Source organism: Alnus glutinosa, chromosome 13 (genome assembly GCF_958979055.1).
Source record: "Alnus glutinosa chromosome 13, dhAlnGlut1.1, whole genome shotgun sequence".
NCBI classification, from domain to species: Eukaryota; Viridiplantae; Streptophyta; class Magnoliopsida; order Fagales; family Betulaceae; genus Alnus; species Alnus glutinosa.
The window spans coordinates 18,740,447-18,812,118 of NC_084898.1; the positions used below are offsets into that span (position 1 = coordinate 18,740,447).

At 40.6% G+C, this 71,672-nt stretch overlaps 3 protein-coding genes across 11 annotated transcripts in view; 2 read left to right on the forward strand and 1 right to left on the reverse strand.

The window, feature by feature from the left end:
• Positions 1-248: 248 nt before the first annotated feature.
• On the forward strand, positions 249-13,320 carry LOC133854633 (phytochrome-interacting ankyrin-repeat protein 2-like). The gene is made up of 3 exons (XM_062290878.1): positions 249-946; positions 12,540-12,711; positions 12,867-13,320. Exons 1-3 carry the CDS (start codon positions 815-817, stop codon positions 13,082-13,084), a joined length of 522 nt encoding a protein of 173 aa, XP_062146862.1. The 5' UTR covers positions 249-814; the 3' UTR covers positions 13,085-13,320.
• Positions 13,321-21,739: 8,419 nt separating this feature from the next.
• LOC133855021 (pentatricopeptide repeat-containing protein At1g71420) lies at positions 21,740-27,874 on the reverse strand. Of its 7 annotated transcripts, XM_062291309.1 has the most exons (5): positions 27,732-27,874; positions 25,902-26,027; positions 23,068-25,834; positions 22,640-22,828; positions 21,740-22,282 (listed from the first exon to the last, which is right to left on the reverse strand). In XM_062291309.1, exon 3 carries the CDS (start codon positions 25,630-25,632, stop codon positions 23,371-23,373), a length of 2,262 nt encoding a protein of 753 aa, XP_062147293.1. In that variant the 5' UTR covers positions 25,633-25,834; positions 25,902-26,027; positions 27,732-27,874; the 3' UTR covers positions 21,740-22,282; positions 22,640-22,828; positions 23,068-23,370. The 7 variants fall into 7 exon arrangements, with proteins under 7 accessions (XP_062147293.1, XP_062147295.1, XP_062147297.1 ...); XM_062291311.1 differs by lacking the exon at positions 27,732-27,874 and having other exon boundaries at positions 23,068-25,808; positions 25,902-26,208; XM_062291313.1 differs by lacking the exon at positions 27,732-27,874 and having other exon boundaries at positions 22,640-22,825; positions 25,902-26,208.
• Positions 27,875-48,902: 21,028 nt separating this feature from the next.
• The window catches only part of LOC133854106 (LRR receptor-like serine/threonine-protein kinase FEI 1), a 28,728-nt gene continuing 5,958 nt past the window's right edge, over positions 48,903-71,672 (forward strand). Inside the window, exons 1-7 of one of the 3 annotated variants that reach the window (XM_062290144.1) lie at positions 48,903-49,078; positions 49,526-49,597; positions 49,867-50,096; positions 50,566-50,701; positions 58,839-58,910; positions 59,020-59,091; positions 66,442-66,513. In XM_062290144.1, coding sequence (XP_062146128.1) covers positions 50,000-50,096; positions 50,566-50,701; positions 58,839-58,910; positions 59,020-59,091; positions 66,442-66,513 — 449 coding nt within the window. In that variant the 5' untranslated portion in view covers positions 48,903-49,078; positions 49,526-49,597; positions 49,867-49,999. The remainder of the gene's footprint in view (positions 49,079-49,525; positions 49,598-49,866; positions 50,097-50,565; positions 50,702-58,838; positions 58,911-59,019; positions 59,092-66,441; positions 66,514-71,672) is intronic. The other 2 variants (XM_062290143.1, XM_062290145.1) reach the window with 2 other exon arrangements.

Genomic DNA, 71,672 nt, shown 5'->3' on the forward strand with positions numbered 1-71,672 from the left:
ACTAAGCATGAAAAAATTAAAAAATTAAAAAATATTTTTCGTCAGAATAAACAAAGCCCTAATTTAACACAATTATCGTCCTACAACCCTTTTTATGTTGGGCCGAGCCTCTATACATGCAATGCATTTTGACCTTTCCCATTAGCCCAGATAAGCCCTAAGCACGTAAATGACGGATTTAATTTTAAGTTTTTTAATAATTAAGAGAGACAATTAAATTAAAAGATAGCCCCCCTCGCCGACTTTCCCAAGCTCCGATAAATACTTGATATTTCTTCACGAGACCTCTCCAAAATTCTCTCTCTCTCTCTCTCTCTCTCTCTCTTAGGGTTTGCTGGGTTCGGCTTATGAAGAACAAGACAGCAGCTCTCCCGGGTCTATGAAACCGAAATCCGTGCAGTAATTTGTCTTCTCTATATCCCTTCTCTTCCTTCTGTGTCCCAAGATTTGAAGTGGGTTTCGTTTCACATATATAATGTTCAAAATATATAATCCCTGTGTCAGCTCCGTCGTTGTGTGTCAGAATCTCCGCGCGTTAGGTCCTGGTTTGAATCCCTTCGCACCCCACTGCATTGCCAATCACTCCCTCTCCTCCTCTCGCTAATTCTGCCCTCACTTTCTTCTTTTTGATTACCCAAAGGCATGTAAAATTCGCGGTCTTCTTGAGTGCGTGGATAGATCTTATCAAGCTATCAACATAAGGGTTTCTTGGTCTTTGGTCGCGTACGTTTGCGCCCGTACATACGTCCATCTATATATCTATATATCTATATATATATATTGGGTTTCTGAGTGGTGATTCTTTGTGAGAAGTATGCCCCAGGAGCAGGCGGTTTCGATTCGTCGAAGCTTGTCAAGAAGGCGGTCGTTGAGGGCTGGGGTTGATAGGGATGATAGAGGATGGACTCTGCTCCATATTGGTGCCCGCAAGGGTGATCTCAGGGAGGTAAGCTTTATTGTACCTTTTGTTATTCATTATTTTCTTGATGGGTTTGTGCCTTTACTTTTCTATTGATGAAGTAACTTGTTTTGAACATAATCTAGGACTTGATATGGTGTAAACTCTATACTTTTGAATTCGTTATGCACGTCATTAGTGTTCTAGGATACCCCTGATCATGCAAGAGCTTTAGCTACAAGGGTTTTGAATTTTTAGGTCTATACTTTTGTTATCATTATTTGTATTAAACATATTTCGGAAGTCTTATTGAAATTAGGAAATATATTTTGCATATTGCTAAGAATATAATGATTTTAGTGAGAGGCAATGGTATTAGAAAAAGTAGGTATCAACGTGTCAGGCAATGAGGATCAAAGTGCACTTTGCCCCTCAAAGAACAAGGTGGAGGGCCAGGTTGTGGGGTAGCAGTTACTTACAATTAAAGAATATCAGTATTTCGGTTCTATCTTGAATATGTGTTTAATGTTAGAAGCTTCAATTTAAGTGAATATATTATTCCCAAGATTGTAGCCGCTACAATACTTTTTGTAAATGGTAGTGGAAGATTGTGAATGTCCTAGTAAAGTTCTAGATTGACATGGGGCATATTTATTGGTAGTTAAGATTGATGAGTGGGAGATTTTTTTTTTGGTATGTATATGGAGGAGATAGGGTGTCCCAGTCGTGACATGGCTGTCATAGTGGCAGCTTGGGTGTGCCTTGCACCCTTGTTGGCCACCATGCCCAGGCATGAGGGAGGGCATGTGTCACAACCGTGACATGGCTGTAATGGTGGTGGCAGGGGTTCCTTGCTTGCCAGTTGCCACCATACCTAGGCATGAGGGAGACATGCCTTGGGCCAGATTGGTGTTGCTGGAAGGCTTGACAGATTCAGTTGGTGTTGGCCCAAGCACTGTCAAAATGCTTGACCCTTTGGACATGGATGCTATGTGGGTTGTGGCTTGGCCCAGACCCTTTGGTTCCTTTGCTGTTGGTTGGCCCCTTGGTTGCTGCAAACAATGGCCACGTGGTGGAACTATCATGCCCTTGTCTGAGTGCTTATGATGAGCTGCATGGTGGTTGGACAAATTCAAATGGTGCTGACTTGTGGCAGTATCCCAGGCATGTGGTTGGTTGAATTCAAATTATCCTTCTGGGCATGACCCTCGTGATTGACTTGGTTGGCTGATGCTGAAGGATGGTTGGGGAAGCAAAGCAGGTAGTTGGTGCAATTCAAATTGGCCCAGGTGCGGAGGACATGTGGCATGGCTGTAGGGGCTGATTGCAGGTGGCTGACACTGTTGAGCTACTGTAGCTACAGTAACAGGTTGCAAGAGATTTGAACTTGCTGCAACATGGTGTGGGCAAAGGCCAAGTGGCTGCCCATACTACCAGAGCTAAGACTTGTTGGTTGCCTATAAAAGGAGCTATTGGAGCTTCAAGAAAGGTGGGGTTTGGGTGAGTCTTGTATGAGAGTTGTTGGTGAGGAAACCCTGAGCACTTGAGAGCTTGTATTTTGTGTTCCTATTGTAAGCCTTGGTGGTTATTCGACTTGGGTGCCATTGTGTTGTAAGGGCCCTTGTCATTCCTGTGTACATTCATTGAGATAGAGTGTAAAGGTTGGGGGTGTTGTCCATAAAAGCTGTGTGTTGTGCTGTGAATATCCTAAACTCCGTTAGTGTTGTTGGCTGCCTAAGAAGTGCCTTGCTTAGGGCCATCACGTGACTGAGTTGTGCTTGCAAGCAAGAGAAAAATTATGCACGTGACACCTTGGGCTAGTGATGGTGTTGCTGGATAGTCGCTAGAGTCCAACCACTTTGCTACTTGACGGACTCTGTTGGTGTGGCCCATGCACTGTCAATGTTCATGGCCTTGTTGGCATGGATGTTGTCACACCCCAGCCCCTTAGAGACAGTAGTGCCTAGCCCCTTAGGACCCTACTGTCAGCCCCTTGTTACTGGTTTGCCCCTTTGTTGGTTGCCTGCAGGCAGTGGCCAGGTGGTGGCACTGCCCTTCCCTTGAGAGGAGGGCAGCAATGATTTCCTTGAAGTCTTCTGCAAAAGGGCATTGGGTGTGTCAGTGGCCTTGTTGGGGTACCGACCATGTGCTGGTGGTGAGCAGTGGCGTGTGGCAGTGCGCAAGTCAAGATGTTGGTAAGTTCAAATTGCTCCTGTGTGCATGCTACACATGGCTGGCCTTGTTGACTTGAAGCTGAAGTGTGGCAGTGTGCAAGGCAAGCTGTTGGTGGAATTCAAACTACCCTCCCTGCTACCCATGGCTGTTTACTGAGTGAGTCTTGTGAGGAGCTGTTGCTTGAGAGCTTGTTTTCTATGTTTCTGTTGTAAAGCCTTGGTGGCATGTGTGCTATTATTTTGACTAAGGGCTCCATTGTCTTGTAAGGACCCTAGTCATTTCCTTTGTACATTTGGTTTGGTTGAGTGTAAAGGTTGGGAGGTGTTGCTCCTGTAAAAGTTTTGTGCGCGTTATGATTACCCTTCCATAACCTCTGTTGGAGTGTTGGCTGCCTAGGCACTGCTTGGTGCTTTGTTTAGGGCCATCATGTGGCTGATTTGGGTGTGAAAGATGTGCCCCGTGACATAGGGACTGGGAAGGGTGTTGCTGAAATGGATTGAGCCAAAGGCCGTCGTTTAGCACCTTCTTTCAGTTCCATGAAAACCACCGTCGAAGTGCAGCGGTAAGTGGTGTTCTTTGAGAGTGCAGAAGTGATGTGGAAACAAGGCTTGAAGGAATTGCATCGGCTATCCTCACTAAATGCAACCTTTTGGTGTCGTGGCGTCTCTGACTTAGACTCACTAAATTGTTGGGCATTGATTTGGCAAAGTATGCTGATCTGGCAAGACTTACATGGAGATTTATACATATGGTATAATTTGATTGGAGAAAGTTGTTTTTTTTTTTTTTGGTGCAAGTGGCAAACGGTTTATTGACAGTAGCGGATGGAAGGAGTAATTTTATACGGTCATAAAGTCCAACAGACCAATTTGATGACTTTTAATAATCAAAGGAGTAATTTGATAAACATGAAAACCATAGGGACTAATTTTGGATTTAACCCACACTAGAAATATGAAGACAATCATAGGCAATTGTCCTGTGGTAAAGGATTTTGAAAAAGAAGGCCTTTAATTCCACCACCATTCTCGCATAGTCTTCAAAATTACGATAATTTCTCTCTCCAAATACACTACATTAAGCAAGACAGGACTACCTTCAACACTGCTACACTTCGAAAAGTACCACCCTGCCCTCTCCAATATGCAAAGAGATCCGCCACCCATTGAGGCATGACCCAATTTTACTTATAAAGGCCGAAAATAGAACTCCATAAGGCATTAGCAGTCTCGAAATGGAGTAGGAGTTGATCTACACTCTACATAATTCTTCTTGCACATACAACACCAATCTACTACTTTGAGACATCATTTCCAAAAGTCATCTATTGTGAGTATCTTCCTTAAGGTGGCCAATCAAGCAAAGAATGCGACTCTCGAGGGAACCTTATTCTGCCTAATACTCCCCAAGAGAAAGCGTATATCTGACCTTGAGATTGAGGAAGGCGTAGGACTGGTTGTGGGAGCTTGAAAGCACAGATCCTGATGCCAATATGGACTCTCTAGGAGAGGAGGAAGCTCTGTCGGAGGTTGTCGATCTGGTGGGTGGTGATGTTAGGGAAATGGGTGGAAATGGCATCCTCAGGTCTGAAACGGGTGGGCAATGATGTACTCACATCTGGAAGGAGAGATGAAGAGAGGAATAGAGATGATACTGTTTAAAGAGAGAAAATAGAGAAGGTAGTTGCCAAAAAACTGGCGGGTGGGGACAATGGATGGGCAATAGTGTAGTCAGATTTGGAATAGGTGGGCAGTGGTGTACCCAGATTTGGAATGAAACAGAAAGGAAGAGAGATACCGGTTTTAGAGAGAAGAGAGGAGAAAGAGTGGTTACTGTGCAGTCAACATCCACTGTTCATTTGACCTTCAAATGATACCTTTTCAAACCATAATGAATCTACAAAACCTGAATTCCTCTATTGTTCCAAACCCTATTACAAGTTTTTAAACCCAAAAGTTCAGGTACATAATCAACTACGTCAGGTTTTAAAACCTGCCTGGAATTGTTTATTTGATGGTCTTCTAGGGTTTGAATCTTGTGGTTTTAGGGTAAGTGGTTATAGAGGAAGGGCTTTGGGGTCGCAGGTTAATTATTGTTTAGGAAAGATAAGATATAAGGGCAAAGAGCAGCTGCTCTTGAAGAAAACAAGTTTCAAGAATTTTCTGGTAGCAATTAGTCATATGGTTTATTTAGTTGTTATTTGGTGGCTAAAAACTGCAGAAAACTATGAGGTTTTTGAGTTTAATATAAAAGGTTGTGTTAAGGTTGTGAAGGGGTGAGAAGAAGACTGAAACTTGAATCTGTCTGAGAGTTGTGAGCAGTGCACATGAACAAAGAGAAGGTGAAGAAAATAGGAGGAGGAGAATCGAATGTAGGTACTGAAAAATAGTTCTTCAAGCAGTTAGGTACATGAAAGCAAGAAGTTATAGCAAATTTAAACACTTGTGAACTCTGTCCATTAAGTCTGATGATAATTCACTACAGGAAGAGGCATTTTTCAAGTGGAAATGATGCAATAAACAGTTAAATGGGGACACTCTATACAAAATACGAAGGGAGTAAAGTGGAAAGACCCCGATTCTTTAATTGGATAAATCATGTGCTGTTACTAAGTAAAGAGTGTTTGGCTGCTGAGAAACCGAGGGGGGGTGATTATAGCATGGTTCAAGAAGGTTTCCTTCCCTGAGTGAGTTCTTCTGATTAGTTAATTTTATTAAGGATCTTTAGAGTAGATTAGGAATGGAGAGGTGGTGCTGTGTGGAATCCAAGACGTTTGTCTTCTCGGTGTTAGAAGGTGCCTCGGTGGTAAGAGTGGAGGAAAGGAGGAGGAGTTGTTCAGGGCTCGTTCTGCTTGGTGCCCAGAGCTGTGGATGGTTGCTCTCGACCCTGGAGAGTGTGCTGAGGTTTACAGGGAAGGATTTTGTAAGGTCTTTTAGGGAGGGGTCCAAGGTCTTCATTGTAAGGCGAGGAGGCAACAAAGCTGGAAGTTTTATTGAAGTAGCAGCCTATGCCGTGGGAGGTTTGAAAGGGATTATTTACATTCCTGAAGGACGGAATGGGTGGGGATGGAGCAGTTTCTTGGCTGAGCTGGGTAAGACCAGGGACTTCCTCTCAGACTCAGCAGGGAAAGTGCCGGCACGGACTGGACCTCAGCCTGCGATGGAGCGGGTTCACGATAATGGAGCCGGCACTGATGCTGCTACTGGTTCAACCACAGACAAAGCACCATCTTTCGCTGAAGTGCTATGCATAGGTCCTCGCCGACCGAAGGAGGAAGGGTTGAAGAAGGTTCAGCCGGAGCACCTCTTGGGTAAAGACCATCATGACCGTTATGCCTTCGACACTGTGCAGGGGGACAGGAGTTTTCCTATATCGGAAGCAAAGTCCCATGCTGTTTTCCAAGGCAAGTCAGACTACTCCTTTGGTGATAAAAGCGACGGATTTCAGAAGTTTGGAGGGAAAGACACGCTACCTTCTCTGCTGCTCTGGCAGAGCCAGCTGGAGAAGTTGAAAAATGAGGTGGACCGAGCATTGAGTAGTGTGCGTGATGGGCTGCTGTTGATTGGGCCGGGCTTCAAGCCCAATGGTGACAGGCGGAAGAGAAAAAAGAACAGAAAGAAGAAACAGCAGAGGACAGTTTGGGTTCCGAAATCTAAGCCCAACCCAAGTGTTTCAACGGCTGATCGGGCTACGCCTATAGTAGCGCCTACAGTAACAGAACCGATGGCAGTGTCGGGTTCCGATGGTCAACAGGTTCTGGAAGGAGCGTCGACTTCTGGCGGGTTTTGTCTTCCTCCTACGACAATCACGTCTTTGGAGATCACATGCGTCGAGTCTGCCTCCAGGCCAGAGAGGGGGTCTCGTTCTGTTATCATAGATGCGGATACAAGGGAAGAAAAGGAAGAAAAGGGTATAGCCAGGAGTGCGGTTCAGTCTGAGGGATACACAGAGACTGACGATGGTGTTTCTGCTCCTCTCGATATCCAAACTCCAGCATGCTACTCCAAGCTGTTGGAGTTAGGTCCCGGGCCACTCATCAACGTGGTGGACACCGGCATATGCCCACCACTGCTCTGTACCGGAGGGCTGACTGTTGTCCCTGCCTTGGAAAGTGTAACATCCCAGCTGGTTCTTAATAACGGGTCTGAGCTACCCGGTTCTAGGTTGGAGGTTGTACCTAAAATTCCGGAAGTCCCTGCCATAGCTCGGATGGGTTCAGACTCAGTGATGGTTGTCTGGGCTGGTCGGAGTTCGTTGGATCCTTTGATGCCTTCGGGCTTTTATCCCTCGGAGTTAGAAGTTGAAGATGCCTCTATTACTCTCTTCTCCCCTTTCGGTTTGGGGTCCTCGAATGGAATGAAGCTTATTGAGCCCCCGGAGGAAGAGCCGGCTCCTTTGTGCTGCTGTCCGGGTGATAATTTCAGGGGTTCCTCCGGTAAAAAATCTCCAATGGACTTCTTGAAGGCGATTCTGGAGTATAGCCAGTCGGTGGGGGTCACGTGTGATGGCTATGAAGGTCAGCTTTCAGCCGTGTTTGAGGCTATCCTTGCTGAAAATGACAAAAAGGAGACGGGTTCTTCTCTGAAAGCGGGCAACAAGTTCAATAGAGAACTTAATAGATTATCCTGTTCTATTAATTATGATGCGAGAAGCGGAAGCAGCTCTCAGAGTAGGTGTAAAGGGAGGGCGATTGGAGGTATTTTATGAAGCCAAAAATTCTATCGTGGAATGTCAGGGGCTTAAATGAGGGTAGCAAGCGGTTGAAAGTTAAAAACCTAATTAGACAATGGAAGGCAGACATTATTTGCTTGCAAGAAACCAAATTGGAGTTCATCTCCAACAGCTTAGTGAGGCGTCTTTGGGGATGTCACTTCGTTGATTGGTGTTACTTACCCTCATGCGGGGCCTCTGGTGGTATTCTTATCATGTGGGATAGAAGGGTTGTTGAGAAATTGGATGTGTATGTGGGGGAGTTTGTTGTTGCTTGTGCTTTTAGGAGCGTTGCCGATGACTTTACTTGGGCCTTCGCGGGGGTATACGGTCCTAACCTTGACTCTGTCAGAAGACTGCTCTGGGACGAGCTGGCTGGCCTTGCTTCTTGGTGGGAGATGCCTTGGTGTATTGGGGGTGATTTCAATGTCATTCGTTTTCCTGCTGAAAGGTCTAGGGAAGGTCGCCTTAACGCTGCTATGATGGAGTTCTCTGACTTTATTTTCGAGCAGGGCCTCATGGACTTTCCTCTCGCTGGAGGGACTTTCACGTGGTCCAATAATCAGGTGAACCCCTCCTGGTCTCGTATTGACAGATTTCTTGTCTCTCCAGGCTGGGAGGTCAAGTTTCCAGGGTCTATTCAGAAAAGGCTTCCTAGATTGTGTTCTGATCATTTCCCTATCCTACTGGATTGTAGTGGCATTCAATGGGGTTCCAGACCGTTCAAGTTTGAGAATATGTGGTTGAAGGCGGAAGGGTTTGTGGATAGGGTTCGGCTTTGGTGGGAGTCTTATCGCTTCCAGGGTTCTCCTAGCTTCATCTTCACTCAAAAGCTTAAGGCCTTAAAGGTTGATCTCAAGAGATGGAATGAACAGGAGTTTGGCAATGTGGAGTTTCGCAAAAAATTGCACATGGAAGAGTTATGTACTCTTGATAGGTTGGAGGAACAACAAGGTTTATCTTCTGAAGAAAAGGAGAGGAAATGTGCGGTCATCAGAGATCTGGAGAACTCTACCTTGCAGGAAGAGATTAGTTGGAGACAGAAGTCTAGGGTTCTGTGGCTGAAAGAGGGTGATAAATGTACTAAATTCTTCCACCGGATTGCTAACTCGAACAGGAGGTCTAATTCCATAGAGTCGCTCTCCATCAATGGCTCTGTTTCATCCGACCAGCAGGTTATCAGAGAACATGTGACTCAATTCTATGAGTCTCTCTTTACAGAACCCTTCCCATGGAGACCTAGAATGGATAATATTGCTTTCGACACCTTGGATGCAGCTGAGGCCTCTTCTTTAGAACTTCCTTTCGAGGAGGTGGAGGTCTTTGAGGTGGTGAAAAGCATGAATCGAGATAAGGCACCTGGTCCAGATGGGTTTTCTCTTGCGTTTTTCCAAGATTGCTGGGATGTGATCAAGACAGATCTTATGAGGGTTTTCTGGGACTTTCATTCTCAAAGCAAGTTTGTTAAAAGTGTTAACGCCACTTTTATTGCCTTAATTCCGAAGAAGTATGGGGCTGTGGATCTTAAGGACTTTCGTCCTATCAGTCTTGTTAGTGGTGTGTACAAGATCATTGCAAAAGTCCTTGCAAATAGACTTAAAAAGGTGGTGGAGAAGATTATATCATCCCCTCAAAATGCTTTTGTGAAAGGCAGGCAAATTCTTGATTCAGTTCTTGTTGCCAATGAGTGCTTGGATAGTCGAATCAAATCCGGCGAACCAGGGTTACTTTGTAAGTTGGATGTTGAGAAGGCCTACGACCACGTTAACTGGGATTTTTTATTGTATATGCTGAGAAGATGTGGCTTTGGGGAGAGATGGTGCTCTTGGATAGCGCACTGTATATCTACGGTGCGATTCTCTGTGCTGGTGAATGGCTCCCCAACCGGCTTTTTCAGTAGCTCTCGTGGCCTTAGACAGGGTGATCCTCTGTCACCTCTATTGTTCGTTATTGTGATGGAGGCTCTTAGTAAGTTCTTCTTCGCTACTGTTCAAAAGGGCTACCTTTCAGGGTTCTCTGTGGGTTCTGGCAACAGCGAAGCTATTAACATTTCTCACCTATTGTTCGCAGACGATACTTTAGTCTTTTGTGGGGCTAATTCTGATCAACTCCATTATCTTCGTATGCTTCTTATTTCTTTTGAAGCTGTGTCAGGATTGAAGATTAATCTGGCCAAATCTGTGATGGTTCCTGTGGGTGAGGTGGATAATATGGACGGTCTGGCTAACATATTGGGTTGTGGAGTGTCCTCTCTTCCTATAAAGTATCTTGGTCTTCCGTTGGGAGCTCCTTTCAAGGCTAAGTCCTGTTGGGACGAAGTTGTTGGGAAGATTGAGAGGCGGTTGGCTAGCTGGAAGCGGTTGTATTTGTCGAAGGGGGGTAGGGTTACCCTTATAAAGAGTACTCTCTCCAACCTTCCTACATATTTTCTCTCTCTATTCCCTATTCCCTTCAGTGTTGCTAGTCGCATTGAGAAGCTGCATCGTGACTTTTTGTGGGGGGGCATAGGCGACGAATTCAAATACCACTTGGTCAGTTGGTCCAAGGTTTGTCTTCCTATTTCTGAAGGTGGTTTGGGCATTAGAAACTTGAGAATTTTCAACAAGGCGCTGTTAGGGAAGTGGTTGTGGCGTTATGCTTATGAGAGAGAAGCTCTGTGGAAATCCGTGGTGGATGCGAAGTATGGCTCTACTAGGGCTGGTTGGTGTTCCTTAATTCCCCTTGGGTCTCACGGTGTGGGGAGTTGGAAGAACATTAGGAAGGGGTGGAGCTTGTTTTGTAGATATACCAGACTTATCTTGGGCAATGGGTCGAGGATTCGTTTTTGGGATGATGTTTGGTGTGGAGAGATGTCCCTCAAGGAAGCCTTTCCAGTTCTATATGATATAGCTTGTGTCAAGGATTCTTTGGTAGAAGACCATTTGGTAGTGGTAAGTGGCACCTATCAGTGGGATGTCAGATTTTTCCGTGATGTTCACGATTGGGAGGTGGACGTTATGGCTTCCTTTTTTTCCTTACTGTATTCATCCAAGGTGGCTCAAGATAGGGGGGACAGGCTTTGGTGGACCCCCTCTCGCAAAGGGCTTTTTGATGTTAGATCATTCTATAAGGCTCTTGCCTGCAAAGAAGCTTCTTTTTTCCCCTGGAAAAGTATTTGGCGGACCAAGGCCCCATTGAAAGTGGCCTTCTTCGCTTGGACGGCAGCGTTAGGGAAAATCCTCACCTTGGACAACCTCAGGAAGAAGCGTGTCATTGTGATTGATAGATGCTGCATGTGTAAAATGACCGGGGAGACTGTGGATCATCTTCTTCTTCATTGCGAGGTTGCACGCACTCTTTGGTATGTCATCCTTAGCCGGTTCGGTCTGTATTGGGTGATGCCTTCTCGGGTGTTAGACTTATTTGCATGTTGGTGGTCGGGGGGACGGTCCCGTAGTGCGGTCGTGTGGAAGATGGCTCCTTGTTGTCTTATGTGGTGCTTGTGGACGGAACGCAACGATAGACAGTTTGAGGACAGAGAAAGAACCATAGAGGAGCTCACTTCCTTTTTTCTTCATTCCTTGTACTCCTGGACGGCTGCGTATTTAGCACCTCTAGAGATTAGTTATAACGATTTCCTTGTATTGCTTTCTTCTTCTTCTTCTTAATTGTCTCTCTTGTATACCCCCTGTATACTTGATTGCGTTTTTCGCTTTTCTAATAAAATTTTCTTCTTACTTATCAAAAAAAAAACTAAGTAAAGAAATAAATGCACATTATATATAGAGAGCTGCAAGAGAGTGAAGAATGAATGATCTTCCAAACAGGAGTGATTTAGTCCGAGTCAAGCGTGCGAGTGAAAGGTGGAAGTCCCTGGGCGGCTCTTGGTTCTTGAGCTGGTGGATTACATGGCAGTTGAAAGAGCTAGCAATAGGCAAGATGAAACTGTTCCTCTTTCAATACTCAATTACATAATCAAGGCTAGAGCACATTGACATAGAGAGGTGCAATAGACAGATGTGCCCAGAGATATTAGTTACCAGGGTCTGCCAGTTAACAGTCCTCTCATGGAATGTGGTTCTCAGTACCATGAGTGTGGGTGGATTCTATGATTATATATATGGTAATGCTAAATGTAAGGCCCATGTTACCTTGTGTCTCCCTAAAATTGATGTGACTTTTAAACTTTTAAAATCACCATTGAATTTGTGATAGGTGACTATTAAATTTTGATTCAATAATTATTTTATAAGCCACATCAGTTTTGAAGGACACAAGGACATGCTGGTATAACCAGATATTATAGATAAAATTCTCGTCCTTTACTCTTCTTAAATAGTAAATACACTGAAAAAGTAAGTACATGCAAGGACGTCCTGGCCTTCTACCAATCTTGTTTCCAAATTCCAGGCACTCTTTGTGTGGCTGCAATGCAACGTGAACCATGGACTACAAAGGTTTCTATGAAAGAAATATATCTCTAAAGCCTTTTAATAATTGGCATAGATTTTTGGATTTATTTTGCAAGAACAGTTGTATTAGTTCCTGTTTTTCTGCGGAGTTCTTGATTTGAATCTTGTCATTATCCAATACCCATTCTCGCCCCTCGCCCAAAAAAAAGAACAGAAGGGAAAAAATTTCTTCAAGGAAATGGCATTTTGTGTATTCTATTTGAACGCTATTTTATAAATCTGCTAATAATGGGTGGTTGCTATGCTAATGACTTTGAAATTTACTCTGGCTAAAGATGAGTTCGTTTTAATGTTATTGGAAACAGGTGAAGCGACTTCTTGATGAAGGGATGGATGTGAATGTGTCTGCTTGGGGCCCTAAATCAAAGGGAGTGACCCCCCTCCATCTTGCTGCTGAGGGTGGTCACCTTGAAGTTATGGATGAATTGCTAGAGCGTGGTGCTAATATTGATGCTAGAACTATGGGAGCTTGTGGTTGTAAGTACATTAACCTTATGTATGAAGCCCCCCTCTGTTTTTTCTTCCCCAAATGAATAAGTGGAGGGAGAAGGGAGTCTTCTATGATTGAAATTTTGAACACATGCTGATATTTATTTGACTTTTTTTTTTTTTTTCATTTATGTTAACCCCAGGGACACCACTTCACCGTGCAGCTAAAGAAAGAAGGAAGGAAGCAGTGAAATTCTTGATAGAGAATGGAGCATTCTTGGCAGATGACATCAATGACAACAGGTTTAATCCACCACTTCATTACTGCCCTTGTCTTGAGTGGGCTTATGATGAAATGAAGCGTTTTAAGCAAGAGAACTTATCAGCTGGTGAGGCTTCCTCCTGCAGCTCAGAAAGCTGAAATCCCCCTCATTGCCATGGCCTCCTCCTGTAGTTTGGTTCGCTTGGTGTTTATTGTATATATTAATTAAATGTAAACGTGGACGTGCATCACGTAATCATGCTACTTTTGGTTTGTTTGGTGTTTCTTGCACATGTTAAAACATGGACCGTGTAATCAGTATGTTGTGTGTTGTTTGTTGTTGTCACTGTGACGTTTATGATGTTATAATGACTCAATTTGTTGTGTTTGTCAAAGCAGTTTCATATTTCTGGAAACTTCTTTGCTCTTTCCCTTGGGCGAATTACACTTGGTCTTTCAATTTTCGAAACTTTCTGTTTGTCCCTATTCTTATAATTGCAGCAGTGTTGTTCTCCAATAATTTTTTTTTTTTTTTTTTTTTTTTTTTTTTTTTTTTTTTTTTTTAAGTAAAAGAAGTTAAAAAAAACAGCTAAAAAAAAAAACAAAGAAGTTAAAACTATAAATTTTCAAACAATCATAAGCAATTACCTATTGTTTTGGTCGGGTAATCTAAAATTTATTTAGGCAGGTAAGTTTCATATGATCTTTCACATCACTCAGAAGGAATATATTTTCTCTAATTTTTTTTTTTTTTTTTTTTTTTTTTTTTTTAAAAAAAAAAAAAAAAAAAAGGTACATATAGAAACTAAACTTGTAACACCCTCAAAGGAAAACTATAAATTTTCAAATAATCATAAGCAATTACCTATTGTTTTGGTTGGGTAAATAAATTTTTTCTATTTTTCTATTTTTTTTTAAAGAAAAGTTCGTATAGAAACTAAACTTGTAACACCCTCATAGTCATACTAGGAATTTTTACCAAGGTCTTGAGGCTTAATTCAAGAACCAATGTTATTAGACCTAGTAAGCTTAATAAAAATTGGATCAAGCCCTCTAAAGATCATAAAATAATTGATTTCATAAATTAATGTTTAATTCACAACATATGACATGTAGAATAATATGAAATAAAACCTTATGATCTTGATGTAATACTCTTGTTAATTAAATATATTATCTACCTTCAATCATGTTTAATTAAGGATAGATCTTGTTAATTAAATTGCCTTGGTAAAACAAATCACTTCATGTAGATTACCACCTTGGTAAAAAGAAAAGTAATACATGTATTGGACTTGTTAATAAGGAAGATTTTTTTTTTTTTTTTTTTTTTTTTTTTTTTTTTTTTTTTTTTTCATGTTTGGAGGGGCATGATTTCTTTTTGGACTAATGCTATGATACTCCAGACCGGCGTGAATGAACAGTAATCATGCCGGTGACATGGCACATGCCACGTGTAATAAAAAAAAATCGAAAACCAATCAAGAAAGAGACCCCATTTTCATTTTCGTCAACACAGAAACTCTCCCCCCTCCCCTTCCACCAAAGGCTCCACCACAACCACCGAAGAAGACGAGGCTTTTAGGGTTGAGGCTGAATACCGCAGGTGCCAAAAAAAAATGGACGGATGGCTACTCTTCACCTGAATCCGTTCTTCTGCTAACGTTTGGGAGGCTCTTGTGTAAGATATTATCTTCATATATGGCCTATATGCCACATATACGGTGTTTATTATATTTATTATAAATATAATATACGGTATTATGGTTAGGTAATTTAATTAATTAAATTACCGTAATGGAATCGTTTAATTGATTTAAAATCAATTAATAATATTGTTTCCTTGATGGAAGGAACAATACGATATTTACCATATTTGAGGTTCCCTGACCTAGCCTATAAATTAATAGCCTGTGTACACCATCAGTACGGCAATACAGTCATAGGCATAGGTTAGAAGATCTCTCAAATAACTTTTCTTGTTCTTCAGATGGATCGTGGAAACGCTTGAGCAAATATGGCTAGAGGTAAGCCTAGATCTTTGTCAATTTATTTTCGCTGCGCATATTAATTTGGTATAATATGTTTACATATTCTAACATGTGGTATCAGAGCAACCTCTATATTATTTTGCTTAGCAATAAGTTTTTGTTGAATCCATAATTTCTATGAACATAATCTGTTTTTTTTTTATTGTTCACGTACAGTCGTTAAACATTGTTTTGTGAACATAGTTTTCTTTTAATCATATTTACTGTTCACATATGGTTGGCAAAACATTCGAATTTAAGGGTATTTCCTTTTGTTTATACCGTAAACCTTTTCACTCTCAAAGAGATTGTTTATACTGTAATTGATAGTGAAAATCGTTTTGCCTTGTGATATGAAAAAGCATTTGCAGAACATTCTAGGACCATCACAAAGCCTATATTGAACCCATTGTGAACTAACCCAAAAATTTGCAGCAAAGCAAACCCGCCGGCCGATGTCCTCCTCTTTTCCCTCCACCTGCCGATCTCCTCAGCTCCGGCCATTGAGCGGGTTCCGCCGTATGCTGTAAGCGCCGACCCCTTCGTGGTCGGCATCAATCCGTGACAGGATCCTGCGGCCTTTCCCTGTCACCGCGGCTGGCAGCCTTTGCGGGCCGCCTGGATCCTAGACAAGCGGCAACATGGGTCGCCGTGTCTGCTAAGCGGCGGCCCTTTATGGTCGACGCATGAGGAAGGAGGAAGGAGGAAGAGGCGGCGGAGGCTTGCGGCCTCTCCCTGTCGCCGCAACAGCAGCGGCAGCCCGTCTAGGTGAACGGACGGCGTCAATCCGTGACAGGAAAGGCCGCATCCTGCGGCCTTTCCCTGTCACCGTGGCTGGCGGCCTTTGCGGGCCACTTGGATCCTAGACAAGCGGCGACGTGGGTCACTGTGTCTGCTAAGCAGCAGCCCTTTATGGTCGGCGCATGAGGAAGGAGGAAGAGGCGGCGGAGGCTTGAGGCCTCTCCCTATCTCTGCGACAGCAGCGGCAGCCCGTCTGGGTGAACGGCGACCCATGGGTTGCCGTAGCCTGCTGAGCGGCGGCCTCTGGTGGCCGCCGCATGAGGTGGCAAGCGGCGGCTGGCATAAGGAAGAGGGTGGTGGCGGCGGCGCGGGTTAGGGTTTCAGAAGTTAAGGGTGTCGGGTCAACGGGTCGGATTACGGGTAGGGTTTAAAACCCATGAGGCCAACCCGATCTCAAGTGGGTTGACCCGAGTCAGCCCAATCCAGCTTAAAAAAAAAAAAAAAAAAGGGACTCATTTAAGTGGGCTGGCCCAAAAGTTTGGGCCAACCCTATACATTGACCCATAAGCCTGGGCCGATTAAGTGGGTTTGACCCAGCCCTATAAAAGGACCCATCAGCCCAATACAATAGTAGCCTATTAAAGAAAATAAAAGGTTGGGCTTATATGGGGTTAGAACTTGGGACCTTCATGTCCATTAAGTGTCAAACTTCAAACCATTCAGCTATGTATGGTTTTATGTTTTCTTATTAAAGTTTTATTTCCTTTATTATTTACAGTACTGTGTATTAAAATTATTGTTTCTTTAATACATGAATTGAGGAATATATTTTAATTGTTGAATTTATATTGTTTAAATATAAATTGCTTGATGCCTAGACTTAAGAATAATTAACAATACCATATACGTTAGTGTGTTTACAGTAATATCCAAGAATACAATGTATAGAAAAGTTTTGGCTAGGAAAGTCTTGGGATTTAAGTGTGTCCAAGTGACCTCCCTCACTTTCTATGGAACTCACCTGGTTGCACATTGGAAAATGCTGTTTACCCCATTTAGGTATTGGTTTGTTATATTCTTGGGGCTATTTAGTGGGCATCTATAAAGTTGTTAAATGTTAATGAAGTCGCAATTATCATTATGATTTTGGGAGAGCCACAGTATCCCAATTTTTAATGATAACTACATAAAGATTACACACACACACGTAATTATCATGATAATTTTGGGAGAGCCACATCATCCCAATTTTTAATGATAATTACATCAGGATTACACATACATATGAACATCATAAAGAATTTTGTTAGATGTTCATAAACTGCAGAGTGATTATTATGATTTTGGAAGAGCCACAGCATCTCGATTTTATAATAATTGCATAAAGATCATACACATAATCTTCATATTGAAAAATTAACATCGTCTTGTAATTAATTCATAAATTTAATTACTTATCATCACAGGGAAGTTTTTATTTTTATGACTTAATTAGAATAAGATAACAAATTTAGTATTAAAAGTAAAATTTCTCTCAGTTGCCCACAGGTACGGAGAATTTTATTTATTAATATTTAAATTTGCTTTTAGTCTTATTAATAAAGAGTAAATTTCATGCATGATGCAACCTTTGCCCACAGGTAGGTTGGAATTTACTATTTAAATTGGCATTGGCTAATTTAAAATAAAGTTACTTCATAGCATTAAAGTATTTTATTTTAATTTTCTAGGTGATTGCAGCTATTCCTGTTACTCTACCTTTTGGTAGTTTTATATTCCAATACTTTATGGTAATATTTTTTCTGACTGGAAAAAGATTAATATGCTTTTTCATTTGAGTGTTTCTAATCCCATCATGGAAATGAAAGATATTATAGTTTAGTTTAAGTCCCTAAAGGTTGAGATTTTTTGAGTCATTATTGGTCTATTTCATTTTTTTGAATTCTCTCTTCTAACTATGGAATTTTATCTTGAGGCATACATAAGGATAAATGGTTAGTAAAGTAATTTCTGACCATGTATGTTCAAGAATATGAGAGAATCCATAAAGTGTTCACATGGTTACTCATGTTAAGGGAAAGACCGATAAATGCAATCATACTCAACAATTAAAGTATGAGAATAAGGTGCCAATAAAGTACTATGGCAATCAAGATACCTATTTTTTATGCAATAAGAAAAATTAAGGGCATATAAAGAAAGATTGCATGATGTATGAGAAATGACTTAAAATAAAGATAATCTCATATGTCTAGTATGTCGTTAATCTCTTTTAGTGACTTATTCAAATATGTTGTGGATTGATTATGGTTTAACAATCCACGTTGTCAACACAAATGCAGAGTCTTCTTAAAATGAATAATACGTGTTTATAATTGGAGGCTGTTGGGATCTATAGGTCAATTTTAAATTTCAGTTATAATTTTGACCTCAAATGTGTTTTATATTTCATAATCTTTTCGAAATATATTTTCTAGTTTATTTAGTAAAAAAAAAATTCAATTTTATACTTGAAATTTTTTCTTTTGGGTGGAATATTGGTTGAGGGTCTATTTAAAATTGACATATATCCAAATTTTGAATCAAAATTATTTCTGCATATTGATGTTGACATGAAGTGGAGTCTTTACGAATTTAAAAATGCTCTTCTTATGACATTGGAGATTGAAATATATCTCCATACAGAAAATAAAAGTCAGTAAATAATTTACTGACTTTGGTACTTGTTTGGACTGCATAAGAAAAAGCATTCCAACAAGACCATTAAAGGTGCCGAAGAGAGCCTTTTGAAATTTTTGAGATCATGTACATTGAAAGATGTTGACCTTTTCATACTCATTGCCTAAATGGTCAGAGATCTTTTTTATCTCTTTTAGTGATGACCATATAAAGTTTATGTATCTCTATCTTCTAAATATTAAAGCTGGGGTATTGAATGCTTTCAATACCTATAAGGAAGAAGAAGAGAAACAACATGAAGATCATAAGATCTAATATAGGCATAGAGTATTAAGGTAGGTACACATAAAAGGGAAATGATTAGTAATACTAATATGTTATTACCCTTATAGAGTAAAGCCTTGAAGACCGTTGTGTATATGTTAAACAGGATTCCATCTAAGGTTGTCCTTAAGACACCTTTTAAAGTATGAAATAAATGGAAGCCAAGTTTAAATTATTTACACATATGGGGTTGCCTTGCTAAAGATGGGATTTATAATCCTCGCCTAAGGAAATTAGATTCAAAGACAACCAGTGGATCTTTTATAGGCTATCTAGTAAACTTTAAGGGGTTTTAATATTTTATTATCCTTCATATAATCCTAGAGTTGTTGATTGTAAAATTTCTAGAGGATGCGGAACCTAATGGGAGTGCTCATTCACACAAATTGGAATTTGAGGAAGCACTAGAGTTGGCCAAATCTCCTCCTCATAGAGGATGATTGATTGTATTCAGGGAAAATCAGATTGATTATCCTGAGCCACAATCAGTTCTAGAATAACCAACTCATACAGAACAGGTTCAAAATAAATCTATTCTCCCATTGCAAAATGCAGAGGAAGTAGAATTAAGAAAATCTTATAGAATAAGGAGATCAACAATTCTTAGTGATCATGTTGTATATCTCCCAGAGTTTGATGTTGACATTGGACATAAAGATGATCCAAAATTGTTTTCACATGCTATGAGTGGAGAAAACTCCACATTGTGATTCTGTGCCATGAAGTAAGAGATAAATCCATCTCTCAAAAGTCAAGCTAGACTCGTAGCCAATGATTTTACTCACAAAAGAGGTATTGATTATCATGAAATATTATCTCCAGTGTCAAAGAATGATTCATCAAGATAATTATAGCATTAGTAGCTCATTTTGAACTAGAGCTACATCAAATGGATGTGAAAACAACTTTCCTAAATGGGGATCTTAAAGATGAGGTTTACATGACACAACCTCAAGGTTTTATAAAATAACAATCAAAATATTTGCAAATTAAAGAATTCTATTTATGGGCCGTGACAGATCTCTCATCGGTGGTATGCTTTTTACAAGGTTATTGCTTCATTGTTTGCTGAAAACCTTGTTAATTAGTACATATACCTTAAGGTCAGTGGGAGTAAAGTAATCTTTCTAGACCCATATGTAGATATTATTTTTGCAAGTGGTGATTTAGGTTTGCTACATAAAGTTCATTTCACAAAACTTTGAAATGAAGGATTTTGGTAAAACTTCTTATGTCTTTTGACATAGAGATTCATAGAAACATAAAGAATATTAACATTGTCTCAGAAGGTCTACATTGAAAAAGTTTTGGGAAGATTTACAATGAAGAATTATGCACCTTCAGTAGCAATTAAGAGGGACCAATTAATTACAGATTAATTTCCTAAAATGTATTGGAATAAGGGCAGATGAAAAGTTTTTTTTTTTAAGCATCTGCATTATGCAACCTAATGCAAGGCTTGCATTAGACTTAACCATTCGACTGACAATAAGAATATTGGGTCAGTAAAATGCTGCAAATAAAGTCTTGTGGTATATGCAATGAATCAAGAAGTACAACTTAACCTAAGGATACACTTTCCATTTGAAGGTGGTTAGTTGTTTAGATTTGAGTTTCGCTGATTGTGTAGATAGTAGAAAGTCTACTTTAGGATATATATCTTTTTAGTGAGAGATAATCTTAGAGATGCAGTATGCAGACTATAATTGCTATGTCTACCAAGAAAGCTAAAATTCTCGCGTGCTATGAATTTAGTACACAGGCATGATGGATGAGACATTTTGTTGAAAGTCTCAATATTGTCGATTTTACAGTTAGACCATAAAAATACTCTGTTGTAATTCTACTATAATCTTCTTTTATAAGAATAAAGAGTAGAAGCAAAAGTAAATCGACATCAAGTATCTCAGTACGAGAGATAACAATAAGAGACATAAATGGTCTATTGAGCATATAAGTACTGAATTAATAATTGCAGATCCCATGACTTAAAGTTTACTAGTAAAGAAAGTATAAAGTCATGCGGAGTATATAAGACTTATTAATTCATTTTTTGCTTGGTTTGTCTCTTTTTGGTCTATAGACATAAAGTTATTATAATAAAAATTTTGTGCACATTAGTTATTTTATCCATGAGGATAAACAAAGTCGGACCCGAATGACTTATAAGAAGTTCATTCATAAAGCTTGATTATCCATAAGGTACTCATGTAAGGAGTGTTTTACATTGTGATACATGGAAGGGACAACCTAATTTTATAATGGTTTTACCGCCATGATTTGTGTGAAACATTTCTTATCTGAGTTGGAGGATTTCATAAGAGATTGACCAAATTAAAGAACCTAATACCATAAGGTCATGTGTCATAAAGGCCAAATGGGAGAATGTAAGATATTATCTCCATATATGGCATATATGCCACATATACTGTGTTTATTATATTTATTATAAATATAATATATGGTATTATGGTTAGGTAATTTAATTAATTAAATTACCGTAATGAAATTGTTTAATTGATTTAAAATCAATTAATAATATTGTTTCCTTGATGGGAGGAACAATACGGTATTTACCATATTTGAGGGTCCCTAACGTAGCCTGTAAATTAATAGCCTGTGTACACCATCAGTACGGCAATACAGTCATAGGCATAGGTTAGAAGATCCCTCAAATAACTTTTCTTGTTCTTCAGATGGATCGTGAAAACGCTTGAGCAAATATGGCTAGAGATAAGCCTAGATCTTTGTCAATTTATTTCCGCTGCGCATGTTAATTTGGTATAATATGTTTACATATTCTAACATCTTGTTGATCTTAGCTGCTGTATTTGTATGTTCCTAACGGTATTTGGATTTTAATAATTCAGTCTTGGGTTAGAGAGAGAGACTCGAATTTTGTTTTGCCTGACACAACTCTGAAGAAGGAATGTAATATAATTCCTGCCTGGAATTTTACAACTGCTACTGCCGCCATCTGATTTGCAAGAAAAGTTGTAAAAAAACTTGCACCTCAATGGATTTCAATGGATGAAGGTTGTATTGAAAATCAATGGTGATGAAGAATTACAAGTATGATCTGTTTCGAGGTAAATTGGGCCTCCATTATCAACTAAGCTAATCACTAAAGCTAATACAAGAACATATCAATTCCATGCCTATCTGAATACAGGAAAACATGCTTTATACTAACATAAAAGTCCAACTATCTAACAAACTCAAGCCCATTTGTACTAACTGATCCAGTAGCCCAAACTAACAGATGCTTCCCAAGCCCACGACTAGACGATTGCCACGTAATCCACTTACATGTAGGTATGTGACAAATTGGTCCTCATTCCTAAACCAATAACGAACCACATCAACAAGAAAGCCTAGGCAAAATCCGGCAGCTCTCAGAACAATTGTTTGAACCCACAAAGAGGAAATAAATGGTTTTAGCACATCAGCATCCCAAGACCATGACCACAAAATGGAGAAAATGGATCCCAATACAGCAGCACCCACGACAACTTGGCTACATCATTGCATGAATGAGACTAATCCTCATTGTGCCTGCCAACAACTGATTAGATATGCAAAACTGCAAGCACAAAAACTTATTTCAGCTAAAAAAAGTCATAAAGATTTTTCATTGCAGAAAAAAAACTTCAATCCAATAGTCCTTTTTCTTCTTCATGAAACCACGAGAAGTATGAAGATCAGGCATATCTAAATTTTCATAGCATTCTTTTTTATTTATTTATTTTACCGTCCAAAAGAAAAGGAAAAAAAAAAATCCCTCTAGTTTACAATATTATTGGTAAATAACGAAAAGAATTTAAAATAAAACTGCCATTATATAAACCTAACATCATGAATCTAAAATCTAAAAATTCTAACCGATCGTTTTGGACCCACTTTCTTTTCAATATCTGCTTGTGAAAATTTGAATTCTTACTATTATCAAAGTTGGGCAGCCAACTGGACGATACTCCGGCACCAACCTTCCGGACTTGTACCTCACCCTGCAATCATTGCACGTCTTCCACCCCGACGGACCCTCCTGCCATTGTGGAGTCTTCTCAGCCTGACAGTGGGTGCACATTCTCTTCATATTTTCAGCCCAACTCCCTTTTATATTTTCCTTCTTAACAAAACAAAAGTTTTGTTGATTACTAAATTTAAATTAGTGTAGCAAAAAACTATTCACAAAAATACAAGTGAAGTAATCTTCCCTTCATAATAAATGACAGACATTTTGTTGATTTATTGATTTATTTATTACTGCTTTGTAAATAAATAGCAATATTTTCCAAACGCATCATCATCATGGTTTCAAAAAAGATCATTATAGAAGGTGATTTCTTGGTGGTTATACATGCTTACCATGATCTCTTCATGATTCGTCCCCCTTTCCCCATAGATCACATATACAGGATGGTCTACAGGATGATCATTGGCTACAGTGCAATCTGGATGAAAGCAGTACTTCATAATCAACCTTCAGTAAAAACTCATTCACTATTTCAGCTACTACTTAGGACTGAATAAAATTGATCTCCCTAAGGAGTGTTTTCATTGGTCCACTCGCTCAAAGAACCATGACTCTTTTCCATCAATTTTCATGGGAATTGATGAACCATGCAAGCAGAAATAAGTGCAAACAGGATCCGTCAGTGATGGTAGTTGCTACCAGTAGTCAACGCAAGAGCACAACCCGTCTTTAAAATGATGAAAGCGGTTTGAGTCTCTGACAATGATCTCCTTCTGAAGTAGATCTGAAGCTAACTTCATGAAATTATGGCAATCCACACAAATTCGGATGTTCTTGTTGATTCTTATTACTCTCCCACCACAACACAGACCACCTTCCTTCATTGTGGCGTAGGCTAAAGCTAGCTTCTCACTGTGATGGTATAGTTGCTCCTTTTTGTGCTCCTCTTCTATGTCATGCAAAGCCAAGCTTGTCTCTGGAACATAACCCATCTCCTTTAACTGCCCAATCAGTTCTTCAAGCCACCTGCATATCACCTCCCTTTCTGGATGGCGTTGGCCTCCGGATGCAAATTCATGCACCCGATTACCAATCTCAACCCAGCTTAATCCAGGCTCCTTTCTCACAATAGACCCTTTCATTTCATTCCTAATTAGGCCAGCATTATTAAAATCACCGCCAGAGGAATATATGTTTGACATTTGTACATAGCTTAATGAATTGCCTGGCTCCAACTCCTTCAGTTTATCTGCGGCTAGCTTGGCCAACCTTGTCTCACTGTGCTTCCTACATGACCCAAGGAGAGTGCTCCAAATTACAGAATCAGGCTTCGTCGGCATTCTATTTATAAGTTCCTCAGCCTCAAGAAGTCGCCCGGCTCGCCCAAAAATGTCAACCATGCAGGCATAGTGATCAAGTTGAGGAACAATACCATATTTCCCAAACATAGAGTCAAAGATTTTGATTCCTTCATCGACCAGTTCAGTATGGCTGCAAGCTGTGAGAAGAGCAACAAAGGTGGTGGGATCAGGTTGGATATTCATTTGCGAAAAGAGTAGCAATGCTTCTCTAGGTCTCCCATGCAAGGCATACGCTTTTAGCATTGAGTTCCAAGAAACCAAATCACGAAATCCAGTTTCATTAAATATTTGCTTAGACAAAGCAATGGAGCCACACCTAGCATACGCATGGATCAAGGCATTTGCAAGTACAGTGTCACCTTCAAACCCAGCTTTAATTACTTGCGAATGAACTGCCAAGGCATGCCGCTCAGTCACAAGGCCTGCACAAGCTTTCAAGACAATTGAGAAAGTATACCAATCTGGAGCTAAGTCCTCTCGAAGCAACTGGCGAAACAGGAAGAGAGCTTCTTCTGGGTCCCATTCTGCAAATGCAACTATAATGGTAGTCCATGAAACAATATCTCGACAAGAATTTGTCTCCATGAAGAGCCTATAACAGCTGGCAATACCTCCGCCAAGATCCAAGTAAGACTTAATTAATGTGGTTGTTACTTCAATTTCTGACATAAACCCAGTTTTGATCGCGAGACAGTGCAACTGTAAACAAAAATTGAGACCAAAATCAACATCATTGTCAGTGCTTCCCCCCAAGGAAGAGAAGAGGCTGAGAAGCGTGGCACGATCAAACCCAATTCCATCACGGTGCATTTGTGAAAAAAGACTGATAGCTTGGGCCCAAAGTCTGCGAAACTGAAATCCTGCAATCATTGAATTCCAAGAAACAAGATTCCGAAACTCTATGGTCTTGAACACTCTCCAAGCCTCATCCCTATCAAGATTATAAACACCACCATAAACAGAACTCTTGCTATACATGGTAATAAGAGAATTCGCAACGTAAACAGAAGCATCCAAAGACAATTTCAACGCAAGCGCATGTACCTGCAGGCCACGCTCACCATCGCACTCACCACACGAGCTAAGCATACTTGCCACTGCAAACTCATTCGGACGGAAGTCCACCAACATGCCTGAAAATAGTCGAAAACACTCATCTCTTCGCTCATGTTGTGCGTACCCAGAAATGAGAGCAGTCCAAGAAATAAGGTTTCTCTTGGGCATTTCATCAAACAGGTATTCGGCAGAATTCAAGTCGCCACATTTGCAGTACATGTTGATGAGATGGTTAGTAACAAAGAGGTCGGGCGGGGCGGGGTTGTGGGAAAGCATGTGGTGGTGCAAAGAAATACCTTCTTGGAGGCATTTGTAGCGAGCACATGCGTGGAAGAGAGTGGCATAGATTTGGAGGGAGTGAGGCGGGGTGAGGGTGTAGAACAGCGAGAGAGTTTCTTGGAGATGGCGTCGCGTGTCCAGTATGCGCACCTTCTCGAGAAGATTGTTGGCTTCAGTCTTGAGGCTACATGCTGTGTGAAGATTGGCCAAACGGATGTGTGGGAAGAAGACATACCACGCACTCGTGGTCGAGCGTGGCATCACGGGATATGATTATGACTCTACGTAAATTACATCTCTAGGTTCGATATGCTTTGTCAGATTGATCCATATTCTCCAAGTGTTTTGTTAATTCTGTTTCTATCAATTTCTCAAGTCTAGCAATTTCGGCCCGCATTCCCTTTTCTGTGTCTTGTAGCCGTTCCATCAAACTTTTTCTATTAAAGCACATTTCGTGATCAGCCTACACAAAAAACTCAATCACCAACTTTATGCACGATAAATTACTACGAAAAAATGTCATACATTACCTTGTACTTCACAAAACTGTAACCACTTTCTACCGAATTTGGCAGATGTCCAGGAGTTCCTTAGAAGGGCAAGAACTCCACGGTCCACTGAACGCATCGTTATTTCCAGACATTAGTTTGTTGTGCCTATGCAAAAGAGAATTAATGAAGTTAGGTATCATTCTTCAACCCTAATATCCATTGATAGGTACTTTACGATGGAATTGATGAATAATGGATGAGTGTGAAAATGGAAGGGATAATGTGTTGATAATGAACTCCAATTAATGGCTGGAGACAGACCCCAAGTGAATCCAATTAGGGCTGAAAACAAACCACAAGACAAAAGTCTATTTTTTTCTTCCCTTTTATTTATGACTTCCATTCTTTAAATAAATAACATGGATTGAACCACAGCTCAGAACATTCCTAATACGACTCAACCAAGTGGTGATAAGCATCCACTCAAACTAATCTATTAGAAATAATAGACTCCTACTAATCTAATAACAACTAACCTGACTTAATGACTCATAGACTTGATAAACACTTGCTGAACAACCAAAGATAAAGATAAGTGTAGTCTACCCAACATAATGATAAAGATAACATAATTATCTAGCTACCTATCACTAATTGATAAAGATCACGTGGATTAGATGCTTCACCCAAGTGAAGTTGATTAGGCTTCTAACTCTATGGGACCGGTTCTATCATCCATCCAAACAACTCAAACGTCCCAGTCAATTCAAAGTTTTATTTCACATAATTTGAAAGTCAATTATCATTGCCTTCCTCCTAAAATATATAGTCTCAATCTCCGTTTACCTTTATATTTAAGATACACTCATTAATTCTCCAAATAAAAATAATTCATCCAATTGAATTTAGCAATTTCAAACCAAAAATAAATGGTCCATCTAAAGTCTCTGCAAAACTATGAGGGGCAAAATATAAATAATTTTTTTACCAATGTCCTCATGGTTGACTACACCGGTCCTGAGAAGTTTTCTTGATATAACTTATCAAAAAAAAAAAAAAAAAAAGTTTTCTTGATATACTGACTACTGTTTTCTTTGCAGGAGGGCTACTGTTTCTTAGAGATAGTAGCAAGCTACAATATGTAACAAGCTCTTCCATGGTGCTATTCATCTACACCAAAACCTTTAATGCAGCTCATATTGATGAAGTAAAATGTGGTTCCGTGCATTTCTCTGCCTCTCAACTCAAAATGTTTGCAAAGTCACATATTTGCACCACCATTTCTTCTTCAGAATCAAAGGATAAATCCCACGATGACCCACATGACCAATATGGGAATTATGACCACGTCAAGAATTTAGTATAGAAGGATTAGGTTGACAATTTTGTTTTTCTTTAAAATTTTCATCTATCAAAAAATATATTTTTTCACGAATTAATATGTTACAACAAAATATAAATGATAGTGAAAAAATACCCAAAATTATCTAATCATTCCCATTTTTTTGTTTTTTCTTCTTATTGGCTGAAAATTAATCCCTCTTAGAAAACAAACTCTACTTTCCAAAACACAAAAACTAGTTTACACCTATATTGCGAAACTCCCATGGTCTAGATGACCAGTTCAAAGACAAAATGCAAGTTTTATATTTATTTTCTCATTCACTAAGCTGCAATATATAACTTGGATGCTAGGAATTAACTTTATGGATTAGCACTGCACATTGGCTGCTGGGGATTAACTTCATGAAACACAACCAGCTCTTTTTATTATAATGAGATGTCAAACAACTTTGGTGCCAATTCGTGCAGTGAACGTCCATCACAAATTTAGAAGAACTGAATCTCAAGACAAAAAGCATCACTAACCAAAGGAACCGCAACTCAGAAAACCGTTGTTTTTCCTTTTTGGCTGGTGGGCGTCGCCGGTGGTGGTATGGGCCTGATTTGGAGCTGTAGACTTGCCGGACTTTGGATCGTGGTGGTCGCAGGTGGTGGCGTGGGTGGCGTTCGGCTGGGGTGGGCGTTCGGAGGACGAAGGTGCGGTGAGGGGGGAGGGAGCTGCGTGGAAGAGGAGATGAGGAGAGGGAAGGGAAAAAATGGAAAATGTTAAATTTTCAACACTAATACAACAACTATACAACAACCTCTTACATGAGGGTGGACCCTACACACTGGGGTCCACTCTCATGTGAAGGGTTGTTGTGTGGTTGTTGTGTTGGTGTTGTGTATGAATCAAATTCTTAAAAAAATATGAACAAATTGACACGCGTAAAAAATTTTATACAACTCAATTATATAATTGACATATGTCATTAACATTAATAATGTAATAATATGTGTTTCTTATATGTTTTTTTAATAATATTAATAAAAAATATATATTTTTCACATATTTAAAGAATATATGTTAATCTTAAACATGAATTATATGAAATTTTTTACAAACCATCTAAGAAAACAAAAAAAAAAAATTCTACAAGCCAATTCATAGAAAATTTATGTAAAAAAAAAAACATATATTTGGGGAAAATGAAATGTGAGTAACGTAAATCACGATTTCAATATAATTTTTTTTTTAAACCCAGACCAGGTTGTGTTAACTTACTCATGCCACGTCAACTTTCTGGATGCTTTACGTAAAAAAATAAAGCATATTTTGCAAATGGTTTTTTGTTTTTGATTTCTTGAACGGTTTTCGAGAATAAAAATATAAAACCATTTTTTGTTAAAAAAGTATTTGGTAAATTGTTAAAAATATAAAACCATTTTTTGTTAAAAAACCAACAACGGTTTAAGGCGTTTGGACAATTATTATAAAAACTGTTTTTACATATAAAGAAAATAGAAAACAGGATTAAGCATAACAAAGATCTTAAAGCATCAACATCAACCCAAAGAACAAGATTAAGCATAACAAAGCAATAGAGATTTGAATTTACATAATTACATGTTAGCACATGTGAGAGAACAAAATATTTGTAGGGATGATTGTCCTAGAACCTATTAATACATGTATGTCAACATTTGACCACATAAAGTATCAAAGAGTATAACCAAATGCATATGTTTACAAAATATAACACTTCCACAACCTCAAAACATAGTACTAATAACGCCAGGTAGTATTGTTCCCACTACATAAGCTGCATAAACATGATATATAATAAACTAGTTAGACGTAATTGACTCCAAAAGTCATTCACATCTAATCATTTCGATGCTGCCACATTTGTTGTGCAATGCTCCCCCCAAAGACGACCATCTCATGCCTGGCTGAGTTTGATAGGTTCCGCAGGTTTCTTCCACGCCTCGAACTGGACCCACCAATACTTTCATAGTCGTTTGTACGCACATCTTCATTCTCTCAATGGGCAAATAAATGGTCATCGTCCGCAGTCATTCGAATGAAGTTATGCACGACACAACAAGCTATAACGATTGTCGATTGCTTATTTGTAAAATATTGTTCCATAACTACCAATATTTTAAAACAAGCTTTCAAAACACCAAAACATCGCTCTATAACATTCCGCAGAGATAAGTGTCTATGATTGAATAACTCCTTAAAACCCCTAGGGGTGCTTGTTGCTCAGAACTCTTCCAAGTGATATCATTCTCCACGAAACGATCTTATAAAACCTTTGGTCTGCGAATAACCCGAATCCATCAAATAGTAATGACCTACAGGATGTTGAATTAGATATAAGCGTTTATGACCATCTCAGTATGTGGATAAATAGCTAAAAAAATTAATGCAAATTTAGCATTTAGAATACCTTCTGGTGCCCAAGGGAATTTGTTGTTCACGTTACCAACCGTGTTAAGAAACACACGTGAGTCGTTCGTAGTCCCCTTGTAACGACCCACCCCCAATGACACAATATTGTCCGCTTTTTGGTTCTCCAAACCAGACTTCCCAGGAGGTCACCCATCCTGGGATTGCTCTCGCAGAAGCACGTTTAACTGCGGAGTTCTGATAGGTTCATGATCATCACGGCTTTAAAACGCGTTGTGTCATAAATGATGCATTTATACATATAAGCACATCCCCATTTCCAGGCGATGTGGGATGTCACAATCACCCCCCTTGGGATTCAGCGTCCCCACTGGAGACCCTCATGGGATCACCCCATTCTTGGCGTCCCAGCGAGTGCCCACTAGCAACCCTCATGGGCTTGTGCACGCTCCCACCATCTCAGGCTGGGCAATGGCTCTAATACCATTTGTAACGACCTACCCCCAATGACACAATATTGTCCGCTTTTTGGTTCCCCAAACCAGACTTCTCAGGAAGTCACCCATCCTGAGATTGCTCTCGCAGAAGCACGCTTAACTGCGGAGTTCTGATAGGTTCATGACCATCACGGCTTTAAAACGCGTTGTATCATAAATGGTGCATTTATACATATAAGCACATCTCCATTTCCAGGCGACGTGGGATGTCACACCCTTCCTACCCAGCATAAACAAAGGTGAATTTCATGTCAAAGTCACAACAACACATTACATTATGTGTTATAACCGCCTTCCTTTCCCTAAAAAAGGTTTGCCTCGATGTAAGAGCATGCACTTTGATGTGTGTCCCATCGATTGCACTGATAGCATGCTACAATGACAACAAAATAAATTCATTGTTGGTATCCGAAATGTTCTCTAGATCCATAAGAATATTGGCCTAAAAGTTGCCTCCACCTACAAACCATACATTCAATAAGTTAGTATAGAGATTACTTTATAATGCACATCTCTAAATTACTCTATGCACCCAAATAAATTACACTATGCACCAAAAATTACATAATCGCGTAAAAGCAAATTATACATATAGAGTAAAAGCATTCTTCTTGGAAAACTCATAACTACATATTACATAATAGAGTAGAAGCATAAGTCAATGTTCTTTACATCATAGAGTAATAACATCCTTCATGAAAACAAAAACTTAATATTACATAATATCCTGTCACTTTGCACCATAATCACAACACAAGACTACTTCATAAGACGACAACAGTCTACAGTGAGGCCAACCACTTAACACGATGCTCAGGTGGCATCGTAGTAAACACAGTCCACAACCAATCCTCCTTGAAGGTTAGCAATGCCTTCATATAGGTGGTGCTCAAGACAGGTGGATCCGATTCCTACATAATGGTCGTGCAACCTTTTATCGAGCAAAGGTCAGGTGCAACGTTGCTGCTCTCCATTTGTTGTTGCTCGATATCCTTAAGTCTTTCTTGCTTTATATTATTGAGATCAGATCGAGTCTGGCATGACTCCTCCATAGAAATCAGGGTTGCTTGAAGTTGTTCCGACACATTACTCCGGCATTGGTAAACATGATGCTAAACATGCGATCCATGAGTATCACAACAAAGATGGAGGTACCTCCAAACTGCACGACGCAGGCACATCCCATGAAGGATGTCTCACTGCCTTTGAAGCTCACCACCTGCAACTCTCCCAATACACGCATTGGTACAACAAACATGGAAATCACGCAATGCCTCTAGTGTGAACCACCCGCATGTGAGCTGCTTGATGACTGCGAGACCCAGCTAACTAAAGTAGAAGTTGCATGAGAAGATGGAGAAAGTGTAAATGTTGGTTGGAAGGATAAATGGGTTTCCATCATATCCGAGATCTACCAAAGCATTGGAGTGAATAAAGGAGAAGGGGTTTAAGGAAGACGAGGCAAAAGATCTTCCACCTCTTTCGTCTTGTTGAGAAAAAATAACATTGAAGTCTTCCAATAAGCACCAAGGCCCTACAAAAGAATCCCTAATCTTAGAGATGTTATCCCATAAGCTTAGTTTATCAGACCAAGACTAAAGGCCATGTATGTAGGATAACATCTAGGGTTGATGAAGGGGATCAGAATAAACTAGACATGAGAAAAAAAAAAAAACTAAGTCAGGTCTTTACAGCTTGACTAAGGAGTGTGCCATGCCACGGCCCATACCGCGGGAGTTCCACATGATGACCTTTATGGGGGAACTAGGGGTAAGGATTAGTGTCACAATCATGGCATGGCTATAATGGTGGCAGTATGGGGAATGTCTTACACCCTTGCTTGCCATCATGCCCAGGCATGAGGGAGACATGACTTGGGCCGGATTGGTGTTGCTGGAAAGCTTGACAGACTCAGTTGGTGTTGGCCCATGTGCTTGACCCTATTGTCATGGATGATGTATGTTGTGGCTTGGCATAGGCCCTTTGTTTCCTTTGCTGTTGGTTGGTCCCTTGGTTGTTGCAGGCAGTGGCCATGTGGTGGCACTGCCCTGCCCTTGTCTAAATGCTTATGATGAGCTGCAGGTGGTTTGGCGAATTCAAATTGTGCTAACTTGTGGCAGTATCTCAAGCATGTGGTTGGCTGAATTCAAATTGTCCCTGTAGGCATGACCCACGTGTTTGACTTGGTTGGTTAATGCTGAAGGATGGCTTGGGAAGCAAAGTAGGCAGTTGGTGCAATTCAAATTGGCCCAGGTGTTGAAGACATGTGGCATGGTTGTAGAGGCTGATTGCAGGTTGCTGACACCGTTGAGCTACAGTAGCTATAATAACAAGTTGCAGGAGATTTGAACTTGCTGCAACATGGTGTGGGCAAAGGCCAGGTGGCTGCCCACACTGCCAGAGTTGCGACTTGTTGGTTGCCTATAAAAGGAGCTACTAGAGCTTCAAAAAAGGTGGGTTGGGTGAGTCTTGTATGAGAGCTGCTGGTGAGGAAACACTGAGTGCCGGAGAGCTTGTATTCTGTGTTCCTATTGTAAGCCTTGATGGCTGTTCGACTTGGGTGCCATTGTGTTGTAAGGGCCATTATCATTCCTGTATACATTCATTGAGATAGAGTGTAAAGGTTGGTGGTGTTGCCCCATAAAAGTTGTGTGTGTTGTGCTGTGAATATCCTTCCCTAACCTCCGTTGGTGTTGTTGGCTACCTAAGAAATGCCTTGCTTAGGGCCATCATGTGGATGAGTTGTGATTGCAAGCAAGAGACAAATTATGCCCATGACAACTGGTATCGGAACTGAGTTAGGATCGTGGCTGGTGGTTCGACACAAGAATTGCGAGAAAGGGCGATGAAGTTAAAGGCGAAATTAGGCGTTCCAGTGTAGGGGTCTTCTTCCTCTACTCTTTATGAACATGTCACATCCCTAAAAGCGACCCTTAATAAACACTCCGCTAAGCTCATGCAGCGGATGGAAGAAAGAGCTGAAGAGCTGAAGAGTTGAATTGGGATGTGCTTATATGTATAAATGCATAATTCTTGACACAGCACGTTTTAAAGCTATAATGACCATGAACCTATCAGAACTCAGCAGTAAGCGTGCTTCTGTGAGAATAGTATCAAGATGGGTGACCTCTTATAAAACACCTCAGAAAAAGACATAATAATTAGAATATTTTTATTTTTGGGAAATAAATAAATAAATGATTAATAAACAAAGATAAGGTGTTATTAAGTATTAATATATATATATATATATATATATATATATATATAGGTAGATCAGAGGGACGTGTGGAATTTTTATTACAAGAGAATGGGTTCATTTTTTTTTTTTTATTCTGGACATCCTAGATTTACGTGGCACACAAGTATTTGTAGAGTCTTCTTTAGTAAGGAAAGGAGGCGTGACTTCTCCAAAGAACATTTCCTCTCATTTACGTAAAGTAGTTTTTTTTTTATGACAGTTGGCAGTTACGCCTAGCTTTTTCAAGCCACGTCCACCTTTAATCTGAAGTTAAATATACTATGGGTATCATCTTCTTCTTCACCTTTCCACTTTGCTTTCAGAAGATAATTTACCATTCCTCTTCACACCTTCAGAAAATCAGAAACTTGCAAGTCATTGGACAGGTATTTTCTGAGTTTTCTTTTCAATATATTTTCTTTAGCTTTATAGATATATATGTTATTATTTTTCTCTCCTCTCAATCACTCGTACAAGTCCCAGACCTATCTTTTTCTTTCTTCTTCTTTTCCTTCTTCTTTTCTTCTTCCTTCTCTGTTTTTTCTTCTTTTCTTTTCCTTCTACCAGATTAGAGAGAGATGAGAGTTTGAGATGAGGGAGAGATGGGAGATTGGCTGAGATAGGGAGGGGAGGAAGGGAGAAGACCCAGCCGGTGGGCTGGCCATCGGATTGGGCGGACGGCACCGCCGGGCCGGCAGGCCATGGTCCCGCATCGTCGGCGACGTCCCTGGAGAGCGTTTTTCCGGCGATTTTTCTGATACCCATACCGTAGGAAGCCCATTTTCTTCATGGGTAAGTGAAAAATTTATGGGTTTTGATTTTTTAAGAATAGGTTATTAATTAGAAGAATTTTCGGTAGAATCAAACCCTTAGATTTCAAATTTTAATTTGTGGGTTGTTAGAACATAATGGGTATCAGAAGATTTTTTTTGGGTAAGTATAATTTTTAGACTTGATTTCCATGGTTGGGTTTGTTTTTGATGAAGTTCCTGGAGAAGTGGTGGAGTTGTTGAAAAATATAAAAAAAAATCGTGGGTTTTGATTTGTGTGGAATTTTCGGTAATATGAGTGGTGTGAAATTTTCTTATGAGAATATTGACTCCCTGTTGATAACCGAATGGTTGTTAATTGAATTGGAAGCTTAAATTTGATAATGGGTTTCGGTTACTTGAATTGGTTATTGGTGATAATTTGCCTACTTATTTATATTCCTTTGTTAGTTTATTTTGTAAGCCCTGAGCTGTTTTACTTACATGTTTTAAAGTTCAAGTTATATATATGATTTTGGGAGTGTTCTGTTTGAATTAGTGTTGGCTGAAATTTGTGTATGGTATGATTTTTGGGAAGACCCGTGAGTATGGGGTTTGGATTTGTAAAATTTTGAGATTAAATTCTGAGTTTTATTAGTTTATCTCAAGGCTTTGTATTTTCAGGGAAAATGTATAAATATATGGGTAGTGTAAGTATAAGCTCTAATTTAGGTAGAAATTTTATGCAAGCAAAAATTTATTAAACTTTAAGATTTATAACTATTCGTTATAAATGATATATTATAAATGGAGTATTTTTATTTAAACGTTTATCTAAAATTCAGAATACGTACCCCTATAAAATTTACCCTTGTGATTTGTATAGGTAGAAGGACATTTCAAACTTTGGTTTAACAAGGTAAGGGGATACAACACCGAAAAACCCCCAACAATATTTTATTACAAATCTTTTGAACAAGTGTTGGAGAATTTTACAAGCATTTACTTATGTGATTTTTAATGCCAAGCTTTTATTACTCATATATTATTATTCAAAAAATTTGTGCTTAAATTACAGTTATGATTAATAGCATTTTAGAGTTATGATTTATGTATAATTACAGAGCACTTCAAAGTTATGGACTATGCATACTTACAGTTATGAATAAGAGCATTTCAAAGATTTGATTATAGAGCATTCTAAAGTTTATGATTTATACAGTTTTGAATTAAAAGAGGATTTAAAGATTAAAGTCTGCACATGACTATATTTATGAAAGCGGCTCTTACAGTTTTAAAGTAAAGTGTATAGGTATAGCAGAGCCTACAATATTACAAAAAACGTTCATATGCAGTAATTGTTTAACCCTGAGGCACTACTACAGTTATGAACGGTACCATATAGGGTAGCAAGGCAATCATACCAAAAGACGGTATGTGCTACCGGCCGGGGTTGACCTTCACCTAGGGAAGATCCCCAACCCGGCGACTATTTTCTGTGACGACAGGCTGAGTCTATAGGTCCTTTGGACAAAGCCAACGTGCTCCGCTTACTGGAAATAGCGGTGTATAGTCTATAAAGGGATAAACCACAGTTACAGTTTTAAGAGAAAATTAGATGAAAAGAATTTACTTGATCATTTATAAATTTCTCATGCTATTATTTCATGCTTCTTGTTCAATTATTTTAATTTCTGTTAATTATACTTATAAACTCAGTTTTTTTAATTGTTCATTTGGTTATTTTGTATAAACTATCATCATGCATGACTAAAGATTATGACATGAAGATTTTATAGCATGTTTTATTTTCCTGGTGTTGTAATTTCCTTACTGAGTTGTCGAACTCACACATTTTCCTTCAACCTTTTTCAGATTGCAGTATACAGTATAGTGCTGAGAAACGGAGTGGCAGTAGGCCTGTTGGTGGTCAAGGACCCCCAAATCTGGCCCTATGAGTGGGAGACTTGGACCTATTGTATTATAGTGTAGCTGATGTAGCAGTCTAATCATAATATCAGTTAGCAGCCTGGGGATCCTGTCTTTTCCTTGGACCGTAGAGCGACTTGTTCGTTTCATTAAAAATTGGTTTTTTTTTTTTTTTTTTTTTTTTTTTTTTTTTTTTTTGTAGCTGTACATCATGCAATCCTACGTTTAATTAGGAGGGCTATCAATAACTTAGTTGTTGATTTTTGTGTATGCCTCCGCACTTTTGTTAGGAAAATTGTAATGGACAATAGTCCCTAGTAGTATATATGTTTTGATGCTGCTAATGATATTATGAAAATACTCTTTCATGTGTGCCTTAATTCTTTTAGTCTTTAATTATTGTTGTATGTATTTAGTTCGCGTTTCCTTTATTTACCAAAACGGGGGCTTGACATCCTACGAAGCCTAGTTTGGGAGAGTCAAAAGCGGACAATATTGTATCATTGGAGGTGGGTCGTTACAAATGGTATCAGAGCCATTGCCTAGCCTGAGATGGGAGAAACGTGCACAAGCCCATGAAGGTCGCCAGCGGGCACTTGCTGGGATGCCAATAATGGGGTGATCCCATGAAGGTCGCCAGTGGGGACGTTGGGTCCCAAGAGGGGGTGATTGTGACGTCCTACATTGTATAGGAATGTGGATGTGCTTATATGTATAAACGCATCCTTCTTGACACAACGCGTTTTAAAACCGTAATGGCCATGAACCTATTAAAACTCCGCAATTAAGCGTGTTTCTACAATAGTAGTACCAGGATGAGTAACCTCTTAGGAAGTCTAGTTTGGGAGAACTAAAAGCGAACAATATTGTGTCGTTGGGAGTGGGTCGTTACAATGCTACTCTTACTGCTCACATAATGGAAAGTATATGTGAAGAAATGGAGTCATTGCATGATGACTTGAAGGGATTCTCAGCCCGCATGGAGGCCAAACTGAATGTTCTCAAGAGGGTTATTAATGGCATTCCTATTGGTGCCTCATCAAGCTTAAAGTCCCCAAACCAAAGCCTTTCACGAAGACCAGGAGTGCCAAGGAGCTAGAAAAGTTTATGTGGGATATGGAGCAGTATTTTCAAGCTCCTCATATTCCAGAAACATAACTTGTTACTATCACCACCATATATCTTACTGGTGATGCAAAGCTATGGCGGTGAACCCGAGAAGAAAAAGACTCGAGAAGACCTAAGGTCCTGTCATGGGAAGCACTACGCAAGGAGTTGAATGATCAATTCCATCCTTGCAACACTGCTTGGGTTGCTAGGGATTCTTTTAGGAAGCTGAAGCACACCACTTCAGTTCGAGAATATGTGAAGCAGTTTAGTTCTTTGATGCTGGATATCAATGACATGTCAGAGGCAGATAAGCTATATAACTTCATGATTGGGTTGCAGATGTGGGCTCAGCTTGAACTTAGAAGGAAGGGAGTTCGTGATCTTCCTACTGCCACGGCTGCTGCTGATGCTTTGGTGGATTTTCGCTAGAACAAAGAGGATGGGGAACAACGGAAGCCTAAGTTCAAAGAAAAAGGCAAGAAGAAATAAGGTGATGGGAAGAAGCCCCTATTCAAGGGCAGGCTGAATTTCAAGGGCAAAGACAATGATATTGAGAAGCAACCCAACAAGAACAATAATAGTTGCTTCATTTGGAATGGTCCTCACAGGGCAAAGGATTGCCCCAAGAAGAAGTTGAATGTCATTTCCACTATAGGAGTGGGGCAGAAGAGTGGGGATGGTGACACTCAGGTTAGAATGAACCCCTTCCAAATTCGATTTGAAAATAATTATTGACTTCTAATTTAAACCAAGTGTGTGTGTTTGTGTGCAAACAAATATCTTAAATACGGGATTTAAATAAGACAAGATATTTGTTATGAAGTGGAAACTCAGTGAAGAGAAAAACCACTCCAGGGCAGCCAAACCCAAGAAATCTACTATCCAAAAACAAAGCTAGTTACAAGACACTCGTACTCACATAACCCTATGCAGTAGTCATACCTTTAACTCTGACACGAAACCCATCGTGAACTCTTCCTAACCAGATCTTCCACCTGAAAGGGGTTTTTGATGGATTCATTTACCTTAGGGCCGACCCCTAAGATAGACTTCACACGAACTATTGAGCACACACCGGCAACGGCTTGAGAGCTAGCGGATCTTCAATTCTCCCTAAACACCCTCTCTAAGCACTATGGAATTCACTGTCGAATTCTGTACAAAACATAAGCCTAAGGCCCTATATTTATAGGCTTACAAGAAACCTAAAACTGCTGAGATTCAGGCTCTGGCTGGTGAGCGTCGGAATTGAAGTTAGCCTCGTCCGGATGGTTTTCTGCGATATTCTTTCAGAAACAACGCAATTCTATCTTTATCAGGTTTTCGTCCGGACGGCTTAACCGACGCTTTCTCTAAAATCCTTTCTGCGTTCGAACGAAACTCTAGAATATTCTGAAATACTGGACATCATTCAGACGTGTTGCCATGTTGTCCAGATGGCTTGCAGAGACTTCCCAAACAATGTCGACTTCTGAAATTCAACTCCTTGTTGAATACTGATTGACCTAGCGTCCAGATGGTGTTGCTCTGACGTCTGGACGGTTGCACAGGATCTGGCTATTTTTGTCTTAGATTTTGCAAGGACTCTTCATAGACATCTTTAAAAGCTTGTGATCAGTTATTGTCTTTGATTTAATCATTGTCTGAATACATGAAAATTCTGAATTGAAAACCGACCATCCTGTTAAAACGCAACCATTACATAAAGTGTTTTTGTTTTATCCAGAATGTAGCCAATTAAAAAACTAACATGGTTAAATGCCCTCAAAGCTGAAGCATCTTGTGAGCTAATGTATGTTCCCATAGAAGCCAACTCCAAGAGCTCTTCTACCATGCTGGATATTGGTGCTACACACAATTTTGTGGCTGCACATGTGGTGGGTGTGTTGGGGTTGAAAGTGAGCAACTACCCGAATCGCTTGAAGGCAATAAATTCATAATCACAACCTATGATTGGTATTGCTCATGCTGTCTCCTTGAAAGTTGGAAACTGGTTTGGCAAGATAACATTTCTGGTAGTCACTCTAGATGATTTTGATGTCATACTTGGCAATATCTTTTTTTGTATTGGCCAAGGCAATAACTATGCCTTTCCTTGGCGGTTTGTTAATTCTGGATGAGAAGCAACCTTGTTTTGTGAGATCAATTAAGAAAGAATTGCCCACTAGAGATAGTAGCAAGAAGAATGGTGTCCTCTCAGCCATGCAACTAAAAGATGGTTTGAAAATGGGGAATGTCACATACTTGGTTGCCTTGAGAGAAGTCAAGGAGAAAGATATTGTTGATGTCCCAAGGAAGGTGGTGGAGTTGTTGGAAGAATTTGAAGATGTCATGCCCTTTGAGCTGTCGAAAACTCTTCCTCCCAGGCATGATGTTGATCATAAGATAGAGTTATTGCCTGGCTCTACACCTCCTGCCCGAGTTCCATACTAGATGTTGCTAAAAGAGTTGGTGGAGTTGCAAAAACAGCTCACTGAGTTACTGGAGGCAAGCTTCATTTTGCCCTCCAAAGTGCCCAATAGTGCCTTGGTGCTGTTCCAGAAGAAGAAAGATGGTTATCTGCGAATGTGTGTGGATTAAAGGGCCTTGAACAAGGTCACGATGAAGAACAAATACCTTGTGCCCCTAATTAAAGACATGTTTGATCAACTAAGCAAAGCTACTTACATCTCCAAATTAGACCTTCGATCGGGCTATTGGCAAGTGCGCATTGTTGAAAAGGATGAGCCAAAGACAACTCGCGTAACACGGTATGGTTCCTTTGAGTTTATGGTGATGCTTTTTGGACTCACCAATGCCCTTGCTGTTTTTTGCAATTTAATGAATGATGTATTTCATGATTATATAGACAAATTCTTAGTTATATACCTTGATGATATTGTTGTTTACAATTAGTAGTTTGATGACTACTTGTATCATTTGAAATTGGTATTATCCCGCTTGAGGGAAAACTCATTGTTTGTGAATTAGGAGAAGTGCGACTTTGCTCGTCAAGATATTTTCTCCTTGGTCACAGCATCAGCTTGGGGAAGATTTTGATGGATGAAGGCAAAGTGAAGGCAATCCATGACTGGCCTGCACCAAAGTCAATGTCGGAGTTGTGGTCTTTCCTTGGCCTGGCCAATTATTATCGGAAGTTCGTAGCTACTTATTCCAAGAAGACTGCCCCTCTTACTGATCTGTTGAAGAAGGAAGTGAAGTGTCATTGGACAGAACAATGCCAAGTTACATTTAAGAAGCTTAAGTTGGCTGTTGCAAGTGAACCAGTCCTGCACCTGCCCAATTTTAAGCTGCCATTTGAAGTGCATACGGATGCCTCAGACAAAGCCATTGGCGGAGTCTTAGTGCAAGAGGGCCATCATGTTGCCTATGAGAGCAAGAAGCTCAAGGAAGCAGAACAGAGGTATTCTGCTTATGAGAAAGAAATGTTAGTAGTAATTCATTGTCTACTAGTTTGGAGGGTATACTTGCTATGGACGAAGTTTATAGTCCGTACCGACAATACTGCCAACACCTTTCCATTCTCATAAGAAGTTGTCTCCAAAGCAGGCTTGATGGCAAGAGTTCCTGCAGAAGTATGATTTTGTGTGGGAGCACAAACCGGGAAGACATAATTAGGTGGCTGATGCACTTAGTCGCAAGCAGGTTGATGTGGTATTGGTTGAGCTGTCTCGGGTGGAAACGGACTTTATGGATAGAATTTAAGAGTTGTCCAAAAATGATACTGCCTAATTGAAGTTGACAGACCTTGTGAAGGAAGGTGTTGTGCGTCGATACTGGTTGGAGGATGACTTGCTGTATGCCAAGGGTCGTCGATTGTATGTTCCTGCTGGTATTATTCAACGGGAGCTATTGAGAGAGTCCCACGATTCTCAGTAGGCTGGACATTCTGGTAGAAAAAGGATGTTTGCTCTCATGTCCCGATCCTATTACTGGCCCCATATGAGAGATGATGTGGAGCCGTATGTGAAGACTTGCTTGGTGGGCCAGCAAGATAAGGTGGAACAAAGGAGGGAGGCAGGATTACTGCAGCCTCTTCTTGTACCATACAAACCATGGGCTTTGATTTTTATGGATTTTCTTGAGGGATTCCCTAAAGTGGAAGGGATGGAAATTATAATGGTGGTTGTGGGCAGATTCTCCAAGTATGTTGTGTTCATTATTGTGCCAAACGCCTGCTCAGCAGACCTTGCTGCCAGGATGTTCTTTGCAAATGTAGTGAAGATTTTTGGCCTACTTGAAGACATTGTGAGTGATCGTGATCCTAGGTTCACTGGACGATTCTGGCCAACCTTGTTCAATATGATGGGATCTGATTTGAAGTTCTCCACAGGCTATCTTCTCAAACAGATGGGCAAACTGAGAGGATGAATGCATTGTTGGAAGATTATTTGAGGCATTATGTCTCCACTAGCCAGAAGAATTGGCTAGAGCTGTTGGATGTTGCCCAATTTGCATACAATATGTACAAGTTCTCTGCAATTGGCATGTGTCTTTCAGAGCTGGTATTTGCTCAACAACCATTAGCCTCTCATGAGATTGTTGCACAAAAGACTGGGGGCAAATGCCTTGTTGCCTATCGTTTTGCAAGAGAAAGGCAGGAGCTGCTGCAACAAGCCAATGATAGTTTGGCCAAGGCGCAACGTCATATGAAGAATTTTGCTAATGAAAAAAGGCGGTCCTTAGAATTCTCAGTGGGTGACAAGGTGATGCTAAAGTCTCCAATCAAAGTTCTAAGGAAATTCACAGAGGTGTGATCCACAAGGGGTTGATTCCAAAGTATGATGGGCCCTATGAGGTAGTGAAAAAAGTAGGCAAGATGGATTATCGGTTGAAGTTGCCTGAGAGATTCAAGGTGCATCCCACCTTTCATGTGAGTCTCCTTAAACCCCACCATGAAGATGTTGAGCAGCATGCCCAAAATAAACCAGAGAGGGCACCACATAATGCTTAAAAGGAGTTTGAGCAAAAGGTTGAGAAGATTTTGGATCACATAAGGGAAGGCTAACACAAAAAGAACTTAATGAATTATTTTCCTGTTCAATGGAAAGGTCACCCTACTGCAGAGGCTACACGGGAAAGGGATACCACCTTGTGACAGTTTGAAGATGAAGTACAAGATTATTTGGCTACCAACTCGACAAGGTCGTTGATTTCTAGTGGTGTGGGTGGTTTGTTACAATCATGACATGGTTGTAATGGTGGCAGCAGGGGGGATGCTATAACACCTCAGAAAATTATTGAAAAAGAATAATAATAATAATAATAAAAATAAAAAATACCGCATAATTAAAATATTATAACTATTTTATAATTTATTTAGAAGGTGAAATTAAAAGAGATTAATTTTTTTTGGGATAAAAAAAAAAAAAAAAAAAAATCTGGCAAAAAAGTGGGACGTGTGGCAAGTTGGTAGCTTCAGGTTTTTCTTTTTCTCTGGACATTCTAGAATCACGTGGCACACAAGTATTTAGGGAGTCTTCTCTAGTAAGGAAAGGAGGCGTGGTTTTTTTCATGACACTTGGAAATTACACTTAGCTTCTTTTTCAAGTCACATCCATCTTTAATCTGATTTTAAATATACGGTGGTTATCTTTTATTCTTCACCTTTCTAATTTGCTATCAGAAGATAATTTACGTTCCTCTTCACACTCGAAACTTGCAAGCCATTGGACATGTATTCTGAGTTCTTTCATTATTATTCATGGTACATTAATTTTATTGTTTCTTTAGCTTTAAATAAGTTTATTTAATTTTCTTCTACTCCTTCCATCTATCACACGGAACACCAAGTACCAGACTCCTTTTTCTTTTGTACTTTCTTTCCTCTTCCTTCCCTTTTCTTTTCTTCTTCCTTCTCTGTTCGTTTTCTACTTCTTTCTTTTCCTTATACCCAATCAGAGAGGGAGACGAGAGTTAGAGAAGAGGGAGATGAGAAAACGTAAGAGAGAAGAAGGAAGAGAGAAGGGGGAAGGGAGGAGAGATTTCCGGCGGATCTGCCGCTGCTCGGATGGTTGCCAACGTCGGTGGGTCACGGCTAGCGCCGGCAACGCCGTAAATGGTCTTTTTCGGCGATTTTTTTTCATACCCATACTATAGAACACTCATTTTCTTTATGGGTAGGTGAAAATCTTAGTCCTTTTTTCATATTTAGTTGATTTTTGAGAAGGATTTAGAGCAGGAATTGAGGGTAGACCGAATGGGTTTTTGGGCAGATTTGTATTTTGTTCAGATGGGTTTACACCTATGAAAACTCTTCCCTGATTTTTTTAGTTTGGTTCTGATTTAGGTGGAATTTTGGGAGCTTGATCTTAGTTCCCCTGTTTTCAGTGAAAGCTTGATTTTTGAGAATATTTTGTGATTATGGGTATAAGATTTCTAGGAGGTGGTTTGTTGATTAATTTAAGAGATTTAAGAGATTTTGGGCGTTTTTGGACGGATGAATTGATATTTTTTTTTTCTCCTATTCTCTGCATGTGTATTCTTGAGTGACTAATTGTAGAGATATTTGTTAGGCCAATTAGTTCATGCAATTCTTTCCATGTTTATAGGAGGACCGTAAGTCTCGATGTTAGGGACCATTAACCAAATTTCTCAATTGTCCCAAGCTTTATATATATATAATTTTTCTGGGATTAATCAGTCTTGAAGACAAGATTTTTAGGTGTTATATAGAGGAAAATTTTATTTAAGTCTTAAAATTGAAATTTCAGAACGCTTCGCTAAATTCATCCTTGTGTTTTATTTAGGTAAAAGCTCAACCCTAACGTTAAGGGCTAATCCAGGTAAGGGGACACAACACCGAAAAACCCCAAACAAGATTTTATTACAAATCTTTTGAGAAAAGTGTTGGGGAATTTTACGAGACATTTCCTCATGTGAATTTAATTATATCAATGTTAAGCTTTATTTACTTATGTGTTATTATTCATGCAATTTTGTGCATAAATTTACAGTTATGATTAAGAGCATTTTAATAGTTATGGATTATGCATGTTTACAGTCATGAATAAGAGCATTTCAAAGATTTGATTATAGAGTATTCTAAAGTTTATGATTTACATAGTTTTGAATGAAAAGAGGATCTAAAGTTTAAAGTCTGCACATGACTATAGTTATAAAAGCGGCTTTTACAGTTTTAAAGTAAAGTATACTGTTATAGCAGAGCCTACAGTATTACAGAAAACGTTCATGTGCAGTAATTGTTTAATCCTGAGGCACTACTACAGTTAAGATCGGTACCATATAGGGTAGCATGGCAAGCATACCAAAATTCGGTGTGTGCTACCGGCCGAGGTTGGCCTTCACCTAGGGAAGATCCCAACCCGGCGACTCTTCTCTGTGACGACAGGCTGAGTCTATAGATCCTTTGGATAAAGCCAACTGCGCCGCTCACGGGAAATGGCGGTGTAGAGTCTATAAAGGATTAAACCACAGTTACAGTTTTATCAGAAGATAAACGAAAAGAATTTACTTGATTATCTATAAATTTCTTATACTATTATTCATGTTTCTTGTTCATTTATTTTAAGTTTTGTTAATTATACTTATAAAGTCAGTTTTAATTGTTCATTTTGTTATTTTGTATAAACTATCATTATGCATGACTAAAGAATCTATAGCATGTTTTATTTCCCTGGTGTTGATATTTCTTTACTGAGTTGTCGAACTCACCCATTTTCCTCATAACATTTTTCAGATGAAGGTATACATTATTGTAACGAGAGGGGGAGTTCCAGTGGGACTCCTTGTCGTTAGCGATCCTCAGATTTGGCCCTATCAGTAGGAAACCTGGACCCACTGTTCAGTGGATTAGCAAGAGATGTAGATATCTGTAAATAGTAGCAGTTAGCACCTGGGACTCCTTCGTGGACATGGACTGTAGAGCTAGAAGATCACAATAGTATAGTTTTATTTTGTTATGGAAACTGTACACATTACTGTCCTTTAACTTAGGTGTTTATCTAGCAATGTTGTTTGCTAGCTTTTGTATTACCACTTTACTTTTGAGTTGTAAATAACTTTGAACCCCAGTGTAACAATTTTGATACTGCTATTAGTATAATTAGTACTATTACTCGTGTATTGAAACTCTCCGTCTTTATTTTTACATAAACTCACTTAGTTTGCGTTTCCCTTATTTCCCAAAACGGGGGCGTGACAGATGCCTTACACTCTTGCTTGCCACCATGCCAAGGCATTAGGGAGACATGCCTTGGGCCGAATTGGTGTTGCTGAAAGGTTTGACAGATTCAGTTGGTGTTGGCCCAAGCATTATCAAAGTGCTTGACCTTATGGGCATGGATGCTGGGTGGGCTGTGGCTTGGCCCAGGCCCTTTGGTTCATTTGTTGTTGGTTGATCCCTTGGTTATTGCAAGCAGTGGCCACGTGGTGGCACTGCCCTGCCCTTCCCTTGTCTGAAAGTTTATGATGAGATGCATTGTGGTTGAGTGAATTCAAATGGTGCTGACTTGTGGCAGTATCCTAGGCATGTGGTTGGCTAAATTCAAATTATCCTTGTGGGCATGACCCACATGATTGAGTTGGTTGGCTGATGTCACAAAGGGAATAATTATCAAAATTAGTGAAAATAGGGTTAAACACATTACTCAGTTTCTCATCAAACACATGGGAGGAATATTAAATAATAGAGGAAAAAAAATAAGAGACAAAGTAATAACCAATATCAACTCTATTATTTAGCCAATGATTTTGCTTGTTTTTCAATCTAAAAATATAAGGGTTAAATACTTTTTTGCCTCTTGTGGTTTAAATACTTTATTTTTTGCTCTCTATACTTTATTTTGTATCACAAATGGTACCTCGTTTAAGGCAAAAAAATGGAGATGGTACTTCCATCAAACTTCCATAAAAACATGGACGGAAGTCCACATGATCATCCTTAAAAAACTTACACTTGTCTTATGTCACATTAAAAATAAAATTTAAAATAAAACAATTAAAAAACTAAAAATATTAAAATATTAAAAACATAGTTATTGGGAAAAAAAAATTAGGGGGTGGCTCGAGCCACCCCTTTGAGCAAAATGGGGATAGCTGAGCCACCCCCAAGGGCCAAACCTTAAGTCCATTTTTTTTTTTTTTTTTTTGCCTTGTTGGGGTGGCTGAACCATTCTCAAAAGCCATGGGGGTGGTTCAACCACCCCCATACCGGTCATGGGGTGGCTTCTATTTATTTATTATTATTATTTTTTCAAAAAGTATTTTTTTTAATGTTTTTAATAGTTTTTTTTTTTTCCAATTTTTAATTAGGCATAAGGACACTTGACCATTTTTTAAGGTTGGTGACGTGAACTTTGGTTAATTTTTCGGCGAAAGTTGGATGTATGTATCATCTCATTCTTTAGCCATAAACGATGTATCATTTGTAATATAAAATGAAGCACATGGCAAAAAAATAAAAATATTTAAACCACAAGGGGGATCAAATGTATTTAAACCCAATTTTTATGTGCTAATACAATATAAGTGAGGTTTGAAAGGGTGAGGTGAAGAGAAAGCTCTCTTCTTGCTCTGCTCTCCTGAAGACAACCCCACCTCAGCCCTTGGGTGCCAAGGACATTCCTCCTCCTACCTCTTGCTCTCTACTCCCCCCTTCCTCTTCCCTCCTACCTTCCTCTCCTTTTATTAGGCTAAATCTACCTTTTTGGAGGTCTTACCCATCTTGTTGGAGACTCTCTCCAGCAGAACTGTTGGCTTCTTATCCACCTCTGATTGTTTGTTTTCCACCTTCTCCATGCATCTCCAAGCTAGCAATCCCCCTCTTGAAGTTTTTTGATATGGTTTTGAAAAAACCAGATTTGTCAACTTCAGGATGCTTCATTCTTAGATGCACCCCTCCACCGTGTTCCTGGATTTCTCCGCTTCCATCCGACGTCATCTGTGTTGTCATCTGGACAGCACAGGCCTGCGAGTAGATCTTACTTGCGGGTGAGTGTTCCCCACACGCTGTCAAGTGGGCCGCATTTCGTCGTCTTCCACTGTTCTCACCGGTCTTCTGTGGTGGTTCCCGTTTCCCGGCATTAACTATCGGTGATTGGGTTTCGCTTACAGGCTCTCATTGCCGCCTTGCCATTCACCGGTTTTGCTGTTTTGAGGGTCATGCCCCTGCTCTTCACTGTTTTGGTGCTTTATCTATTTTTTGCAGCCCAATCTTTAGCTTTGTCCAAGGTAAAGAGGACCGATAAATTTTTGACTCATTTTGAGTAAAAAAACATACCCATTTCCTGACTGGTGTTTTTGTGTTCTTCTTATTATTATTTTTTTAATATGTAATTTCAGTTTGTGTTTATTGTTGGGGAGTCTACCATTCTTAATCTTTTATTGTAACCCTACTCCTTAGTGAATGAATGTTATATATATAAAACAAAAGGTTTAAAAGGGTAAAATAAGCATTCTAACTAGGGGTGTACAAGCGGGGTGGTCATTAACCGAAAATAACTGGTAACCTCTAACCGGAAAAACCTGGAAACCGGAAAACCGAGTAACCGGATACTCGGTTGTGGTTACCGGTTATTACATTCTAAAAAACCGGTTATTAACCGGGTAGCCGCAATCGGTTTTTATTATTATATAAAATCATAATTAGTGTATACATGCATTGAGTTTGGAAAAAATAAATAAAACCTGTCATTAGCAAAGAAGGAATTTTTGAATATCCTTTGCCTTCAACAAATCTCTATAACAGAGCTACTCGTTTTGTTTACCTTGGATTTAGAGTCATCAAGATAATGTTGATAGATGAATGAAAGAAAGCCCTAGATTGCTAGCAGGGCAATCACCTTTGCCCCGTCTAACTTGTCATGGAAAAATGCTACCGCAAGAACAGGAACAACAGGCAAAGCCAATGTACCAATGACATTGGAAAAGAGAATACTCACTGAAAAAATCTGCCATGTCCCATCCAATTCAAAGTCATCAAGTAGGATGCCTTTCATTTTTCATATTCCTTCTTCTCTTTCTCCAAAACTTTCCATTTCATCGCTTGCGAAAAGTCCTACAACTTAATTGCTGGACGCAATTGCACCGGCCAGTAACGAGAGGACCAATAATTTATAAAAATTAAACGTAATACCGTTTGTTATTGTTAAAAAATAAATAAAACCGGTTATCTGGTTAATAACCGGGTAAAAAAACCACATAACCGGCGGTTGATAAAAACCGCAATCAGTAGGCCAATTACGGTTACGGTTATTGAAATAGAAATAATCGGGGACCTCGGTTGCGGTTATGAACTACCGCAACCGGTTGTATACCCTTAATTCTAACTTTTTGGCAACCCCCTCCCCTCTCCTTCTCTTTTTCTTTTTTGTCACTTCTCCAAAATAAAAGTTTCAACTTTAAAACATTATAACTTTTTCACTTTTTATATCACATCAACAATTTTTTATTACTATTTAAATAAAAAAACCTACTACAATACAATTTTTTTTTAACTTTTTCATATCAATTTTTTTACTTTATATTACACCGATCACTTTTTATCGCAACTAAAAAAATATTCCCCTTATATTGTCAAACAAGGCCATTGTAGAGAAAATGAGCCCCATCCACCTAACCAAGCAAGTAAGGAACAGAAGACTGCTATAGTAGAGGCGGTGCTGCAAAGCTGGCAGCCTGGCACGGTCCTAGTTCTAGAAAGAAGGGAGCGTCGGTCGCACGTACGCAAGGGACCGCATTCGCACGTGCGAAAGCATTCTGTTCTCATTGGCTGTGCTGATGCCCCCACTCTTTTATTCCCAAGCATCTATTCCACATACCCAGAGACACTCACAGTCACTCTCTCTCTCTCTCTCTCTCTCTCTCTCTCACAGAATTCACACAAATCTCAGATACTTAACACCAAGGAAGGAGGGGAAGTTTTTGTTGTTATCTCTTTTTTGACACCCAAAACCTGCATTTCTCGCTCTCCAACTCAGATCGATTCCACGGTGCGTTTTGATCCTTCAATTTTCTCTTTACATTTTGGCTCGATTTCACCAAATTTACACTCTTCATAACAACTCTCTCTCTCTGTGGTTTATATTTGTGAATTTTTGAAGCTGGGTTTGTTGTCGGTGTTTTGATTTGGTTTTTGCTTACTGGGTGCTGAATTTTCCTTTTTGCTAATACAAGTTTAAGCTATGCGCTTTTGCGTGATTAAGTGAAATTTGCGAGGGCAATTTGGGCCGAATAAGTGATTTTGGCTCCCAACTTGTACTGTAGAGTCATGTTTATGGTTCAATTCATAATTGAAGCTGAAAGCCTGAAACTGCTGTTATTAGTTCTATTTCATGTAGTTATTAGATGCTTTAATTTCTGATGAGGTTGTAATTTCCTCAAATTGTAAGTTTTTTGGAAGTCTTACTGTTGTTTACAATGCTCTATTCTGGCTGTAGGTGGGTTTTGTTTCCTCTTGTTCATTGCATCTATTGGGAGCTTTTTGTTTGTAACTAATTCAACCAGAATAAGTGAGTGTCTTTTGAGTGCTCTAATTTTGGTGTCTGATTGTATTGCTGGCTTTTATGGTGCCTTTATCATTCTGAACAAGTATTCGGTGTCCCCCCCTTTTTTTTTTTTTTTTTTTTTAAAAAAAATAATGGAGGATCAGGCATGGGATACTTCTATCAACTGCATCAAGATTGAAAATATTGTTTAGTCGAGGATTTTCTAGTTATCTTCTCGTGATGGGTTTCCTTGTTGCTATTGTAGCTAAACTTAGATTTCTTTTTTCGTGCAGGTAATTATTTTATTTCTTTTGCAGCCTCTAGATGTTTTCATCACCCAGATAACTATATGGTCACGGGAGGCATTTTAGAGTTTTGTGTGTCAGATGATTTGTAGTAGCCGTATTATGCCCGGTCAGTGCCACTATGGGCATCTGTCTGATGGAATGGCAACGGTTGTGGCTTCTTTGCATTCTACCGATTTATATCCTAATGAGCAAAAGTAGAGCTATCAGTCCTGATGGTATGGTGTTTGTGTATTTGTAGTTCTTTTTTGTTGATTTTTTTTTTTTCAACTTCCCAATTAATCTTGATATCTCAAATTAGTAAAGTGCTGATGATTTATTTATTATCATCTTTATAGACATTGAACCAAAACTTGGTACCTGTACTGGAAATTGTTCTCTTAAGTTGCTACTTTTTCTTGTATGTGGTGCTGGTTGAGTTTGGTTGTAAGTAAACCATTCAACTAGTTTCACATAGGAGTTCTTAGAATTACAGCTCATCTACGGTAGTTGTTTTTGACAACACCAGACATACATTTGTATAGATATGTGATGTACCTAGACAACAATAAAGATTGAACAGTTGTATTCACTTAACTAGGTCGAGCACCCCACCTTGTTTGCTAAGTCTATGTTTCAAGCAAAAGATGGATATGCTCTTTTCTCTCTCTAATTTGTAATGTGTCAAGTCCTCTCTTTGATTTGTAGGTGAGGCACTTCTAAGTTTCAGAACAGCAGTTGTTAGTTCAGATGGATTCCTTGGTCAATGGAGACCAGAAGATCCTGACCCATGTTTTTGGAAGGGAGTGACATGTGATTCAAAAACCAAGAGAGTAATATACCTGTGAGTTCTCAGAATAACCTCTAAATATGCCTTCTATATTGTTTTTATTTTTAACGCATAATTCGTGATTGTATACTTCTGAAGTTTTTTTTTTTTTTTGATAAGAATTGTATACTTCTGAAGTTACTTAGTTATACTTAGCCCAAAGTATCTGTGCTTTTGCTTAACATATTTCTTTGTCTTTTGGGTACAAAGCAATTACTTTGAGGTGCATGCCTAATAAATTCAAAACAGAACCTCTTTAGATTTTGCCCTTGACGATCATGAGATTCTTTCTTAGAATTATGCCAAAAGTTTTAAATGCAAAGTAGGCATCTTCTCTTAATAAAATGAGTTAGAACATCATTTAATAACCCTTTTCTCAAATCTGTATGTAAGTGTGATTCTTAATTTCATTGGTATTAAACTACCAAATTGCCATATAATGCCCTGATTGGACCTTTGTTCTTTATGACATGTATCTGACTGCCTGTATTGGGCTGCACGTAAGTTGTTTTGAAAATTGGATATCTAAATTTCATCCCATCAAATTTGAATTAGAGACTCCAAAGAACTTCAAATATACTGACCAAATTTAAACATATGGCTTTTACTATCATCCACAATTTAAATGGTCATACTGGATTATGAAAGAAAATTCTCCTAGACAAGTATTATTCTATCACAGGATAGTTTGTGGAATTTGAACTGCCTTGGGGTCTACAACTGCATGATCTGAAGTAATGTTTAATTTTCTTATGTTCCAAAAGCGTGTATGCTGTAGAGTTGAGTAGATAAGTTTCATGTTTAGGATTCATGATGCCTGTGGCTTAAATTAAGGTGGTATGGGGTTTATGAGTAAACACGAGTTGTTGAGTGATTGGTCAAGGGAAAGGTTGATGGCATGGTTCTCTGGATCCTGAGGTTCATGGTGTCCTTTCCAGGAAAAAGATATGTTATTATGCTGTTTATGTGTCCGCTAAATAGGAAGCAGTTAATGAGCGGTGGAGGTGGTGTTTGTAGTTCTAATGTTTTTTTTCTTCAAGTAAACTGTTCTTCTATCACAATCTTATATTCTCTTTCTTATCATGGGCAAAGAGAGGGAGCCTATTTGTCCACAAGTTTAGTTAAATATCATCTTTCTTTGAACACTATTTTGAGATTGACTAGATCATCCAAAGTTGGTCTTTTCTATGTCAGGACTTGGATGTCATCCAAATGTATTTCTCTCATGGTAAGTTATCCAAGGATGGTGTATTTAATTATTTCAAACCTTGGATGTCAATAAAGGAATCCAATATTGGATTCATTATCTTAAAGAGTTTAAACTCAGTTTCTTTTCTTTTTTTTTCCTTTTTAATGGAGGATCAGGCATAGGATACTTCATTCTTCCAATAGATGAAGAAGCTTGTTTCTGCCTTCTTTTGGGAAGTGGTTATTGTGTAATGCTTGTGAGAGAGAGGCCCTGTGGAGATTGATAGCGGACCTTAAATATGGTAGTCAGTGGGGTGGGTGGTGCTTTAACAAAGTCAATGGGCGGTATGGGGTGGGTTTCTGGAAATTCATTAGGAGGGATTGAGGAGTTTTCTAGTTTTACTAGATTTATGGTGGGGGACGACTCCAAAATTAGTTTATGGCATGACGTATGGTGTGGGGAGCAGACCCTTAAGGGAGCGTATACGGAGTTGTTTAGCATTGTCTACCTTAGGGATGCATCCGTGACTAATCATCTTCACTTCTCTAATGGCTCTCCTTCGTGGAATGTTAACTTTGTTAGAGTGGCACATGGTTGGGAGTTTGAATTCTTTACTTCGCTATTCGATCAGTTGAATTCCATTGGATTGAGATAGGATGGTGTAAAAAAGCTTTTTTGGATACCCTCCAAGAGAAAGCAGTTTGAGTTAAGAACGTTCTAAAATGTCTTAATCCCCCATGACAGCACTCCTTTCTCTTAGGGGCGTATTTGGCAGAGTAAGGATTTTTTGAAAGTGGTTTTCTTTGCTTGGTTGACCTCTTTAGGTAAGATCCTCACTTTGGATAACTTAAGGAAGTGACATTTCATTGTGGTAGATTGGTGCTGCTTGTGTAAGAAGAATGGGGAAGCTGTTGGCCACCTTTTACTCTATTGTGAGACAGCTAGTGCCTTATGGAACTCTATTTTCAGCTTGTTCGGTTTAGCATGGGCCATGCCTCGTCGAGTGAGAGATCTCTTTTCTTGTTAAAGAGGGAAGTTTGGTAGCCCTTAAAGTGAAGCTGTTTGGAAGATGATTCCGCTCGTGTATTTGAAGAGAAATAAATGACCGAAACTTTGAAGATAGAGAGAGGACGGTGGCGGAATTAAAGATCTTTTTCTCCAATACCCTTTTCCATTGGATGGCTGATGCAGCAGCTATATGACTAACAACACAAACTAACAGAGTTTTTGCACTACACCTACTAATTGTCACAAGAACACACTGACACACTGACACACTGTGAATCAACAATGGCGTCTCACCATTGCTTTGAGAAGTCTCATCTCAACAAAGACGGCTGCTGGAAATTCTTAATAATTATTCAATACCTCAAATCCCTTAACAACAATGCACTTAAATAGTGTTTACAAAAAAGACTAACAAACCCTTAACCCTATATGATCTCTCGGGGCCAAGCCCATTATTGAAAACAACATATAACTAACCCTATTATGCCTTATTAAAAGTAGGAAAATTACTTTGCAAACCAAGTAATCCTAAAAATACTAATAACCACCATGCTATCCCGTGGTCGACCTTCAATTCCCCCCTCCTGAAAAAGAACTCGACGAACCAAATATTCCTCATAGAGATCGGGGTCAAGATGTTAAGCCTCTTCAGTTTTAAGCCAGCTAGCATCCGACAGTGGACGATTCTTCCAACGAACAAGGAACTTCTGATAGCCACCTTGTCGTGTGGACACCAACTGATCATGAAGAATAGCATCAATTTGATCACGTGGTTGAGCATGTGGAGGAAGAATGGCAGAAGGAAGAGTTGCAACAGCAGCAGGAGTGGTTGCATTAGGGCTGCCCGGATAAGCTGTAAGATCTTCCACATTGAAAATGGGGCTAATTGACAGGTCGTCAGGAAGGGCCAAATGGTAAGCATTGGCACCCAACCACTTGAGAATCTTGAAGGGCCCAGCTTGGCGATGGTGGAGCTTATGGAAAGTACCTCGGGGAAAACGTTCGGGGCGTAACCGAACTAGCACAAAGTCACCAACCTCAAAAGAAACTGGACGACGATGAAGGTCGGCGTGTTTTTTATATTTCTCAGCACTAAGTACCAATCTGCGACGCACCCCCTCATGTATGCTTTGAATGTGGTGAGAAAACTCATCAACCCCTTGACTAGTAGGAGAGTGTAGAGGCATAGGGGTGAGGTCCAAAGGAACCTAAGGGCGCCAACTTGTGACAATCTCGAATGGGGAGAGCCTTATGCTACAATTAACAAAACTATTGTAAGCAAAATCCGCGTGAGGCAGAAGTAAGTCCCATGTAGTATGATGATTGGTGACTAAGCATTGCAGTAAGTTGGCCAGGCTTCTATTAACTACCTCTGTTTGGCCATCGGTTTGAGGGTGGAAAGCACTTGAAAACTTGAGTTTAGTGCCCATTTTAGCCCAAAATGTCTTCCAAAAATAACTGACGAACTGTACATCACGACCGCGCGATCTCGGCGAAGAACAATGTTGCAACCCGCGAAGCATCAAATGTTTTGGCACATGGAATAGGGAGGGGAGTGTACAGGCCAGCATTTGTCTTGCTTCCCTTGACGAGTTGGCATGTCCGACAGTGTTTGAGGATTGTGACTACATCATGTCGAAGTTAGGGCCAAAAGAAACGGTCTTCCACCAAAATCAACGTTTTATCCCAGCCAAAATGGTTAGCGAGGCCTCTAGAGTGTAGCTTAGCAATCACAAATTCTTGTAGTGAGGACCGGGGAAGGCATAATCGGGTGCCTTTGAAGAGATAGCCATCATGTATGCTGAAATCGATGTTAGTGGGCCGGGACTCATCCGTTAACTGGAGATACACGGGACCAAAATCCGGGTCAACCCTGTAAGTGGCAGGTAGATTAGCAAAACAGGGGACGTCCATGGTTAAATTCTGAAGTAGGAGAGACTTGCAGCTAAGGGCATCAGCGTCACGATTTTCAACTCCCGCTTTGTGTTTGAGCACGAATGTGAACTACTGGAGGTAATCGAACCAACGAGCATGTTTGGAGTTGAGTTTCTTTTGGGAGTGATGTGTCGAAGTGAGTCGTGATCAGTAAACAAGATAAACTCAGTGTGAATTAGATAGTGTCTCCAATGCTTAACAAATTGCACCATAGCATACAACTTGAGTTCATAAGTGGAGTACCTACTTTTCACCTCATTGAGTTTCTCACTGAAGAAGGCTATGGGATGGCCCTGCTAGCTGAGGTCTCCCCCAATGCCGGAATGCGAAGCATCACAAGCGACCTCGAAAGGAAGCTCAAAGTTGGGCACTCTAAGAACTAGTGCTTCCGTGAGCAACAATTTGATCTTTTGGAACCTTGGCAGAAATAGTGGTCCACAAAAATGCCCCCTTCTGGGTATGCTCTATGATCGGAGCCATAATGAAGCTGAACACTTTGATAAATCGTCTGTAAACTGATGCAAGACCATGAAAACTCTGGACTTCATGGATGTTGTTGGGAGTTGGCCACTCCAAAACTGCTCGCACCTTCTCAGGGTCGGCAGAGACGCCCTCAGAGGACACAATGAACCCCCAAAACAACACGCTGGACTGGGCAAAAGAACACTTCTTGAGGTTAATAAAAAAACTCTCAAAGCATAGAGTACGCAATACCTGGGTTAAGTGTTCCACGTGCTCCTCCAAAGTCTTGCTAAAAATCAGAATATCATCAAAATAGACCACCACAAACTTGTCAATGAATGGCCGCAGAATTTGAGTTATCACTCGCATGAAGGTGCTTGGAGCATTAGTGAGTCTGAAGGGCATAACAAGCCACTTAAAAAGCCCATCTCTTGTTTTGAACGCTGTCTTCCACTCATCGTCGGGGCGGAGACTAATCTGGTGGTAGCCACTCCTCAAGTCGAATTTGGAAAAAATTGTTGCACCATGCAATATGTCCAACATATCATCAAGGTGCGGAATGGGGAACTGATACTTGATGGTAATTTTGTTAATAGCACGGCTGTCCACACACATACGCCAATTGCCATTCTTCTTGGGTGTTAATAATGCGGGCACGGCACATGGGCTCAAACTTTCCCGGATGAACCCATGCTCAAGTAGCTCGGTAACTTGGCGGTGTAATTCTTGGTGCTCGGTTGGACTCATGCGGTATGCTGGTAGGTTAGGTAAAGAAAATCCCGGGACAAGACCAATGATGTGCTGGATGGACCGCATGGGTGGTAGTATGCGTGGTAGCTCCTCGGGAGTCAATTCCCTGAACTCTTCCAGTACCGATTGAATCTCCATCGGATGTGATGTTGTAGCTTCTGCGCTGGTGGGTCGGGTGATGACTGCCAGCACAAACTCCAGTTCGTGGCATGCTTCCTCAAACTTCCTCATGGTGAGGATTCCGCTATTGTCACGAGGGCTATCAAAATCCTGCAATTTCATGGGCTGAAGAGTAAACCGGCGTCCCTCAAAGTTAAGGAGTAGGTATTGCCATGTCCATCGCAATGGACTTTCTTGTCAAACAACCATGGTCGTCCCAGCAAGAGATGACATGCCTTCATGGGCATGACATTGCACCACACTGAATCACTGTAGTTTTTGCCCAAGGAGAAAGAAAGTAAGCATCAATTCTTAACGGGTATTGATGTGTCATCCACCTAGCTGAGTTTATACGGCTTGGGATGCTTTTCCAAGGGGAGTTTCAGCTTCTGGACAGTTTCTTGGGAGGCCACATTCATGCCGCTATCATTATCAATGATGACATTTAGTGCTTTGCCTTTATGTTCAACCCGGGTATGAAAAATGTTGTTGCGAAGCCATTCTTCCTCTACCTTGTCTTCTTTGCCTTGCCCCGCTAAAATACGTTGAATGACACAAACAGGTAGACTGGAACTCTCTAGGATTTCTTCTTCAACTTCCTCATCTGCCCCTTCATGATGCTCTTCAACGGGTGCAAGGTTGTGCACTCCTAGTTTTTGGTGTGGTAGTTCTTCTTCACAGACTACTGTAAACTTCTGATCCTTCGTGGGGCACACCACTGCATAATGACCCTTTTCACCACACTTGTAACATTCGTCTCGGGTCTTGTCATTCCGTGCTCCCATGGAATCTTTCGACCTCCTATCATCATACGAATTCCACCCAGATGAGCTGTGTGGTTTCGGTTTTTCAAAGTGATTGCTTCCGACTGTTCGGGCTTGAGGTTTGTTGGAAGCTACTGGTGCAGAGTTGCTCCAACTCGATTGGGAACGTCTAGGCATTGCCTGCTGGAATTGCTATTCAAGTCGGAACGCAAATTGGTAAGCCTCTTCCACACTCATGAGACGCATGGTAAGGAGCTCCTTTCGGATGTCCTCTCGTAGTCCTGCCCTGAATCGAGCTAATGTTTGCCGCCCTGTTTCCTCAATCTGACTTCTAATACTTAAATCATGAAACTTGTTGGTATATTCATCAACAATCATATTGCCCTACCGCGATAGGATTAATTCTTCAAACAATGAGTCCTCATAGTCTAAAGGAAGATACTTTTCCTGGAGTTTCATCTTCATCTCATCCCAATTGGTGATAGGCGGTTGTTTAAGCCGATACAAACGCTCCTCCACACTTTGCCACCAAACTCGAGCTTGCCCTTTAAGTTTCATCTTCGCAAACTTGGCTCGCCTATCTAATGATAATCCGGACCAATCAAAGTAGTCTTCTAAGGACGTGAGCCAATCCTGAAAAGCATTGGGTTCTAGTTTCCCATGATAATCGGGGACATCGGCACGAACCCTTATAGCAGTGTCTTCCATCCGGGACTCCAAACGCTCTGTTCGATCCATAAAGGGTGATCCTTCACGTCGGTAATGATACCCACTGTCCAAGGGCGGGGTATGCTGTGTGATTCTTGGGCCATGGAAAGAAGAATGGTGCACCAACGGCACGTATCCTCCAGTAACGGTGTCCGTCAAGATGGCTTTCTCCTTGCGCGGACCGTTGTCTTGATCATGCTCTTCTTTGTTCTTTTCCCCCGAACTTTCAGGTTTGTCAAACATGTGAGTCTAGATCACGTCCATCTGTTGATTCAAGGACCGCAATTGCTCCAGAACTTCACCCATCATCTCATGTTGCTGTTGGGGCGTAGGAGCGGCGCCATATTGTCTTCCAATTGATGCAGCAGCAATATTACTAACAACACAAACTAAAAAAGTTTCTGCACTACGCCTACTAACAGTCACAAGAAGACACTGTGAATCAACAATGGCGTCTCACCATTGCTTTGAGAAGTCTCATCTCAACAAAGACGGCTGCTGGAAATTCTTAATAATTATTCAATACCTCAAATCCCTTACAACAATGCTTAGGGGCGCATTATGCTTATATATAAAGTTTTCTTACTTATAAAAAAAAAACAATGCACTAAAATTGGGTTTACAAAAAAGACTAACAAACCCTTAACCCTATATGATCTCTCAGGGCCAAGCCCATTATTGCAAAACAACATATAACTAAGCTTATTACGCCTTATTAAAAATAGGAAAATTACTTGCAAACCAAGTAATCCTAAAAATACTAATAACCACCATGTTGTCTCGTGGTCCACCATCAATGGCTGCCTATGATTGTTTTTATATTTCTAGTTTTCATGAATTTTGTTCTTTTTTCTTGTTTTTGGTTAAATGTCTCTCTTGTATACATCATGTGTATTTGGGTGCGCCATTTGGTTTTTATTGAAATTTGATTATTTATATATATATATAAAAAAAAAGTAGATATCTAGTTCTCTTTTTATTACATTTTTCTTTTTGCTTTCTCTTCTATGAAATTTATTGGATCACGTAATGTGTGATAAAGTATGATGCCTGGGAAGGCTGGGATGGAAAATTTGGAAATGGACACATGATAGGAGACAATTTAGCAAATGTGTATGAAATGTATTGTCTTTGAATCTATGATGCTAAATATGTTTTGTTCTTAATTATCTTGCAGGAGAGTTCCTTATCACAAACTGAGTGGATCTCTTTCACCTGATCTTGGGAAACTAGAACACTTGAAGATTTTGTATGTATTTCCAAGCTCTATTTTTTTTCCCCTTGGTAGTTTCTGCATTTTTGCTATATTGAAATGCGTGATGCAGCAGCTGATGCTATTATGATGTATCATCTTGTAGAGCTCTTCATAACAACAACTTCTATGGGGCAATTCCTTCAGAATTGGGAAATTGCACGCGTTTGCAGGGAGTGTAAGTACCACCATTGTTTCTCCTACATCAGACACATGCTTATGTTTATTGACTAAATCATATTTATTTATGCGACATCTATATAGCATGAACAGAGAAAAGTAACCTTCTGGATGCCTTAGGCAGAATTTATCAGCCCCAGGCTGATCAAGAAGAGGTAATAGTAAGGATGCCCTCCTTGAAGAGACAATTCAGATTAGATAACTTATTTAAAATCATTACTAAATCTGATTTTATAGTGAGGCCTATTTCCTTCGCAAGGGAAGAGCTAGAACTTCGGTTGGACACTTTTGTCCATCTTGGGTGATTTAGCCCTTCTGACTTTCATTATATGCACGTCCCTTAAATATGTATGAGCTCTTCCTTTTAAGGGGATTCTTCTCCTTCCCCTTTGTACTCTCTCTTCTATCTGTATAAAAATTGCTTATTAATTATGGAAAAGAGTGTGCCGTTTCCCATTTAAAAGGGGATTGTTAAGATCTAAAATAAGTAGTTAAGGGAATGGTGAAAATATAGTGAGTTTTGACGGGTTTTGGCCTGTCCTCGACCTTTTTCGAACATCTTTGTCATATAGACAGATGTGCTGTGTATTGTAATTTGTGGTTTGTGAACCTTGGTTAGCATGGTGACTTCATGATTAATTGGTCTACCTAGTCTTGTATATTTGTTGATAACAATGAAGTATTTTGCCTGGACCTTCATGTCCTCAAGCCTCAAGAAAGTAAATGGCTGCGTCTTTGTCTTAGATCGATAATGTTTTCATTGTTTATGGATTAAAGTTTATTTTAGATGCATTAAGATGGTTGCATCTTTTGGTCCTTCCACTTTGCCGTTAGCAAGGGTGCCAAGGTGGTTGAAAGCTCCTAATGTAGTCGGGACGAAGGTGGTTCAGAGGCCTGTGAAGACGGCCCAGACGACGATGACGATGGCCACTTCTGCTCTGGCAAAGGGTTTTCATGCCCAGGCGAAGGCTCCTTCATTTCTGGCGCTACTTCACCATTCTCCAACGAAGACAGCCTCACCATTCTCCAACGAAGACAGCCACATCGAAGGTAGCAGCTTCTGTGAAGGCAATTTCGGCGAAGGAAGCTCCTGTGAAGACAGCTTTGGCGATGCACTGGGGTCCTTAGCCCTCTGTTTCTTCTGCTACGTTGGGAAGGGTGACGACTATGATAGACATAGGGGTTACAGAATGTAAGACCCATTTTGGTGAAAGTTTTGATTTACTCAGCTAGAGAATGACGTTAGTGAGGCTTTAAGAGGAACTTGTGTTTTGTCTATCGGGTTTAGCTTTGTTTGAGGGTGATTTGTTGGATAGTGGGCCTAAACCTTCCGGTAAGGCTTTTGCTTCTCGGCCCAAGCCTAGGAACCGTGTCCCAAAAGAGCTTGCTTCCCTGGGCTTCAGAGATCCCTGACCCAAGTCCAAAAAGACTTTGGGTTTTTTGTGGGCCCCAGTTTCTTCGGCGCCAGCCCATTACCCAAAAGGGAAAGTCCCATGCCCTTTACTGTAAACCGGCTCAAGTTCGTGTTCGAGGCCAAGGTCGTCTCGGGCCCCTGTTTGGAGGAGGCTTCTTCAGGCTTTTATGAACCCCGACCCATTTCGAATCCCTTTATTTAGGAGTTTTCTCTGGGCTCAGGCGTGGGTCAGCCCAGCGACCCAGGTGCCTCAAGTTCTTCTCTGGAGGCTTTTTTACTAGGCTCAAACGCAGGTCTGCTGTCTGTTGCCGGTTGTATTCCCACCACGCCTCGACTGCCAGTGACCGAGGGGAACTTTTGCACCGTGTCACCCGGCGGGGCTTCCGGCGACCCAGTCTCTTCTCCGCTCCAAGCAGCATTGGATCCCTCGAAGGGGAAGGCCTTTATGACTCCGGTGATTTCGTTCTTTTCAGAGAGGGGGGGGGGGGGGGGGGGGGCTTCCTCTTCAGCGAGGCAACAGTTTCTCCTTCCCAATGGGCTCTTCGGCGAGACAACAAAGTTGCCTTTGGATTCTCCAGCATTCCAGGTTCTTCCTGGTGGGCTCTCTGGCTCTCCCCTCTTTGTTTCGCTCCCTGTGGTGGGTGAGGGATGGAGTTACCTTCTTCCTCCTCCTGCAGCTACGTTGGGGTTTGAATCCTCCTCTTTGGTTGTGTTCTCTCCTTTCCCTCCAACAGTCTCTCCCCCCCTCTTTGTGATAGGTGGAGATGGTGGGGAATTGCCTTGTTTCCTCTGTTGCCTTAAATAATCGTGATGTCTTAGAGATGGAGTTATTCGCAGAGGCGGAACCCTCCCCCTTGCCTTGCTGCCCACCAACTAAGTTCAAGCGGAAGGTCGGGGTGCGGTCTTCAGATTGAGTTTTGTAGTTGCTAGAGGAATTTAGTCTCTTTGTGGGCCTTTCTTGCGATGGTTTTGAAGGAAGACTTTCGACTTTGTTTACAGATATTATAGCAAGTAATGAAGCTCAGGGTGCGGGCTCCCGTTCGAAAGTGGGAAAAAAAGGTGTTATAGAAATTAATGGTTTGTTCAGCTCCATCAACTATGACGCTCGTAGTGGGAGTGTTTCTTGTGGTAGGAACAAGGGGAGGATTCAAAGAGGTTTTACATGAATCTCAGGTTGATTTCTTGGAATGTTAGAGGGCTAAATCAAGGTTGCGAGCGGTTGAAAATCAGAATTCTCCTTAGGCAGTGGAAGGCAGACATCATATGCTTGCAGGAAACTAAAATGGAGCTTATTTCTAACAATATTGTGAGAAGCCTTTGGGGGTGCCAGTTTCTTGATTGGTGCTATCTTCCTTCTAGTGGGGCTTCCGGTGGCATCCTGCTGATGTGAGATAGGAGGGTTGTGGAAAAGATTGAGGTGTGTGTGGAGGAGTATGTTGTGGCCTGCTCTTTTAGAAATATTGTAGATAACTTGGGCTTTTGTTGGGGTATATGGTCCTAATCTTGATAGTCATCGAAGGTCTTTATGGGACGAATTGGCTAGCTTGCTTAGTTGGTGGGATTCACCTTGGTGCATTGGTGGTGATTTCAATGTCATCCGCTTTCCCTGCAAAAGATTAGGAGTCACTTGCCTTTCTCCCGCGATGATGGAGTTTTTTGATTTTATTTCAGAGCAAGGTCTAATGGATGTTCCCCTTGCAAGAGGGTCGTTCATGTGGTCCAATAATTCCTCTTGGCCAAGGCTTGACATGTTTCATGTTTCTCCGGATTGGGAAGCTAAATATCTTGGGCTCTCCAGAAGAGGGTTCCTCGTTTGTGCTCTGACTACTTTCCTATCCTCCTTGTCTGTGGCAGCATCCAAGTGAGGAAAAACATTTTAAGTTTAAGAATATGTGGCTGAAGGAAGAGGGGTTTGTGGTTAGGGTGAGGCTTTGGTGGGCGTTTTATACCTTTCAAGGCTCCCATGGTTTTTCTTGCTAAAAAATTGAAGGCTATAAAGGTCTATCCCAAATTGTGGAATGAATAGGTGTTTGGAAATGTAGACTCTCCTAAAAAAGCTCGTCTTGAAGATCTGCGCACGCTTGATAGGCTTGAGGAAGAGAGAGGATTAGACTTTGAAGAGTTATTGAGGAAAAACCTGATTGATAAGTGATCTGGAAAGAATTATTCTCCAAGAAGAAAATTAGTTGGAGACAAAAATCTAGGGTTCTTTGGCTAAAGGAAGGTGACAAATGCACAAAGTTCTTTCATTGGATTGCAAACTCGAACAGGAGATCTAACTCCATTGAATCGTTGCTTGTTAGAGCATTGGCAGCAAATTCCCAACCATTTTTCCTAATTTAGAAAAAATTTAGGGAATCAAACTACTTTTTTTTTTTTTTTTTTTTTTTTTTTTTTTTCCCCTATACAAAAACACCCCACAATAGCTTCCCTTTATCTTTCCCTATAGATTAAAATATATATATATATATATATATATATATATATATATATATATATATATATATATATATATATATATATATATATATATATATATATATATATTTTACCTTTTATGTATTTATTTTTGCTTTATTCTAGAACAATCTCAATTTCTCTTCTCTTCTCTGTGTGTGTCCTGGTGTCTCTTTCCCCGACACCTATTACATCGATGCCATTCGAACCTACCAAACCCAGACCCAGACCCACCAGCCCCTCATTGCAGCCGACACCGTCTCCGGCTCGCTCCACCTCCTCTTGGCCAATGTCGTCGACGCCTCAATGGAGTCGGAGCTCTCGGTGCCGTAGAAGGAGCTACATGTCGGGCCGGTTTTGGGCATGGACATGATGGACAGCGCTCCATGCGGGGCTGGTGGGTATGGTTTTAGCCTTCAATGGTGGGAGGATTTGATGAAGGAGAGAGTTAGAGAGAGTGCGTAGTGCGTGAAGGAGAGAGTCACAGAGAGAGACCCTTTTTTTATTATTAAATAATGTATTGGGTAGCTACAACGTTACCCAATACATTGGGTAGCACTGTAGCTACCCAAGGAAGTCCATGAATAATAGGGCAACTGTTGTGGTGTCATTTTTTGTTAATTTTTGAAAATTTTTCCTATTTTAGGGAAGGGAACCACTTATAGGGCATCTGCTACTAGTGCTCTTAACGGCTCAGTTTCTTCAAATCAACTGGCCATCAGAGAACATATTGTTCAATTTTATGAGTCCTTATTTTCAAAGCAATACAACTGGTGGCCTAGGTTGGATGGCCTTACTTTCAACTCTTTAGCTACGGAGGAGGCCTCTCGGTTGGAGCTTCCTATTGATGAAAGGGAGGTCCTAGAGGTGGTGAAAGGTATGAACAAAGATAAGGCTCCAAGTCTCATTGGCTTTTTTCCAAGACTGCTGGGATATGATCAAGTCTTGATATCATGGGGGTCTTTTTGAATTTTCAGCTCATAGCAAATTTGTGAAAAGCCTCAATGCCGCCTCCTTTTTTTGATAAGTGAGAAAATTTCATTAAAAAAAGCTTAAGGCGCCTCTAAGTACACAGGAGCAACCCGGCTAGCCTACATAAAAGACCCAAGAAAACAAAAAGCCTCAACGCCTCCTTCATTGCCTTAATCCCTAAGACTCTTGGGGCGATATCTCTCGTACTTTCGGCCTATTAGCCTCATGATTGGTGTTTATAAGATCATTGCTAAAGTCCTTGCTAATAGAATGAGTCTTGTTATGGAGAAGATTATCTCAAAGCCTTAGAACGCATTTGTTAAAGGTAGACATATTTTGGGCTCGATCCTCATAGCCAGTGAATGCTTGGATAGCTGGATCAAGTATGTTATTCCTGGGGTACTTTGCAAGCTGGATATTACGAAAGCTTTTGATCACATCAACAGGAAGTTCTTATTGTACATGCTGAAAAAGGTGCAGTGTTGGGGAAAAATGGGTCTCTTGGATATCACACTGCATTTCTTCGGTGTGCTTCTTTGATTTGGTTAATGGCTCTTCGTCCGGCTTCTTCAATTGTTCTAGAGGGCTGAGACAGGGCGATCCTCTATCACCCCTTCTATTTGTAGTGGTTATGGAGGCTTTGAGCAAAATGTTTTCTGTTACTGTTGACAGTGGTCGTCTTTCAGGCTTTTCTGTGGGTTCTAGGCTTCCCGTGGTTAACATCTCACACTTGTTGTGAGACTAACCCTAGCCACCTCTGCTATCTTCATGTTCTCTTATTATGTTTCGAAGCCATTTCTAGCTTAAAGGTCAATCTGGCCAAATCCCTCTTGGTCCTTGTTGGCAACGTGGATAATGCTGCTGAGTTGGCTGTCATATTCTGCAGGACTTCCTCTCTGCCCTTGAAGCATCTTGGTATGTTGCTTGGGGCGTGTTACAAGGCTAAATCTATCTGGGATGGTATTGTGGTTAAGATGGAGCGTCGCTTGGCCAGTTGGAAGATTTTGTATTTGTCCAAAGGTGGACTATTATCCGATTGCAGGGTTACCCTTATCAAGAGTACTCTCTCCAATCTTCCTACGCACTTCTTGTCTCTCTTCCCCATTCCTGTTTGTGTGGCCAATCGTATTGAGAAGCTCCAAAGATACTTTTTATGGGGAAGGATAGGCGATGAATTTAAACATCACTTGGTTAGCTGGGACAAGGTCTGCTCTCCTATCTCTGAGGGAGTGCTGGAGATCAGAAATTTGACAACGTTCAATTGTGTCTTGTTAGGAAAATGGCTATAGTGTTTTGGGTTTGAGAGAGATGCGTGGGGGAGAGTAGTGGTGGATTCTAAATACGGCAGCCTATGGGGTTGGTGGTGCTCTCTCAAGTTGACAGGTGCCTTTGGGGTGTGAGTGTGGAAGAACATCAGAAAAGGTTGGAATTCTTTCTCAAGATTCACTAGTTTTGTTGTGGGGGATGGTTCCAAGATCAGCTTTTGGCATGATTTGTGGTGTGGGAACACGGCTCTTAAAGTAGCCTTTGCAGCTTTATTTGGTATTGCTCATGTAAAAGACACCCCTGTTGCTGATAATTTGGAGTTTTTTGGCAATTCCAACTAGTGGAACATGAGCTTCTCTAGGGAGGCTCACAATTGGGAGGTGGATGATTTTGCTTATTTCTTCCAGGCGTTGCACTCAATCAAAGTTAGTAGAGGCAACAAAGATAAGTTGTGGTGGGTCTCCAAAAAAGGTTTGTTCAAGGTCAAGTCCTCCTTTTACTCCTTAGCTTGCTCTGGGGTAGTCACTTTCCCTGGAAAAGCGTTTGGTGCACTCAGGCTCCTTCAAGGGGTGCCTTTTTTGTGTGGTCCACGGCTCTTGGCAAGATCTTTACCCTGGAAAACTTTAGGAAGCACCATTTTATTATGATAAACATATGCCATGTGTAAGAAGATTAGGAGTCCGTGGATAATCTTCTTCTCCACTGCGACGTGGCTTATGCTTTGTGGAGTTCTCTCTTTAGTCGTTTCGGGATGTTTTAGGTTATGCCTAGACGAGTTATCGACTTGCTTGCTTGTTGGTGGTTCTTTGGAAGGCCAAGGAGCGCTGTAGTATGGAAAATAACGCTTATTTGCCTCTTTTGGTGCTTATGGAGGGAAAGACCTTGGAAGAGATTCTATCCTCGTTCTTCCTTACATTGTACTTTTGGACTACGGCTTATGTCCACCATTTGTCTTTTACATTTGCTGACTTTCTTGCTCGCTTTTCTCTTTTTAATTAGGTGTTTCCTTTGTATACTCTTAGTGTACTAATGGGCGGCTTACACTTTTTTAATGAGATTGGTTTATTACTTATCAAAAAAAAGATTCAAATGCCGTTTTATTCAAATGCATTCCATGGTTGCATATCAAGTTGGTGACCTAGAGTACATGTCATGTGGTTACATCATTATGTTTTTTTTGATAACTGGGTAATCGTATCTGTTTATTATTGAGAGGAAATGCTGATCTGTCTTCTACAGTTACTTGCAGGGTAATTACTTGAGTGGATCTATTCCCGGCGAATTGGGCATTCTTTTGGAGCTTGAAAATTTGTAGGTTATCTTTTCTCATGTTGATTGCTTTAATTTGAACATATGCAAAGCGACATATATTTGCGTGGAAACCATACTTTCATAGATAGTAATCTGTGTCTACTTTTATGTCCTGCAAAAATAAGGAATCTGATATATGTGTGCCTTTGTTTGATTGCTTGTTTAAATTATTGGAGAGTACTGTTGTAAATATGATTCCCTCTCATAGGAAAACAATACACAACTGATACTAAAGCTTAGTAGTAGTAAGACTTTGCAAAGTTCTGGATGCTACCATACCTACAATTCTTGTAATGAATTGTTTACTTAAACTAAGAACAACACAACCAAGATGCTCAAATATTTCTGAAAAGTATAAAAAACAATGAGAACAGGGAAAGCAATTTGCTCATCTCTGCTGAAATAAGCCTTACTCTCAATAAATTGTTCAAACCTGATTATTATCCCTTCTCTTAATTGTAGTAAGGGGCCTCCATCTATAGAAACGATCGAAATTTCAAGGACCGAGAGAGGACATTGGAGGAGCTTAAGTCCTTTTTTTATTCTCTTTATACTTGGACAGCTGCATTTTTAGTTCCTTTGGTGATTAGTTTTAAGGATTTATTGTTCTTTTTTTGTCTTTCTAGGGGTAGGCATTTCTCTTGTATACTTTCTGTGTACATGGGTTGCGCTTTTAATGACATTTCGATTACAAAAAAGAAAAAGAAAAAAAGTGGGCCTCCATCTCTTTTAAATGAAAATGTATCATAATCCCCTGAATCACTTTTTTAGTGATTGTCAGACATGAAAATCTAGCCTAAGTTTATTGTATTTTATTTTTAATGAACTTACACAAAATTTACAAGGCAATGCACATGAAAAATAAGGGTATCTTATAAGTTGCAAAATGTTAAAGCAATAAGCACTAGTATTGCAAGTCATGTCCTAGGCTTATGGTCCCAATATGCTGAGATTGCAGCGGGGTTGCATGTGGAGCTATCATGCAGTGCTGATATGGAGTGGCATTTCTCTATGGAAGCGAAGAAATTCTTCTTTTTGGTGCGTGAAGATAAGGCAGAATTTCGTTTGGAGGAAAGGAGGAAAGATTTTGCTAGGTGTGTGTTCTTGGGTGTCAAATGCTTTGTTTGGCTGGTGGATACGGTTGAAGAGATGTTGAAGTCTTCGGGTGTAGAAGACTTCGCCAAGTCTTATCGTGAAGTTGAGAAGGTGCTAATGGTCTGTGGGGGCAGAAATAAGGCCAGCCGTTATCTGGAGGTGGCGGTTTCTGCAGAAGGTGGTGGGAAAGGTATCATCTAGCTTCCTGAAGGTCGTGAAGGGTGGGGATGGCGTAGGTTTGTGGGAGAGTTGCGTTAGTTGTTGGTGCCTTTTCAAGCCAAGCCTAAGTTGCAGGGTTTTGTTGAGTTTTCTTCGGCAGGGGAAGCAAGTGGGAGCAGGTGTGAAGGCTTCTTCGTCTAGGCGCTCTTTCATGGAAGTGGTGCGGACTACAATCAGTTCTCCCGCAGACTCTGGTGGGTTAAAGAAGCCGATTCTGGGCCTCTTTGATTTGTTTCTAGTGGCGGCTTGTTTTGAGTGGGAGAACGGAGGTGAGAATCTGAGATTGGCAGTGGATTGTTTTGAGATGGAGAAGAATATGGAGAAGAGGGTGGGGGCTGGTTCAGGGGAGAGCTCTGGGTCAGTGAAGAAGATGAAGAAGATGAAGGGTACTCTCATCAATCGCTCATAGAAGAAGATTCTAGGGTTTGCGTGGAGAAAGTTGTGCAATTGGTTTAAAGCTGAAGTGGGTCGGGTGGTTGGTTATGGGCTGGATCATTTACCCACAGTGTGTTTTAAAGGGTTTTGTCTAGGCCGGTTCGCATTTGAGTCCAAATTGGTTTGTGAGAAAATGGGTTCTGGCCTGGGTTCGGGACCTAGAGCAAGTCTTAGGGTTTTTTTGGGATCCTGGGTCTGTTTCCTTGCCTGAAGATGTCGTAGGTCCTCAGGCGAGGCTTGTTTCTTCACCATCGACTGTCGAAGCATTGTCTTCTTTTCCGACCGGGGATTTCGAAGTCTAGCAGAGTGGGTCTTCTCAGGTGAGGTCTCCTTTTGCCGGCGGGTGTGTTTCAGCTTAGGCAGTATCAATAGATTCTATCTTGGTGTCGGTGTTGGAGGATGTAGCTCTACCTTCTCTCTTGATCGCAAACCCTGTTGCTCCAAGGTTTTTTTTCCTCCCTCACTGACTTTCTCTTCTGATCCATTGTTTTTTGCCGCTATACCCCTTTCTTGGACAACAGAGACGGTGTCTTCTGCGTCTCTAGAAGTTTCCCTCAGGTCTAAGGGGTCTTCTTTGCCACCAGTAGGTATTGTTGATGGGTCTGTTGAGCATCAAATTCAGTCTACCTCTACCAGGCAGAAATCTTTTTCTTCCAGTGAATCTTTCTCTGGGGTGGCTGAGTTGGGAGAAAGGTTATGTCTCTCTACTCCAGCGTTGTTGGTATCTAAGCCATTTCAAAGTTACTATAGGAGGGCTAGAGAAGGCAGAGCAGTGCATTTGGATGAGCTTATTTGCAGAGACGATGGTGGCAATGAGGACAGAGTGTCAGTCGCGTTGTCATCGACTCTTGTTGCTAAGGAAGTTGGAATGGAAGGGACTCCTTCCCTTTTGGGTGGTTGCGGTTCTCCTAACGTTGAAAAGGATGAGGATTCCGGGTTTAATGGTCTGATGCAGTCTCAAAAGTGGCCGGTAGGCTATGCCTCAAATGGGAAGAGCATAGTGTGGGATTTGGGTGACGAGTTTTGGTATGGGGAGGATGGAAAATCCCCTTGCCCTTTGGGTGTTTTACATCCCAACATGCCTTTAGATTGCGCGTTAGATTGTGATGAGGGCGATGATGCATCCTTGGCAATCTTGGATGCCATTGACGAGGAGTTTCATTGAAAAACTATGGTTGCGCGCCAAAAGACCACATGTATGAGGTAGCTGTTGAACTTGAAAAGGTCCATTAACTATGGCTATGCAAGCGCACCCTCTCGGCTTTGGAAAGGGAAGGCTCACATGATGTAGTGTTGAGTGTAGGGTTGGCAATTTTTTACATGACCCGTGAACTCGACACGAACACGGCACGAGAAAATAGGGTTTGGGTTTAGTATAATTGGGTTCGGGTCATAATCGGGTCGACCCGATTATGACACGATTCTGACTCGGCAATATCATATTAAAAAAAAAGTGTAAGTGAAGAATGGGCTTTTATGCCACGGAACCGGTCCTGGACTCCTGGTGGCTCTCACTTCTCGAAGATTCTAGGGTTTTGAGGACGATTTTGTCATCGTTGGATGGGAATCAGAGGTTCTGGGAATCCTGGGACGAATTGAACATCGAGTCGCAATGCGTCAATGCGTATACGCCTCCAGTGAAGAAGCCGGAGCTGCCGGCCCTGTACTTGGGGTTTCTGGTGGGAGTGGCGAGTGTGCCAGATTTCATGTTGGGGCTGATGAGGCTGAAGGAGGAGTCGAAGAGAGCAATGGAGATGAGGAGGGTTAGGGAGAAGCTGAAGAGGAAAAAGGAGGACTTGGAGAGGATGAGGACAGAGAGAGAGATTCGTGTCTGAAACTCTGAAATCTGAATCTTGGATTCTTGATGGTAACAGCGACGAAGACGGAAGACCTAGCGCTTGATGGTAACAGCAAGTCAGCGATGAAAGACGGAAGACCCAGTGCTTGATGGTAACAGCGTCAGCGAGTCGGCAACGAAGAAGGAAGACCCAGACCCAGCAGCTGAAAGCCTGAAATTGCTGAATCAGTGAATCGTGTTACCCGGGTCGTGTTCGAGTAACACGGATGGGAAGTGGGTCGTGTTCGGGTTCCACAACTCAACCCGATTAATAATCGGGTCGGGTTCGTGTCGGACCCGATCGTGTAATCGGGTCAGTTGGGTTGACACGAACCCGACCCGCCGACCCGAATTTCCAATTCTAGTTGAGTGCCTCTTGGGTTTTGAGGTCTAGCGGGTTTGTTGGTTTATTTATTTATTTATTTTTATTTTGGGGTTGGTTTGGTTGTTCCTGTATATACTAGGGGCATCTTACGTTTTTTTTAATATATTTTTATTACTTATTAAAAAAGAAAAAGAAAAAAGAAGCCCTAGCATTGCAAGGCATCTTGAAGGTTGATTAGTTCCAAATCATATTTGGTCACAAATATTCATGTTATGTGAAGTTAAATGAGTAATGCCAAGGATCGTGGTTGATCTACTCTCTTGCTGGGGATGTAGACTAGGTTGGTACAGAAATTACGTATGGAAATTGATGCCACTATGTCTAACGTGGACATTACGGGAGAAGGCAAAGCAGTGCATTTGGATGAGAATTTAGTTGCAAAGTTTGTGGTGGCAATGAGGATAGATATTGACAATGAGACTAAGTCTCTGCAGTGCTCGAAGGGGGTGGATCCTCTACCTGTCGAGGAAGCCTCGGTGGCTGCGGCGCAGCCATTGCTGGATTTTGGTGGAGTGGCATCTTCCTTGAAGGTTGTTAAGCAATTTGTTTTGGCAAGGGGTATCCTTGGGAGGGGTTCCTCAATCTGAGTCTGTCTGTGGAACCCCTTCTCTCGCCTAAAGTGTTAGCCACGTCGTCATCTTCTCTTGTTGCTAAGGAAATTGGGGTGGAAAAGATTCCAACCCTTTTGGGTGGTTGCAGCACTCCAAATGATGAAAATGGTGAGGATTTCAAGATTAATGGCCTGATACACTCTCAGAAGTGGCCGGTAGGCGTTGTCCTGGATGGTGAGATCGTAGTGTGGGATCATGGTGATGAGATTTGGAATTGGGAGGATGGAGAATCCCCTTTCCCTTTGGGAAATTTACATCCCGACATGCCCTTGGATTGGGCGATGGATGGTGTTCGTGGGGAGGATTCGTCCTTGTCCATCCTGGATGCCCATTGAAGAGGGGTTTCATCGGGAAAAAATGATAGTGCGCTAAAAGACCAAAGGCAGGAGATACCTTTTAAACTTGAAAAGCTTCATTAACTACGACGAAGCAGGTGCACCCTCTAGGCTTGGAAAGGCAAGGCTTACATGATGTAATGTTGTGTGCCTTTTGTGGGTCTTGAGGTTTTAGGGTCTAGTGAGTTGGTGGGTTTCTTTTTTCTCTCTCTTTTTTTTTGGGCTGGTTTGATGGTGGTTTC

Excerpts from the sequence above, each read along its gene's own strand:
- LOC133855021 (XM_062291309.1), bottom strand. The coding sequence starts at position 25,632 with ATGCCACGCTCGACCACGAGTGCGTGGTATGTCTTCTTCCCACACATC.
- LOC133854633 (XM_062290878.1), top strand. The coding sequence starts at position 815 with ATGCCCCAGGAGCAGGCGGTTTCGATTCGTCGAAGCTTGTCAAGAAGG. Across the intron at positions 947-12,539 it reads GCAAGGGTGATCTCAGGGAG|GTGAAGCGACTTCTTGATGA; the intron begins GTAAGCTTTATT and ends TATTGGAAACAG. Across the intron at positions 12,712-12,866 it reads AACTATGGGAGCTTGTGGTT|GGACACCACTTCACCGTGCA; the intron begins GTAAGTACATTA and ends TGTTAACCCCAG.